At 42.7% G+C, this 72,089-nt stretch overlaps 2 protein-coding genes across 2 annotated transcripts; both read right to left on the minus strand.

Moving 5' to 3' along the window:
• Nucleotides 1–15,654: 15,654 nt before the first annotated feature.
• On the minus strand, nucleotides 15,655–17,201 carry LOC127309969 (nucleoside diphosphate kinase 1). The gene is made up of 4 exons (XM_051340680.2): nucleotides 17,047–17,201; nucleotides 16,900–16,948; nucleotides 16,553–16,784; nucleotides 15,655–15,928 (listed from the first exon to the last, which is right to left on the minus strand). The coding sequence occupies exons 1-4, from the start codon at nucleotides 17,098–17,100 to the stop codon at nucleotides 15,811–15,813; spliced, it is 453 nt and encodes a 150-aa protein (XP_051196640.1). The 5' UTR covers nucleotides 17,101–17,201; the 3' UTR covers nucleotides 15,655–15,810.
• Nucleotides 17,202–21,581: 4,380 nt separating this feature from the next.
• On the minus strand, nucleotides 21,582–22,570 carry LOC127309979 (uncharacterized). The gene has a single exon (XM_051340689.2). It carries the CDS (start codon nucleotides 22,465–22,467, stop codon nucleotides 21,778–21,780), a length of 690 nt encoding a protein of 229 aa, XP_051196649.2. The 5' UTR covers nucleotides 22,468–22,570; the 3' UTR covers nucleotides 21,582–21,777.
• Nucleotides 22,571–72,089: the final 49,519 nt, after the last annotated feature.

Consider the following 72,089-nt stretch of genomic DNA (forward strand, 5'->3'; position numbering starts at 1 on the left):
CGAAGCACATCAACACTAGAAATAATTCACACCGATATATGTGGACCATTTCCGGTGAAAAGTGTGGATGGCTATGATTCGTTCATAACATTTACGGATGATTACTTCCGATATGGTTATATTTATCCAACAAAAGAAAGAACAGAAGCGTTGGATAAATTCAAAATATTCAAAGCTGAAGTTGAAAATCAGCATGATAAAAGAATAAAGATAGTCAGGTCTGATCGTGGAGGGGAGTACTACGGTCGACAACTCCATATGGCCAAGTCCCTGGACCTTTTGCAAGGTTTCTACAGGAGACTGGAATAGTCGCCCGATGCTCGATGCTGCGAACCTCAGCGAATGGGGTAAATTTGAAAGGCGCAACCGTACCCTTATGGATATGGTGCGCAGTATGATGAGCTATTCCACCCTACCATTGGGATTGTGGATTGAGGCGTTAAAAACCGCTATTCACATTCTAAACAGAGTACCAAGCAAATCGATGCCCAAAGCACCGTATGAGCTATGGACAGGGAGAGTGCCTTCTCTAAACCACCTGAAAGTGTGGGGGAGCCCTGCTGAGGCCAAAGTATTCAATCCAAATATCGCAAAGTTAGATACCAAAACAGTCAGCTGCCATTTTATTGGCTATCCTGAAAAGTCAAAAGGTTATCGTTTCTACTGTCCAGAGAAATACACAAAGTTTGTGGAAACGAGACATGCTGTCTTCTTAGAAGACGAAATGATGAGGGGGAGCATGGTAGCTCGGAAAATTGATCTTGAGGAGAAGAGGGTGCATGCACCTAATCCGATGACTCAGGAGCCATTTTTTGCGCTACCATGTGCACCTGTACCGACGATCCCTGCGATTGTGGTGCAAGCGCCTGTTGTGACTCCACCCATGACAACGATGAGTGAAAATTCGGAACCTGTCCGTCAGGAGCCGAATGAACCATTTGTTGAGCATGAAAGGGAGCAACAACAGCCACCTCCAGAAGCTGAGCCACAAGTTGAGGAACAGAATGCTCAAGAGAATGTGGCCCCTAGAAGGTCTACAAGAGCTAAAAAATCAGCCATTTCGACTGATTATAAAGTTTACAACACATAAACAGTTCATATGGAAGGTGATCCCACTTCATATGAAGAAGCCATGAGAAGCCCAGATTCATCGAAGTGGGTGGAGGCCATGGAAGACGAAATGAGATCGATGAGTACCAACAATGTTTGGGACTTAGAGAATATTCCTAAAGGAGCCAAAACAGTGGGCTGCAAATGGGTCTACAAAATAAAATATGACTCCAATGGGAATGTCGAAAAGTATAAAGCGCAACTTGTGGCAAAAGGATTTACACAAAGAGAAGGGATAGATTACAATGAGACATTTTCTCCGGTCTCATGTAAGGATTCCTTCAGAATCATAATGGCACTAGTTGCACATTTTGATTTAGAGTTGCATCAAATGGATGTAAAGACGGCATTTCTAAACGGGGATTTAGAAGAACATGTCTACATGAAACAACCTAAGGGTTTTATCATAGAAGGCAAAGAAGAAATGGGATGCCGCCTAAAGAAATCCATTTATGGATTAAAGCAAGCCTCTAGACAGTGGTATCTAAAGTTCAATGAGACAATTAAGAGATTTGGATTTAAAGAAAATATTGAGGACAATTGCGTTTATGCAAAGTTTAAAAGTGGGAAATATATTTTCCTAATTGATGACGCGTAAAGCACACGCTCGTTGGGAACCCCAAGTGGAAGGTGTGATGCGTACAGCAGCAAGTTTCCCTCAGTAAGAAACCAAGGTTTATCGAACCAGTAGGAGTCAAGAAGCACGTTGAAGGTTGATGGCGGCGGGATGTAGTGCGGCGCAACACCAGGGATTCCGGCGCCAACGTGGAACCTGCACAACACAACCAAAGTACTTTGCCCCAACGAAACAGTGAGGTTGTCAATCTCACCGGCTTGCTGTAACAAAGGATTAGATGTATAGTGTGGATGATGATTGTTTGCAGAAAACAGTAGAACAAGTATTGCAGTAGATTGTATTTCAGTAAAGAGAATTGGACCGGGGTCCACAGTTCACTAGAGGTGTCTCTCCCATAAGACAAACAGCATGTTGGGTGAACAAATTACAGTTGGGCAATTGACAAATAAAGAGAGCATGACCATGCACATACATATCATGATGAGTATAGTGAGATTTAATTGGGCATTACGACAAAGTACATAGACCGCCATCCAACTGCATCTATGCCTAAAGTCCACCTTCGGGTTATCATCCGAACCCCCTCCGGTATTAAGTTGCAAAGCAACAGACAATTGCATTAAGTTTGGTGCGTATTGTTATCTCCATCTTCATCCTGAGACTTAGCATCATTGTTTTATCGCTAGTGGCAACAAAGACAACACAACCTTAGAACTTTCTCACATGTCCCGGTGTCAATGCAGGCATGAACCCACTATCGAGCATAAGTACTCCCTCTTGGAGTTACAAGCATCTACTTGGCCAGAGCATCTACTAGTAACGGAGAGCATGCAAGATCATAAACAACACGTAGATATAACTTTGATAATCAACATAACAAGTATTCTCTATTCATCGGATCCCAACAAACGCAACATATAGAATTACAGATAGATGATCTTGATCATGTTAGGCAGCTCACAAGATCCGACAATGATAGCACAATGGGGAGAAGACAACCATCTAGCTACTGCTATGGACCCATAGTCCAGGGGTAGACTACTCACACATCACTCCGGAGGCGACCATGGCGGCGTAGAGTCCTCCGGGAGATGATTCCCCTCTCCGCAGGTGCCGGAGGCGATATCTGGATCCCCGAGATGGGATCGGCGTTGGCGGCGTCTCTGGAAGGTTTTCCGTATCGTGGCTCTCGGTACTGGGGGTTTCGTCACGGAGGCTTTAAGTAGGCGGAAGGGTAGGTCAAGAGGCGGCGCGAGGGGCCCAGACCATAGGGCCGCGTGGCCAGGGCAGGGGCCACGCCGCCCTAGGGTTTGGCCACCCCGTGGCCCCTCTTCGTTTCGTCTTCGGACTTCTGGAAGCTTCGTGGAAAAATAGGCCCCTGGGCGTTGATTTCGTCCAATTCCGAGAATATTTCGTTACTAGGATTTCTGAAACCAAAAACAGCAGAAAACAAGAATCGGCACTTCGGCATCTTGTTAATAGGTTAGTTCCAGAAAATGCACGAATATGACATAAAGTGTGCATAAAACATGTAGATATCATCAATAATGTGGCATGGAACATAAGAAATTATCGATACGTCGGAGACGTATCAGCATCCCCAAGCTTAGTTCTGCTCGTCCCGAGCAGGTAAAACGATAACACAAATAATTTCTGGAGTGACATGCCATCATAATCTTGATCATACTATTTGTAAAGCATATGTAGTGAATGCAGTGATCAAAACAATGTATATGACATGAGTAAACAAGTGAATCATAAAGCAAAGACTTTTCATGAATAGCACTTCAAGACAAGCATCAATTAAGTCTTGCATAAGAGTTAACTCATAAAGCAATAATTTAAAGTAAAAGCATTGAAGCAACACAAAAGAAGATTAAGTTTCAGCGGTTGCTTTCAACTTGTAACATGTATATCTCATGGATATTGTCAACATAGAGTAATATAATAAGTGCAATAAGCAAGTATGTAGGAATCAATGCATAGTTCACACAAGTGTTTGCTTCTTGAGGTGGAGAGAAATAGGTGAACTGACTCAACATTGAAAGTAAAAGAATGGTCCTCCATAGAGGAAAAGCATCGATTGCTATATTTGTGCTAGAGCTTTGATTTTGAAAACATGAAACAATTTTGTCAACGGTAGTAATAAAGCATACGCATCATGTAAATTATATCTTATAAGTTGCAAGCCTCATGCATAGTGTACTAATAGTGCCCGCACCTTGTCCTAATTAGCTTGGACTACCGGATCATCACAATGCACATGTTTTGACCAAGTGTCACAAAGGGGTACCTCTATGCCGCCTGTACAAAGGTCTAAGGAGAAAGCTCGCATTGGATTTCTCGCTATTGATTATTCTTCAACTTAGACATCCATACCGGGACAACATAGACAACAGATAATGGACTCCTCTTTTATGCATAAGCATGTAGCAACAATTAATAATTTTCTCATTTGAGATTGAGGATATATGTCCAAAACTGAAACTTCCACCATGGATCATGGCTTTAGTTAGCGGCCCAATGTTCTTCTCTAACAATATGCATGCTTAACCATAAGGTGGTAGATCGCTCTTACTTCAGACAAGACGGACATGCATAGCAACTCACATGAAATTCAACAATGAATAGTTGATGGCGTCCCCAGTGAACATGGTTATCGCACAACAAGCAACTTAATAAGAGATAAAGTGCATAATTACATATTCAATACCACAATAGTTTTTAAGCTATTTGTCCCATGAGCTATATATTGCAAAGGTGAATGATGGAATTTTAAAGGTAGCACTCAAGCAATTTACTTTGGAATGGCAGAAAATACCATGTAGTAGGTAGGTATGGTGGACACAAATGGCATAGTGGTTGGCTCAAGTATTTTGGATGCATGAGAAGTATTCCCTCTCGATACAAGGTTTAGGCTAGCAAGGCTTATTTGAAACAAACACAAGGATGAACCGGTGCAGCAAAACTCACATAAAAGACATATTGAAAACATTATAAGACTCTACACCGTCTTCCTTGTTGTTCAAACTCAATACTAGAAATTATCTAGACCTTAGAGAAACCAAATATGCAAACCAAATTTTAGCATGCTCTATGTATTTCTTCATTAATGGGTGCAAAGCATATGATGCAAGAGCTTAATCATGAGCACAACAATTGCCAAGTATCACATTACCCAAGACATTAATAGCAATTACTACATGTATCATTTTCCAATTCCAACCATATAACAATTTAACGAAGGAGAAACTTCGCCATGAATACTATGAGTAGAAACCAAGGACATACTTGTCCATATGCTACAGCGGAGCGTGTCTCTCCCATAAAGTGAATGCTAGGATCCATTTTATTCAAACAAAACAAAAACAAAAACAAACCGACGCTCCAAGAAAAAGCACATAAGATGTGATGGAATAAAAATATAGTTTCAGGGGAGGAACCTGATAATGTTGTCGATGAAGAAGGGGATGCTTTGGGCATCCCCAAGCTTAGACGCTTGAGTCTTCTTAATATATGCAGGGGTGAACCACCGGGGCATCCCCAAGCTTAGAGCTTTCACTCTCCTTGATCATGTTGCATCATACTCCTCTCTTGATCCTTGAAAACTTCCTCCACACCAAACTCGAAACAACTCATTAGAGGGTTAGTGCACAATATAAATTAACATATTCAGAGGTGACACAATCATTCTTAACACTTCTGGACATTGCATAATGCTACTGGACATTAGTGGATCAAAGAAATTCATCCAACATAGCAAAAGAGGCAATGCGAAATAAAATGCAGAATCTGTCAAAACAGAACAGTTCGTATTGACGAATTTTAAAATGGCACCAGACTTGCTCAAATGAAAATGCTCAAATTAAATGAAAGTTGCGTACATATCTGAGGATCATGCACGTAAATTGGCTTAATTTTCTGAGCTACCTACAGGGAGGTGGACCCAGATTCGTGACAGCAAAGAAATCTGGAACTGCGCAGTAATCCAAATCTAGTACTTACTTTTCTATCAACGGCTTTACTTGGCACAACAAAACATAAAACTAAGATAAGGAGAGGTTGCTACAGTAGTAAACAACTTCCAAGACACAAAATAAAAACAAAGTACTGTAGGTAAAAACATGGGTTGTCTCCCATAAGCGCTTTTCTTTAACGCCTTTCAGCTAGGCGCAGAAAGTGTGTATCAAGTATTATCGAAAGATGGTGTATTCTCAGCGGGGTGTGGAGTTTTCTCAACCAGGCATAGTATATTAGATACATAAGTTTTAGCATCTCCCTTTTCATTAGTCTTAGGCGTGCTACTCTCATCAAACAAATTTTCAGGAACAAGCCAAGCATAGTTATTTTCTAGTGCATCATTCATAGCTAGGAGTTTACATGATATTGGTGCTTTGATCTCCCCTCCATCATCAATATTATTAGTGTATCTTATTCTATCCATGTCCATCTTTTCAAGGAGACTAACAAAATTAGTATGAGAACCAAGCATATTAAATTTAGCAAAGACCTTTCTAGCTTCTCTTGCTAGACCACCAAATTCTCTAAGAAGGGTTTCTAAAACAAAATCTTTCTTTTCCCCTTCTTCCATATCACCAAGTGTGAGAAACATGTGTTGGATTATAGGATTAAGATTAACAAATTTAGTCTCCAACAGGCGAACTAAATGCGCGGCAGCAATTTCATAAGTAGGCGCAAGGTCTACCAAGTGTCTATCTTCAAAATTTTCAATGGTACTAACATGATTGAAAAATTCTTCTATATTATTTCTCCCAACTATAGACCCACGTCCTACCGGTATGTCTTTTGTGGTAAAATTAAAAGGAAACATGATGAAATAAGAAAAGTAAATGCAAGTAAACTAATTTTTTTGTGTTTTTGATATAGCAAACAAGATAGCAAATAAAGTAAAACTAGCAACTAATTTTTTTGTATTTTGATTTAGTGCAGCAAACAAAGTAGTAAATAAAACTAAGCAAGACAAAAACAAAGTAAAGAGATTGAGAAGTGGAGACTCCCCTTGCAGCGTGTCTTGATCTCCCGGCAACGGCGCCTTAAATTTAGCTTGATGACGCGTAAAGCACACGCTCGTTGGGAACCCCAAGTGGAAGGTGTGATGCGTACAACAGCAAGTTTCCTCAAGAAGAAACCAAGGTTTATCGAACCAGGTAGGAGTCAATAAGCACGTTGAAGGTTGATGGCGGCGGGATGTAGTGCGGCGCAACACCAGGGATTCCGGCGCCAACGTGGAACCTGCACAACACAACCAAAGTACTTTGCCCCAAACAAATGTTGTGAGGTTGTCAATCTCACCGGCTTGCTGTAACAAAGGATTAGATGTATAGTGTGGATGATGATTGTTTGCAGAAAACAGTAGAACAAGTATTGCAGAGATTGTATTTCAAGAAAGAGAATTGGACCGGGGTCCACAGTTCACTAGAGGTGTCTCTCCCATAAGACAAACAGCATGTTGGGTGAACAAATTACAGTTGGGCAATTGACAAATAAAGAGAGCATGACCATGCACATACATATCATGATGAGTATAGTGAGATTTAATTGGGCATTACGACAAAGTACATAGACCGCCATCCAACTGCATCTATGCCTAAAAAGTCCACCTTCAGGTTATCATCCGAACCCCCTCCAGTATTAAGTTGCAAAGCAACAGACAATTGCATTAAGTATGGTGCGTAATGTAATCAACAACTACATCCTTAGACATAGCATCAATGTTTTATCCCTAGTGGCAACAGCACAACACAACCTTAGAACTTTCTGTCTCTGTCCCAGGTGTCAATGCAGGCATGAACCCACTATCGAGCATAAGTACTCCCTCTTGGAGTTACAAGCATCTACTTGGCCAGAGCATCTACTAGTAACGGAGAGCATGCAAGATCATAAACAACACGTAGATATAACTTTGATAATCAACATAACAAGTATTCTCTATTCATCGGATCCCAACAAACGCAACATATAGAATTACAGATAGATGATCTTGATCATGTTAGGCAGCTCACAAGATCCGACAATGATAGCACAATGGGAAGAAGACAACCATCTAGCTACTGCTATGGACCCATAGTCCAGGGGTAGACTACTCACACATCACTCCGGAGGCGACCATGGCGGCGTAGAGTCCTCCGGGAGATGATTCCCCTCTCCGGCAGGGTGCCGGAGGCGATCTCCTGGATCCCCCGAGATGGGATCGGCGTTGGCGGCGTCTCTGGAAGGTTTTCCGTATCGTGGCTCTCGGTACTGGGGGTTTCGTCACGGAGGCTTTAAGTAGGCGGAAGGGTAGGTCAAGAGGCGGCGCGAGGGGCCCAGACCATAGGGCCGCGCGGCCAGGGCAGGGGCCGCGCCGCCCTAGGGTTTGGCCACCCCGTGGCCCCTCTTCGTTTCGTCTTCGGACTTCTGGAAGCTTCGTGGAAAAATAGGCCCCTGGGCGTTGATTTCGTCCAATTCCGAGAATATTTTGTTACTAGGATTTCTGAAACCAAAAACAGCAGAAAACAAAGAATCGGCACTTCGGCATCTTGTTAATAGGTTAGTTCCAGAAAATGCACGAATATGACATAAAGTGTGCATAAAACATGTAGATATCATCAATAATGTGGCATGGAACATAAGAAATTATCGATACGTCGGAGACGTATCACTAATCTTGTATGTGGATGATATTCTGCTTGCCAGCAGTGATGTTAGTCTACTGCAAGACACAAAGAAGTTCTTATCCTCAAATTTTGATATGAAAGATCTTGGTGAAGCGTCATATGTTTTGGGCATAGAAATTCACCGAGATAGAAACAATGGAGTGTTAGGACTATCGCAAAAGGCTTATTTAGAAAAGATTCTAAGTAAGTATAATATGCATAAGTGCAGTGCCACACCTGCCCCTATAGTCAAGGGCGACAGTTTTGGGAAACATCAAAGTCCCCAAAATCAATACGAGCTCGATCAAATGAAAGCGGTTCCATATGCTTCGGCCATTGGAAGCCTAAAGTATGCACAAGTGTGCACTCACCCTGACTTAGCATTTATCACCGGAGTACTCGGTAGATATCAAGAAAATCCAGGTTTTGAACACTGGAAAATGGTAAATAAGGCATTGCGTTATGTGAAAGGCACAAAGAGTTACATGCTAACATACAGAAGATCTGATTCCCTAGAAATAAGAGGGTATTCAGATGCAGATTTTGCGGGGGATAAAGATGATAGAAAATCCACATCTGGATATGTATTCACCCTCGCAGGGGTAGCTATTTCGTGGAGAAGCTCCAAACAGACGATAGTTGCATCATCCACGATGTATGCATAATTTATTGTTGGAGATATGCCCAAGAGGCAATAATAAAAGTGGTTATTATATATCTTTATGTTTATGATAAAAGTTTATATACCATGCTATAATTGTATTAACCGAAACATTGATACATGTGTGTTATGTAAACAACAATGAGTCCCTAGTAAGCCTCTTAACTAGCTTGTTGATTAATAGATGATTAGTTTCATAATCATGAACATTGGATGTTATTAATAACAAGGTTATATCATTATATGAATGATATAATGGACACACCCAATTAAGCGTAGCATAAGATCACGTCATTAAGTTATTTGCTATAAGCTTTCGATACATAGTTACCTAGTCCTTTTTGACCATGGGATCATGTAAATCACTTATACCGGAAAGGTACTTTGATTACATCAAACGCCACTGCGTAAATGGGTGGTTATAAAGGTGGGATTAAGTATCCGGAAAGTATGAGTTGAGGCATATGGATCAACAGTGGGATTTGTCCATCCCGATGACGGATAGATATACTCTGGGCCCTCTCGGTGGAATGTCGTCTAAATAGCTTGCAAACATATGAATGGTTCATAAGAGACCACATACCACGGTACGAGTAAAGAGTACTTGTCAGGAGACGAGGTTGAACAAGGTATAGAGATACCGATGATCAAACCTCGGACAAGTAAAATATCGCGTGACAAAGGGAATTGGTATCGTATGTGAATGGTTCATTCGATCGCTAAGTCATCGTTGAATATGTGGGAGCCATTATGGATCTCCAGATCCCGCTATTGGTTATTGGTCGGAGAGAGGTCTCAACCATGTCTACATAGTTCGCGAACCGTAGGGTGACACACTTAAGGTTTGATGTCGTTTAAGTAGATATGGAATAAGGAATGGAGTTCGAAGTTTTGTTCGGAGTCTCGGATGGGATCCAGGACATCACGAGGAGGTCCGGAATGGTCCGGAGAATAAGATTCATATATAGGAAGTCATATTCCAAGTTTGGAAATGATCCGGTGCATTTATGACAGGTTCTAGAAGGTTCTAGAAAAGTCCGGAAGAAATCACCATGGAAAGTGGAGTCCCGGAGGGACTCCACCTTGCATGGCCAGCCAAACCCTAAGGGGTGGAGTCCCAGGTGGACTCCACCATAGGTGGCCGGCCACCCCACCTAAGGGAAAGGTGGGAGTCCCACCTTGGGTAGGACTCCCCCCTTGAGTAGGTTTCCCACCTATGGGAGGATTTGTTGTTGGGGTCTTATTCGAAGACTTGGACTACAACTCTTGGGGATTTCCACCTATATAATGAGGAGAAGAGGGAGGGGGCAGCCACTCTTGGCCACACCACCTAGGGCTGCCCATGGCCGGCGCCCTAGCCACCCCCTCTCCCCAAACCCTAGCCTCTCCTCCTCCACATAATACTCCCGCAGCGCATAGGCGAAGCCCTGCCGGAGTTCTCCACCACCACCGCCACCACGCCGTCGTGCTGCCGGGATTCCGAGGAGGATCTACTACTTCCGCTGCCCGCTGGAACGGGGAGAAGGACGTCGTCTTCATCAACACCGAACGTGTGACCGAGTACGAAGGTGCTGCCCGATTGTGGCACCGTCAAGATCTTCTACGCGCTTTTGAAAGCGGCAAGTGATCGTCTACCGCAGCAACGAGAGCCTCCTCTCGTAGGCTTTGGAAATCTTCAAGGGTTAGTCTCGTTCATACCCTCGTTGCTCCCATCTTCTAGATTGCATCTTGGCTTGGATTGCATTCTCGCGGTAGGAAATTTTTTGTTTTCTATGCAACGAATCCCTACATTTATAGCATGTTATGAAGCCACATGGCAGGCATTATGGTTAAAGAAATTTATACCCGACTTGAAAGTGGTAGATTGTATTGACAAACCACTAAAGATGTACTGCGACAATGAGCCAGCAGTATTTTATGCTCACAACAACAAGTCGAGTAATGCTACGAAACCGATTGAGGTTAAGTATTATGTTGTGAAACACAAGGTCCAGGATCAAACAATAAGTCTCGAGCATATAAGGACAAAAGATATGCTTGCGGATCCGCTAACGAAAGGCTTACCACCCAGCGTGTTCAAGGAGCACGTAGCCGGCATGGGTTTAAGGGAAAGTATTACCTATCCTGGATCATAAGAGGCCCAAAAGTAAAAGAATTTGTTTCAAAACAGAGAAGTGTATTGTGGCTGTCTGATTCTATCAGCAATAGAGCCGTGACGATGAAACATGCCCTATGGACTGATCCAAAATGAAACGAATAAAGTGAAAGTATAAAGTTGAAAGAAAAGTTGAGATCAAGGGGGAGAATGTTAGGATGATCTCCACGGGATCGATCCCAACGGATCGATAACGCCCTTGACCTCGTCCGCACCCTGATCGGGGGCGCCCAACCCGTTATGGTTGGTGGGCCCCTGTGACCTGCACTATATAAAGAGGTGGGGGCCGGGGCACGCAGTACGAGGTTCATCGCGCCGCCAGTCACCCCACCGACATCCCCTACCGATCTAGGGTTAGCGCAGTGCTCACGGGAAGCTCTGCCACCGCCGCTACCACACGCCCACACCACTCGCGCCGTCGCAATGGACAACGGCTCGGGCTCCTCCTCGAAGGGAGAAGGTTTGTCTCCCACTCCCTCTCGATCTCTCTCCGATCTTGCAGTATACATATAGATATAGTGTCTACCCGTACGTATGCTACTACTAGCTGATCTTACAGTTATAACAAGAACCTGCTCTGTCGATGACGGTGCTATCTTTATGACCTTTTTTAACAATATTCTTTGAAAGAATATATTCAGAACCTCACCTCCATTCTTCAGAACTTCGGAGCTGTCACGAGCCTGGTCATGGGCGCTATGTTGCCAGGTCTTTCAGCTTAGCTACCGGCAAACTGTAGGTAGAGAGGTTTGATTGTAAAATCGGTGGTCACCTGGGGGAGCCGATTTCTTGCACCACTGCGCTAGGGAGAAAAAAACCCTCCCTGCGCGTTCTAGATGGGCCACAACCAAAAAAGGCATCTCGTTTGGTCGCCCGCGCATAGTTTTTTTTTGGCCCATGGAGATTTGGGCTCTAGCCGTTTGGTAGATCGGTTTTAAGGCCAAGTAGCAGCCCAAAACGGCGCCCCTGGTGTTTGGTAGATCGATTTTAAGTCTAAGTAGTAGCCCAAAACGGCGTCCCTGTTGTTTGGTTGCAACCCAAAATCTATTTCTGCTTACCTCTTCCATTCAGTGATGAGGTTACTAGTAATCAGTACTGCACAATCAAGCACACAATGCAAGATCAGACTTGAAAGATCATAGACACTACGAAATAGGTTCAGATAGCATAGTTCAGTCACGACCATAGTTCACGAGACGACACTACACTTGTCCAGACATCATAACTCACATACGACACCATTAGACATTAGAGATGACATAGTAGCAGCGAGGCAATACCAGCACAGCTTCAAACTTCTTCTTTGAAGACGACACACCTGGTGGCATCGCCATGGTCCGGACACCTGCTCATCACCTCAGTGTAGGTGTGGTCAAAGATGACCACACTGTACTCGAGAGTAGACACCTTCTTGAAGGTGAGGAACTGACCTATCTTGAGCTAATAGGCGATGGTGAAGGCCACCCACCCCTGGTCGATGAATGCATCATTGCCTTCTCTCTTCGTAGTCATCCTCCAGCTGTAGCCAGTGTTGGTGCGGACGATGATGTTCGAAGGGATGGATCCGAACCACTTGACAAACTTGTCAGGGATTGGGAGCTGGCCGAAGGTGGGCTTGAAGATGATCCGGAGGAACTGGTTCGGCCCTACCTCGTCGTGGAAGTGGCCGACGTTAGCCTTCCTTCCTCAACGCTTCTTCGACGGTTCCTCGTCGGGAACCTCAGCAGGTGCCCCAAGCATGATCTTCTCAGTCTGCACCAAGAACACACACCATTAGAGGTGTGGCTGCTCACAAGTATAGATGAAAACGAACATGAAAACCGTTAATGAGGCCTCATACATTGGCACACACAGCAGCTCAAGGGACTGCCCTCAAACCAAGTCTAGTGTGTAAGTAACATGACACACGCGATAAAGTATGAGGGCAACACCTTGCCTTCCGTTGTGCCATTATTGAATTATTGGCCAATGCAGAATTGAAGAAGCACAAAAGGCCTCATACATTGGGTCAGAAGGCGCGCAAAGGGAGTGGACACAAACTAAGTGTAGTGTGCAATGATTGTGGCACACATGATTGAGTTTGAGGGCACCATCTTACCTTCCATGGTGTCATATTTGAATCATTGACCAACGCAGAAGAAAAACCAAAAGAGGCATCATACATTTGGTCACACGGTAGACAAAGGGACTGTCCCCAAACTAAGTCTAGTGTGCAAGCAAAGTCACAGACACGACTAAATTTGAAGGCGTCACCTTGCCTTCCATTGTGTCATTGTTGAATCATTGGTCAATTCAGAAGACAAACCAAAAAGAGGCCTCATATATTGGGTCACACGGCATGCAAATGGACTGTCCACAAACTAAGTCTAGTGTGCAACAAATATGGCACACATCACTAAGTTTGAGGAAAGCACCTTGCCTTCTGTTGTGCCATTGTTGAATCATTGGCCAACGCGGAAGACAAACAAAAAAGAGACTTCATACATTGGGTCACATGACAGGCAAAGAAACTATCCGCAGACTAAGTCTAGTGTGCAAAGAATATGGTACACACGACTAATTTGAGAGCAACACCTTACCTTCCGTTGTGCCATTATTCAATCATTGTCCAATATAGAATTGAAGAAGCAGAAACATGCAAAACAAGGTAAAATAGGCCTCATAATATGAGGACATGTGGAGGAGATGTTTGATCAGAATCAATGGCATGGTCATGTCCAGTCATGGCATAGGTACTGATCAATCATCTCCCCATACTATGGATCTCTGGTTATAATCATCGGCCTAGTTCAACCACAAACAACACAAGTACTAGTTCTAATAGAGTACATTACGAGTGGTACTTAGTGTACATTACAAATGTAGGCCAGTGTACATTACAAATGCAACTTAGGCTACATTACAAATTCTACCTAGCTCAACCATTAGCAGAATCTCGTACACTACATCTACAACATTTATCACTCATCAGAAATAGCCTGATCCTCTTGAGATTATCCTTGTTTGCAAAATTCACTTGGAACAGATCATCATACTCTAGCTTTCATTTTTCAACCACCAACACCTTTTTTCTGCCTCCCATTCCTATTTCTTAGCCCTCATAACTTGTGCTTGAGTTCTCTACACATTGTTGAGCAGAGCAACCTCGTTCTTCAACTCGTCTTACGCTCGGGTCTAAACAAACTAGCGCGACCCAGCTTAATCTTTGGCACAACAATCACAACATGCAAAACCCTAACACAAAAAACCCTTCTCCTCTTTGCATGCAGAGTAAAATCATATAATTTGACCAATCTCAATCTGATCTAGAAAGGATCTACCGCAATTGCAGATTACACTAACAGATCAAAGCACATCGCAACCGTGAACACCAAGCAATCGACACGAACGTCAAGCAATCACGACGAACACCAAGCAATCGTCTATCCGAACGCAATCCTAATGGAAACCCTAGTAGATCTAATCTGCATGTCGTCGCAAATGGTGAAGCATGGTCTATTGTCGCACAACGACGGCGGAGATAAGAGGAAGAGGAGCTTACCGCCATTGTTCAGGTCGAGGATGAGGTCGAGCTCGCGCCCGAACTCAAGATGCCGGTGAAGAGCGCGGTGTAGGTTACGACCGAGGTCGCGGTGGTTCTTGCCGTCATCTCCTCCTCCGGTCCCGCAGGTAATCCTTGCGGCGGATTTGTCGGCGGTAGAGGAACCGCCTTGGTGATGTGACAGTTTGGTGCGGTGAGAGTGAAGATGCGAGTGAGACGAAGGAGAGGGGGACGGTGATGCTAGTTATGCCACATGTTTCCGAAGGAAAGTGGCATTTCCACAGAAACTGCCAGGCTACCAAACGCGCCACTGTATCTCACGAACCTTGGTGGAGGTGCTCATCAACTGCACAGACAAAGCTTCAAGGCAAGTTTTTCTCAAGATTATTTGGTTCTGATCTGACTGGAATGGACCGACAAAACCAAAACGCATGGCTTTTAACTGAGTGATTTTGACTGGAATGGACTGACAAAACCAAAAGGGCAGTTCTTTTCATCGTGGCTCGAGGGATTAAAGACATTACTCCAAAACAATCTATGGAAAACAATCTATGGTTCTCCCGAATCTTCTCCTTACAGGGACTCGACCTCGATGGCTCGATCATGCGATCAATGTTGTTGAAGATACTAGCTCACTCTCGGAACTAGTTTACAAAACCTCCCAGGCTGACAGCTGGGCTAATCAGCACGAGTAAGATTGAAATGGCTGCCAGAATTAACATGCTATGGCTACACCAAGCTTAATTCAAATTATTTTGAACCAATGAAATGATTAAAGTTATTCCCCGAGTTAATTTTTTGATGCAGCAATCTCAACATTCAAAACCATTAGAAGGCTTTAGCTACCACAAGCTTTGGCACCATTCTCAACCATCGAAAAGATAAACCGTTTAACATTTGGCAACTCATCCTTCCAACAAAAGTAATGGTAAAGCACAACCAAAGCATAACGCATTTCATATCAAAGCAGTACCATATCAAATATAGAGAGCGCAGGAGTAACTTCGGTTCACACAAAGGTTCCTGAGATACAGATCTCAATACTCAAAACTGTAAAATGCGAAGACCATTCCGGTAGACGAAACCAACTCTCAAAGCATCGTTTGAGATCTAGGCCTCGTAGATCCAGTTGTGCTGGCTGCTGGTCCACCCAGCGAGACCCTCAGGGAACCACAGGGCAATCTCCTTCCTGGCATTCTCAACTGAGTCGCTTCCATGGATGACGTTCCTGAATGATGCAGATAACACGTTTCAGAATGTATCGATGTAGCAGTCATATTTACTCAAGTGGGGCATGCTGAGTGCGTGTTTCGCTACCCCAAAACATAATCAAATGACTACAGGAGCACATATCCATCGACCATATACCATACAAGTGCTGTCGAACAATGGACCCTCCAGAGTATGAATAATGGAGGAAATAATGCAAGGTGCCGCATGATTACAATTATGATAATGAACTGGACGATTCATGTAAAGAGCACAAAGCAAAGCATATGCCCTTTCAGATGCTTGTTATGTGCCAATGCTAATGCTAAGTTATATAAAAACTAACACATGCCCACCAAACTTTTCAACAGGCTAATGTTACAGCTCATTATGAGCTTCATTTAATATTTAGTTTTTTTACACCAAACAAATAGCATGTGCCTCATAATCTCCATCTTTCTTGTTAAGATAATTGAATTTTTTTTGCTACAAGCATGCTAGTATGCTACTGAAACAACTAAGAAAGATGCACTTACATGCTAGTGTCAGATTTCACAAAAAGATTGTATAGCTCCAGTAACATATAACGAAGATAGTTCATGATTCAACTAGATGACACTAACAGACCAGAGTGAAATCTTACCTGCCGATGTCAACGGCGAAGTCACCACGGATGGTGCCAGGCTCAGAGGCCAGGGGGTTGGTGGCGCCAATGATCTTGCGTCCAGTGGCGACGACGCTCTTGCCCTCCCAGACCATGGCGACGACGGGGCCGGAGACGATGTACTCCACAAGCCCGCCGAAGAAGGGCTTGGAGGACAGATCGGCGTAGTGCTGCTCAGCGAACGACTTCTCCACGTTCTGGAGCTTAAGGCCTGGACACCCAGTTCACAGATCAGCAAGCAAATCATTACCCGAACCACGGTTTGTGCACAGATCAGCTACTAAAAAATCCAATTCAAACAGAATTGGGAGAGATGTGCTACATACCCTTGAGGTAGAAGCCCTTCTTCTCGAAGCGGCTGATGATCTCGCCGATCTGAGCAAAAGAGGAGAACACAGATCGATGTAAGCACAAGCTACCAAACTGGGCAAACGAGTAGACGGGAGAGAAGAGGAGGAGGAGGAGGTGCTTACGAGGCCCCTCTGGACGCCATCGGGCTTGATCATGATGAAGGTCTGCTCCGCCATTGCTGCTGAGAGGTGCTGCTGCGGAGAGCTTGAGATTAGTTGGGAGGTCGGCGCGGTTGTGAGGAAACCCTAGAGAAGGATTCGTGAGAATATATAGGATGCCGAGGCCGCCGGGCATGTGTCTCTCGCTCGTGTCGTGCTGTGGGCTGTGACGGTTTTGGGGCCTCCTGGGCTTCAAGTGGGCTGTAATAAGCCTGTAAGGTCTGAGTGGGCTAGAATATAGGGCATGCTCAGCGGACGGGGGAACTGCTATACGCCGACCTGGTCGGCTCGTGCGGGGCGCCGCACACCCCAGCGACCAGGTCGGGTAAGTTGGGTCTCGGCCCATTAGTCTCAGGTACGGTTTTTCTTTCTTTTTTCTTCTTCTTTTCTGTACTAATATTTTCTTTTTCATAATCTAACATTTTTTAGAAAAATAAAAATTCGAGATTTTTTTGAAATATGAACAGTTTTAAAACTTGAACAATTTTTAGATATGAACAGTTTTAAAATTCGAACGGATTTTCAAAATTTGAATAATTCAAAAAATCATAAATTGAATAGTTTTTAAAGCTATATATTTTTATTGAACAAACCAAATTTGAAATTTGAAACTTTTTAGATATGAACAATTTTCAAACTTTAACATTTTTTAGATATGATTTTTTTTTAAATTTGAACAATTTTTAGATATGAACAATTTTCAAATTTGAATAGTTTTTATATATGAACAATTTTCAAATTTAAACAATTTTCAGATTTGAACAATTTTCAATTTTTTTAGTTACAAAAATTTCAAATTATAATTTTTATCATTTGTTTGAATTTTAATATTTTAAATCCTACAAGAAAAAAATAGAAAAGAAAAAAACGGAAATGAAAAAAACAGAACAGAAAAATGACAAAAAAAGAAACGCCCAATTGGCCCAACACCCGAACTGGGCCGGCCCGTACCGCACGCGGGGGTGTGCGGCGCGCGGTACGCGCCGACCTGGTCGGTGTATAGGAAATTCTAGCGGACGGCCTCCAGTGGAAGCTTAATAAGTTCAGGAATGATTGGATTTCGTAAACAATTTCCGGTCACAGGTGTCGGCCCAATTCTTCATTGGTTAAATCAATTCCACCCAACAACGCCTTAAGCAACTCTAGCGCATTCCCTAAATCGCGGCTTGTGAACACATGAATACATGGCGTGAAAAAAGCAAAATTCATAATCGCCGAGCAGCAACCGATCAGATCCCATAAAACCTGACTTCAAACAAAAAAGGCTTTTTTATTTTTTTCACTCTCATATTTCCTCTATTCTTCCCAATCAAGCTCTGATAGCCGACCCGCCCCGACGAGCTCCTCCGCCCCCGCCCTGTGAGCTTGGCCACGCTGCTCGCGTGTGGTGTCCGCGCCTGTCCGTGTCTACATAGTGGCCCTACGCGCGCATGGTGGCCTGCCTCACTGAAACTTGATAGAATAGGTCGGTATCGAGGCAACAACCGAAAATTAGCAAATACTTGGCTAGAATTCGCAGTGGTGGGATCTTTGAATAGGGGTATAAGATCCTTATAAGTTCACTAACATGAAAAATAGGGCCTCTCATCGTCCCAATTGCACGGAACTTTATTAGCAACATTATCTCTAGCAAGCTCATGAGCTATCTGGTTTGGCTTTTCTGAGACAAAATTTGGAACTCACACTACCAGTATTGGAACTCAAATCCACACAATCATCAAACTCCATCGATTTATTCCACCAATAATGTTCTCCTGGGCAATATTGGATTGTTTCATAGAGCCTGGCTCAGAGATAATATTGTTGCACACAAAACTATGGGCCAACATCAAACCATTGCGAAGAGCAGATGCTTTCCCCATCCCCAATGACAAAATATGTGCGAAGTAGAGAGTTAATGCAACAATAAAGTTACTAAGATAAGACTAATCATAGAGGAAAGTATATAAATTAGTAACATGCACATGTTACTACTATGTGTTACTATCTTTATTGTGGTTAATAACATCGAAGTAGTATTATAGACAGCTTCATAGTAGACTCATTGTACCTTGGAAGTGTGATGTTAAAGTAACTAGTTATGTTACTCCACCGCTCCTCTCATTAGTTCGCTGTCACATAAGCAAATTTGCTGAGTTTGATAAGAAGTTACTCCTAGAGTTACTTGCACTATGAGTAGTCTAATCAAGTAGCACACCTACATTCGCTCTAGCATGAGAATCTGCATAGAAGGAGGCATCAATATTTAATTTTACGTGTTGTGGTTCAAGGTGGCACCACTTGGTGACGGTATGGATCTGGAGACTAGTTGTCACTTTAGTTGTGTTTCCCATTATTGTTAAAATCAACATTTTGTATCGGTGCATAGGTGGCACATCATCCTTTCGTGTTCGACGCCTTTGAATCCACCAGGGTTACCAGCTTGCAATAGGAATACCTTTTTCCAACCAATACCATCAAGACGTCTGGCGGTGTGGCGGCCAGGGTCACCTTGATTTGCTGGTTTTTTTGGTGCGTCGGGTGGCCGGGATGGCCGGTTGCATGGGAGAGGGGGGTGAATAAAGGCGGTGATCCTAGGGCTCCTCTTGCGACAAGACAAAGATATACCTAATTGCATGTCATCCTTGATCTTGGCCGAAATGTCTTGTTTCGAAAGGCTCCGTCGGTGAACTTACATGGTTGTGTTATGCCTAGACTTCGATAGATCGGGTGACATTCGGTCGTGTGCCCATGTTTCTCCGAACGTTTGGTTCAGGAGGGAGCAACACGAAGCTTTTCTATTTGTTGCTTTCATGGGACATGTTTGATTTTATGGTGAAGTCAGATGCGGAGAATGTCATGAAGTTGAGATTGGAGGACTAGTAATGGTGATTTGAGCCTTTGCGTCGGTGAGGAACTTGCTTGGAGTTTTAGAATTCGTAGCAGCGGTACGTAAGTGAGAGTGGGAAAACATGTTAAGTTCAGAATCTTATCTTTCAAGGTGAAAATCAAAGACATGACCTTACTTGGTTAAGTGCTTGGAAAAGGTCTTGTTGAAGGAATTGCTTTGAGAATGGGGGGGTGAAAACCCAAGATATAAGATCGGGCGACGACGACGCTTGTGCAATGTTTCCTTATTGGAGACGTCGCTTTTGGAGAATTTGGATTTTAGATGTTGTCTTCGTGGTGGTTGTGTTGTTGCTAGGACTGCACAACTGTAGCGGAGCTTTTCCTCTTATTTTTAGCTTTTACTGGTTGTGTGCATCTGTGATGCTATTAGGGTATTGCGTTGTTGTAGATCCTATGTATAATTTATATCTTCGCAATATTAATATATTTTTTTATAAAAAAATCAAGACTAGGAGTATAACAACCAGTTCATTTCTTGCGGAAAGAGAGAGAAAAGGTTTCTAATGGGACAAGGTGTTTCTCCACCCGGGGGCATATGCACCTTTTATTTGAAATGCATTTCGAACATATTTAAAGATATCAAACAAAAAGAAAAAATGTCTTTGTGTAACTCTTGACATGTTACATACTTACAAAGTAGTTTCAGCAAAAACCAACATATTTTGTATCTTGTATAAAAAAATATAAATTTTTGTGCTAAAATAATCCATTTCCCGAGACATTTGTTTGTCTTTTTTACACAAGGCATACAAAGTGTCGATTTTATATGAAACTTTACGTGCACACATAAAACATGCCTCTGATGCGAAGTTATTTTCCTAAATGTTTTAACTGTTTGAAATATGTCACCAGTTTTGAGTTTCGCTTTCAAACGGGGTTTGTTAGTGACAGGTTCGCTAATACAACTATACAAGCGGGTGCACGGTCGCAATCACTTGGTGGTGGGAACAGTCAGTCAAGAGAGCAAGTTAGGCGAATGCGCATCCCAGAATAGAGGATCTTCCTCTTGAAGCCATCCCATTCAGCAAGAATAAGGGAAAGTTATCGGGGATCCCTATGTAGATTAGATTATTTTACTGATATATTAGTTGTTTACTCCTACATTGCAGGACTTGCGGAGCGAACAGTGCCGGTCATCCGGCGATGCGGTAGAGATGATGAACGCAAATGCAAGTCTGCGATTCATTACTTCCATTGTTACAGATTCGATGCCGTTGATGAAATGTTCAAAGAGTAATACTGTCACTGCAAATGCGACTGCTAATCATGCATTTTGTACTTCAGTTCTTACAGGTAAATGTATATTTCATCAAAGATTTTTCATACTAGGGAAATGGATGCATTGACATAGTTTGCTTGATCCTCAATCTTCATCAAGTAGTTGTTATGTAGTAACTGTTGGAAAATTCATCAAAATAATACGCCCAGATCAAGACGGGATCGTCGCCAAGAAGCAGTCAAGAGAGGGAGGCAGTTTTGACCAAGGCCTCTGAATGTTCAAAGAGTAATACTGTCACTGCAAATTGCGACAAGAAATAATGCATTTTGTATTTCAGTTCTTTCCTGTAAATGTATATTTCATCAAAGATTTGTCATACTAGGGAGATGGATGCATTAACATAAAGTTGATTAATCCGCACTCTTCGTCTATAGTTGTTATATATAACTCGATTGGAAACTTCGCCAAAAAGAAGTATATGCCCAGATGATTGAATTATCATCAAGAATCAGTCAAGGGTGTGAGACAATTTTGACCAAGGCCTCTGAATTTTCTGATCGATTAGCTAGCTAGATCGCGGCATTCTGTCACTTTGGCGATCTCGGGGTCACCGCCGTGGAACGCCGCGTAGGGCCAGCCTCGACGTCGCCGTCCTCCTTCTTCTCCACGACCGCCGCCTCCTCCTCCTCCCCGTTATCCGGAGAGGGCCCCTCGAGGTCGTCGCGCACGCGGAAGGAGGCGTGGAGCACGATGACCGGGACGCCCACGGCCAGCGCGGCCATCAGGTTGGCGACGGCGCCGGCCGCGACGATGTCGGCGAGCACGAGCGCGACAAACGCCGCGGCGACGAGCCGGCGGAGGAGCGCCAAGCGCGGGAACGCCCCGAGGAAGCCCACGCAGACGATCAGGACCTTGGAGGCCGCCATGAGGAAGAGCACCGACGCCCGGTGCCCCGCCGCGGCCAGCGACGCCAGGAGGAGCGCCCACTGCAGCGCCGCGTAGTGGTACCGGAAAGTGCGCGCGTTGCGGACCCCGCGCACCGCCGCGGCCTCCGCGTCCGCCGCCGCGCCGAACGCCGACGGCCGCGGCGCGAACCGGGTCAGCGCGCGCCGAGCCACCCTCGCGCCCGCGCACGCCCTGTCCACCGCCCGCCTGACCGCGCCCGCGCCGCCGGCAGTCATCGATCTCGCCGCCGGAGACTGCTTGCTGGGCGAAGATGGCTGCCTCGATTCGCCGATCCGGTTGCCGGATTTGGAATCTGGAGTGCCGGACACCATGGGAGAGGACGCGTGGTCGAGCGAGTCAAAGGCGCGGGTTTTAACAGACGGACGGCGCCCGGGGGATAAAGGCTGGGTCTCCGCCCTGGCCGTGACGGCGAAAAACCGGGCCTTTTCCACTCGTTCCCGCGTCGGTTCTGTTGCCGCGGCAGCGACCCGGCCGTGGCCGTGGTTGCTTCTTCCACCAACGTTCGGCCGCGCGGCACCATCCAACATGATCCTCCCCTACTTTTCAGTTTTCACATGTTCTTTTGCTTTTTTTCTTTAGATTAGAGTCGCCTAGGTAAGTGCCTCTGAGTTGCAATGGAGGTGTACATATTCTAATGGTTTAACACTAATCTTCTTTAACATATACTCTTAGGATACTCAAGCACATCATGCAGCAATGCCTTCTTCTCCTCCCCATTTCTTGCCATGCATATCGAGCAGCAATGTCTTCTTCTTTTTTCTCCTTCAATCGTCTTTCATAATCGGTCTTAATTAGTACTCAAATAATGATAGGGAGAGACCTAAAACATAGCTCGTGACACTTGCACAATTAAACATTGGAATATCCTAAAGTACAAAAACTTCAGTGTAGCTGCTCTCATACTATAACGTCAGATGCCATGTTCTCTCTGTCTTTTCCAAGTTTGTTTATATTTATTTACTCCTGGGATGATGACTAAAAAGAAATCTTGAACACCGACAAAAGGAAGCTTGGCGTCGTCGAGGTACCCCTGAGCAGTTGCTACCATTCCGGCTCAGCAAAAGAAACTTTACTCCCAAGAGACATATCCTTAGCTTGGAGTCCTTTTTCAGAAATTCCAACAAATACTCATTGTCATTGAAGCGGAAGCACATGGTTTAAAATTTGCAATGTTAGCCATGCCTATGTGTTCAATTTTGTTGGTATATATAAAGATCGAGTTGCAAAAGTAATATGTAGACAACACATACTCCTAAGATAAATGTTTGTAAAGGAAGAATGTTACAATACACTCCCCATCATCCATCATACTCCTAAGATTTGCAAATGCAAATTATCTAGTTGGCTTTCCTAAACATATTTTGTAGTATTTATTTAATAAGATGATTAATTGCAAATTTCCCATGGATATGTCAGCAATAAGTAATTATGTATTCTCCTCCAAAGAATCTTAAGCTAAGAATCGTTAAGTCACTATATTTGATTCTACACTTCCACTTCAGAAGACTCGAGCTTAAAGTTACAATGATGGTGGAACCTTGATCACCTACAAATAATCATGTTAACTGAAGAGGGTAGCCACAGTAGAATGTTAAATAACGATAATTAAAGATAATAATCATATATAATATTCATCTCTCACGTCAAGGGATACAATCCATTGCATGCTCTAGGCAGCTGGTATGACACTCCGAAACACGAATTACAGAAAATAAACATGCAACTAAAGGGAGACCACAAGTGCATAAAAAAAGGAAATATGCAATGCAAGATACAACGCTAACCCTACATAAGCTTGGAAAAATATAGGTAGGTACCAAATATAATTATTTAGGCCTAATCCTTGGATGGTGGTCGTGCAGGCTTGTGGAGAGAGTCATTTAGATCTGAGATCTTCTTTGCTAGAGCTTCAACTTTTTCGTCAGTTGTCCTCACAGCTGAGTATAGCATCCCTAAATTTTGTGAAAATTGCGACAAAGCTTTCATAATATCTTCGTTTGATACTGTAACCTCTTTGTTGCCGCGGATAGATGGGGCATAATCGGGCACATGCTTGATAGCAGATATGCCAATGGGAGTAGAGCTTCCGACTACTTCCTTCCCTTTGTAACTTAGGGAGCATTTATTGGGTATCAGGGATAGGCCAGAATGGTTTTTGGTGATTTGCTTTGTCTTCCCCTTTTTCCGTAACCTAGGGGTACTTCTCACAGAAGGTGTCTCCCTTAAACTGGATTCAATCTCTTCGCTCATGGACTGATGGCTTTCATTGTCTTGATCATCCTCCGAACTAGTCTCGTCATCACGAGCTCTCCCCCCTTTCCGCCTAGATGATGGGCTATAACCCTGCGCTTCCCATTTATCATCTTCCTGGGAGGAAGTCTGAAATGAATCCCATGATGGCATCTTCTCACGTTAGCTAGTTTTTTTGCAACACCGAAGAACAAAAAGTAGAGAACATAAAAAAGTTTTACAATACAAGATCGCTGAAATCAAGGGAAATATATAGGTGGAATACTTGCAAAGTGGGATGTCTAGACGGAGTGGAGACAAAAAGTAGGATATTGTTCTACCTATTTCTCGGGCCAGGATGTTTTATCAAAGTACGGCTCGCGTTTTATACACCGTAGGATCTCTTTTATTTGAGGGTAGGTGACTATGTAGAAAAGGATATGCATCTAGAATTTTCTAAACTATACTGTGATATTCGAGCGAATCAAAAGATACATGATAAATATTGTAGCATCAATTAGATTTAGTTCGTAAAAGCTCCCTCGCACGATATTAAATCTTATAATTTTGTCTACCATTAAAGACCATATTATTTTCTAGAGTATATAGTAAGGATATTTGATATGATTCACATATCGATTTACCTTGTTGTATATAAAGTTCACCGGTAATATATTTGCTACAATCAATGTTACTATTAATGGTGGTCAAAATGTTGGATCAAAATCAAAATCTATGCAATCTTTGTAGCATCGTTTCACTCGGTTCTAAATATAGTGATTTTTTAAGATCCTATAATAAAACATGTCTAACTTTGTCAATTATCATCTATGAGCATCTCAAGCATGACCCTTAAAGCATTTTAAGGGTTGTATATAAAGTCAAGGTCCGTGATGTGCAAACGAGTCCCTAAAATAAAGAGGACATTATTTTTTTCCCTCTGCCAACATTATCTTCACTGTCTTTGGCATGTTAGGGCATCTCTAACGGTGATCCACATTTGGGACGTTGAAACTGTCAGTTTTGGTCCGTTTGCGGGTGGTAGTGCACCCATGGGCGCCCCATTTTGGTCGGCGGATGACTTTTGTGTGTGGCAATTTCACATAGTTTTAGGATATTTTGCACACATAAAATATTGTGAATACTATAGCATACTAGTTCATAAAACAAAGACAAATTCATCGGTACCACATAGTTTATTACAATCATTTGAAATTGGATAGAATAAATAGGAAAGGACTATTGGTTTCCTGCATGGTTCCGCTTATGTTGGAGCAAATCTTCTGGAATGTATTGTGAGTTACATGGTCTCGTAGTTCATGATGCACTTGAAGAAATTCAACCAAGTCTGTCGATGGTCTGGGCTCAGGCGCAACCAACTCATTCTGAAATTCCCACCCTTGGTCATACGTATCCATCGCACTCCTCTTCAACGATCATGTTGTGCATGATCGCACAAGCAATCATGATGTCCCACATTGTCTCGTAGCTCCATGTTCTAGAAGGATGCCGAACAATAGCCCAACGAGATTGCAACACACCAAATGCCCGCTCCACGTGCTTCCTACCAGGTTCTTGCTCTTTAGTAAGCCTAGTCTCTTTCTCGTCTTTAGGGTTGTGTATTTTCTTCATAAATGTGGTCCAGGGATTGATACCATCGGCTAGATGGTACCATTTTCATAATGGTTGAAAGAGCATACTCTAAATCCCTAGTGTTTTGTGTGTTTGATCACAATACTCGAATGGGAATTTTATCATATATGCTCAAGTGTGTAGGAATTAATTTTAGCACTATGGATGATGACCCACCTTTTTGTTCAGATCATATATCTAGTTCTTTTGAGCTAGGTTTGTGGTCTTTACATTCGGTGGAAATGAACATGTTGAGGAGAGTATGTTTGATCTATACGATTTGAAGACGGAGCTGGAAATCTCTCCAGGCCAGATCATCCGACCCCTGAAGGCTGAAGCGGCTAAGGACACAAAGGGGGATGGTTTTTCCACCTGGCCCCCGAACGAAGAAAATGTTCGGCCCCCACCAGGGGATTTCGCACGCGTAGACACAAGAGGGGCGGATGGTTTTTCTATCCGGCCCCCGGATGAAGAAAACTTCCGGCCTTCAATAGGGGACTTCGCGAGTTGCGCAGTTGGAGAGCTGAAGGGAATATTCCCTCACAATAAAAAGAATATTCCGATGATAGGGCCGGATTATCCAGCCTGGGCACTGAAGAAGTTAACCCGAAAGATCCGAGGTGGGCGGGCCAACTTAAGCCGGATAATCGCCCCCCCCCCCCACCCCCGACGCAACAATGGTAGCGTACATGAACTAAAGATCATAGATTCGTTGAATGTTGCTTGACTGCCGTGCACCTGCACCATCGACTTATAGCATATATCTTGTGTTGGGAGGTAGGCATGACCATATGGGGAGTACGGTTTAAAGTATTGAGCTATTCCTCCCCCATTATGCATATAGTTAACCAAAACATTCTCTATTGGTCATTCAAGTGACAAACGAGTTTCAATGTTGAGTCTTAGTTGTGAGTCCATGATTCATATTTGCAACCTCACGCTATCATACTCAAGCACGGTGGCCTCGGCCACCAACCTCCTCCTAGTGGAGTCTTTGTTGTTCTTTTTTGCTTTCTCTTTCATTCCTTTTTGGTTCTCTTTTATTCGCTTCATTTGCTTCTTCATTTTTTGTGTTTTTTTTTGTTGGGGGGAAACTTATTCAAGATTGGGCTCTCTCTTTTGATTCTTGCAATCTTGGATAATTAGTACCTCTCACCAGTGACCACCTCTAACCTAAGCCAATCTCCCAAAATCTGAAAACACTCTACTCCAAATATACCCATCATTTGAAGGATTTTTCCTCTGTCAAGGGCCCGAAAGTCCAGTCCAAAAGGGTCAGATATTTAGGTAGGGCGGCTAAGTGGGGGGTATACAAACCGGCTCAGCTGGGGTAGGGAGAAGATTCAATCTTCTTCCCCAACCAGAGCCAAGTCTCCATCCTCTCTCCTCCCTCACGCCCTTGCCGGAAGAAAGCTCCCCTTGGGGATCCCCGTCGACCCCCCAAGGTCTCCTCCACCGTTCTTCGACCCGCACGTCGGCTCCTTTGCCATGAATATTCTCCACGAAGCGGTTTCTGCCATGGATGATGGTATTTTGTTCTCTCCCACTTTTTAGGGTTTCACCCTAGCTTGTTGTGTAGAGACCATAATACTTGTTTTTCCTTGGTAAAAATACAATTCAAGTGGCATACTAGTGCTCCCTAGGATCGATCCACAGAAACATGGGTGAATAAAATAGAAATCTCATTGAGACATTGTGGATCTGAGATTTTAAACAGTGGGGTTGGATCATCCGGCCTGGGAAAAATCACTGCATCCACCTCTTTTCTTCACCATTGTTTTGCATATTGGTCTTAGGAATCCTCTTTTGGGTATATTTCCTCATCACATTTCTACCTATCTATTGCTTTTCACAGGTGGAAGCTTGCATAGAGGAGGAAGTGTGCGTCGTGGGGTTGCCAAGCAACCATCTTCTCGTCCTCACAAGGATCGCATCATACAGCGTGAGGATGGCTTTTTCACCAGAAGGGAGACTGAGAGGATTGAGGATCAAGCAGCGATATGTGCCAAGGCTATAGAGCGGGATAGTCTCGCAAAGAGGCAGAGGAGGAAGCGCAACTCTATGTACACCATGCCCATTGCTGATTATCACCATCTCCGCAAGCGAAACGTTTAAAAGCATGCAAGGACAACCACTAATGACTGCTTCTGGACCAAGGAGCAAGAATATCATGACTGATGTATACAAAGCTCATCACACCAAGGTTTGGCCAATGAAAGCTTTGAACATCTCCAAGTTAGGAACCAATGCCTACTTCAATGAGATGTTGTGGCTCACTGAGAATCTTGGGCTTCATGAGTTGATGGGGCTCCGCCAAGACTACAATGTGAAGCTTGTGCACCAATTCTTCACCACCGTCTTCTTTGGCAAGTCAAATGAAGGAGATATCTATTGGATGACCAGAAATCAGAAATACAAGTCCACCTTCAGGGAGTTTGCCTCCATCCTTGGATATCCATTGAGTGGCAGGAATTCAAAGAAGAGTGGGTGGCGGATGCATGATGGATCCTGTAATATCCCAGGTATTGGGGTTACAAAAATAGAGGAAACAGATGTGTGCATTGCATTCATGCATAGAAAATCTGGGGAATTTTCGCGCTTTAAAGTAAAACAGTCACAGTAACTGAAGTTTCACTTGACCTTGGTGGAATTGAAGTAGCTCATCAAGTCAAGCGCTATAAACCTCAATGTGACTTTGCTAAAACCTTGTTTTGGGTAGAGATAATTTGATCTAAGGGGTTAGATCAAATGGAATTAAAATCAACACAAGAACTTATTAATCAAGGATCAACTACTTGATCTTATTAAAGATCACAACATGATATCCCTTGCCATAACATATGAACATCCATTTAATTGGAAATCAAGTAACAATAATTGGAGAAACTATTCTTCACTTATCTTCTCCATGTGTAAACAAATCCATGATCCTACCATGAACCTCGTGGTAATCATGTTACTCCATTTTTGGAAACATAACAAGGAGATCAACTCTAGAAATATATATCCTTCTCTATTCCATATTATCATATCTCAAACCTAGAGAGGTGAGAGTTCTATGTTATCTACTAGAGAATGCAATAACAAACTCTGAGTTAAACCTTGGATATAAATCCATGAATTCAAATCATTATCTTTGAGAGAAACCCTAGGATCTTATTCAAGATATTCCCTACAGAGAGAATCCATTTATGTTAACCATAGATATTGGTGACCACATCATTCTCTATGGAACCTAACCTTAGGTTAGTGTTAAAGTCCTTCCCAAATGAAAGAGACCATTCATACAAATCCTAGCTTTACCTATTCAAGAATAAAGGACAATCATTGAACTAAAGTATTAGGAGATAAACCATTTCAACTTGGAGTGGTGAGAACCAAAGATCAAATGGAACAAGACTATATCCATGAATTTGTGAAGTAAAATAGTGACTAATCCAATTAAGTATCTAGGTGGAGACTCAACCTTTTCATACCTATTGAGATATTGTGAGTACACCATAAACCCTAGAATAAACCATTCCTATATGAGAGAACTCAAGCTATGGTGTTACACTCAAGTTAGTTGAGGCAACACTTGGAATTGAGGGAGAGAACTATTCATATAATCAGATGATAAAAATCAACATTCTTTGAGAAGAACTCTAAGTTATATCTCAGGCATTCTCCTGGGATATAAACTATTGAGGCAACCATAGCCATGTCTATCCAAGAGATTAAATAGAAGTGTTATACCCTAGTTGATCAAGACAATGATTGATCATGGAAATGAGAACCCCATTTCATGAGAGATATCTTAGGAAGCCAAACCTGGATCATTATAAATTGAGTAATGATCATCAACCCTAAGAACTTGAGGTAGAGAAATTAAGAACAAGTTGATCATGTCTAATACATGATCATGCCTTAGAGATATGTGAGGATAAGTTAAATCCTAATATGATAAGAAAATATCAACCTTCACATATAATTATAGGGAGATCATTAGTAAGCAATCCTAGGCTTTTGTCTCAATCTTAACTTGTAAATCACTTGGTGATCATAAGTAGAATCCTGCCACATCTATATTCCACTTATTCCTCAACTAGAGAACATAAGAAAACCTTAGAGTCAATCTCTATAAATTATATGGTGAGAAACTATTCACCATTGGAACCAAAGTTAACTATAAAGAGAACCATAGCCACTTTTGTTACTTTAATGATAGATTAAAGATAATACTAGAAGTCTATTGGTAGAAGATAAGATCAATTCTCAAGTCCTTAGTAACTAAAGGAGAACCACAACTATTAAGCAAGTAAACCATCTTGTCAGGGATAGTGGAGACTAAACCCTAAGTAATTATATCATCATACATAGGGGAGATTAAAACCTAGACCACAACTAAGTTCCAAACCTTGTGCTATTAGGTGAATATGATTAGAAACCTAGAATTGCTCACTAGTTAAAGCTTATGCTTAAATATGAAACTTAAGAATAACCTAGTACTAAACCATATGATTAAAACCATATGTGGGATCAACCACTTATCCTTGTAATTAATTAATACCTCATAATAATCCTTAAAATACTTGGAGTAGAAATTATCCACATTAAATGATTCAAAAGAGAGTTGTGTTCCAAGGAGAAAAATGAATTTCAAAGAACACATGGATTCATGGCTAAATTAAAATTTGAAGAGAACCCACAAGGATACGAATAAAATCATGCATTACACATTTGTCTTGGGCAATAAAATAATGCAATGACCACTGTTATCAAATCCTAGTACAAATTGTCAAATACCTGCAAAATAGAAAAGAATTAAAATATGAATTCAAATCTGAATTCAAAATATAAATACAAAACAGAAAATAAATAAAAGAGAAAAAGAGGAAAAGCCTCACCTGGACCTTACCTAGCCGAGCAGCCCACTAGCAGCCCAGCAGCATCGGCCCAACACCAGCCCAGTACCTCTTCGTTGAAATATCAACGAGAGGGGGGTCGTCCTCATATTCTTCCTCCGCATGGACGACAGCACGAAGCCGTGCTCGGCTTCGTCTCGTCGCTGGCGGCTCCTCCTCGACCGAAGACGTGACGAGGCGCGTCCTGGCACCGTATAAATCCCCACGACGAACCCTAGCCCCAGTTCTTTTCCCTCTGCTCGATTTTCCCCTTCCTACCGAAACCCTAGCCGCTCAGACGTCGACCATTGCCGCCGTTCGGAGCATCCCCGAGCTTCGCCGTTACCACCGCTGAGACCGCCGTCCTCGACATGCTCTTCCTGCAAGAGGAATCGACCCCGACCGGACCGTAGCGCCGCCGTCGAGCTCGTCTTCTCCGACGACGGGAGCGGGCGATTCCGGCGAAACAGGCCCCGACAATCCTCGCCGTCACGCGCGTCGTGATCCTGGTGAGCTCCTGAACTCCCCAACATGCCTAGCTCGCTCGATCGCGTACCGTAGCATGTCTCACGCCGTGTGACCGTGTCCGCCGCCATGGTACCTCGCCGTCGGACAAGCTCCGGCGACCGTTAGGAAGCGGCGCCGCCACCAATCAGTTCGCCTCACTGTCCCGATTTCGATGAGCACCCACACAACCCCGCGGGAACTCCGTAGCGCCGTCGTCGTCGAAGACTGGCCACCGGCAGTGAGCTTCCCTGGCCACGTCGACGCCACGTGGTTGCTGACGTGGTCTAGACCCCACTGGCCAGTGGCTGTGTGTAGCTCTGTCCGGGTAGCTTTAGTATTTTGTTTCGTTTTAATTCAAATCCATAAATTCCAGAGATTTCAAATGAATTTAGAAAATTCAATTTAAGTCAGAAAAATATGAATGAGATATCAAAATTCTTATAAAAATGAAATCTATCCAATAAAAATATAAAATGAAATTTTTTATTTTAAATAAAAATTTAATTGTTTTATCTTATTGTTTAAGCCTTTTATTTTATCCTCAATTCAATTAAAATTCAATAATTAGGAAACTTTCTAAATTAAGTAAAAACCATTAAGTAAATGAAGAATACACTAAAACTAATTTTCTTTTATCATTATTTTTTAAAACCTTGTTAGAAGGATTTAAACCTTAAATGGTATTTACCTCAACTATTATTTTCCAAAATAATAAATGTTAAAAAAATATAATTGTGTTAAAATAATTGTTCCTGAATTTTAACCCTTAATCCTTAAAAGTTTCATTAAATATGTGAAACCCTAAACTTAAAACCCTAATTTACATTGGGTGCTAATCATTACAAGCACTAAAATTAGAGCAGATAAGTACTATGTATATCTTCGAGGAGAGTGAGAGGAATAGATTCGTGTAAATCTAGACTCATCAAGTAGTAAATATTAGTGAAATTATGAGAGAGTGCAACGTGCTTAGGCCAGATGCTAGTGCGGCATGTCGGCAATACCACAGTCGACCATGTCCTACGTGGACTTGTGCATGCATTAGGCAAATGAGAGTCAGCTCCTCCGTGTAGTTCTGGGAGAAGAGATCTAACAACAGTCAGACACGTAGCATTCTACCTAGCTTTTCTTAGCATCAAAGTCAAGCGAGGAGTGGCTTGAGATATTTTGCCTAATAGACGGTGTAGTCTCCTATAAATAGCTACTACTGTTGCGCATTTTACACACATCACAACTTCATTAGACCTTGGATAGAAAGAAGCAAGAACAGAGAGTGAGAGAAATAACACATGAGCGTATATTTTAAAAAAGCATCTGATACGTCTCCGACGTATCGATAATTTCTTATGTTCCATGCCACATTATTGATGATATCTACATGTTTTATGCATACTTTATGTCATAATTATGCGTTTTCCGGAACTAACCTATTGACGAGATGCCGAAGGGTCAGTTGCTGTTTTCTGCTGTTTTTGGTTTCAGAAATCCTACTAAGTAAATATTCTCGGAATCGGACGAAATCAATGATGTCTACGTTCCCCCTCCTTTCCTGTAGACAGTGTTGGGCCTCCAAGAGCAGAGGTTTGTAGAACAGCAGCAAGTTTTCCCTTAAGTGGATCACCCAAGGTTTATCGAACTCAGGGAGGAAGAGGTCAAAGATATCCCTCTCATGCAACCCTGCAACCACAAAGCAAGAAGTCTCTTGTGTCCCCAACACACCAAATAGGTGCACTAGTTCGGCGAAGAGATAGTGAAATACAGGTGGTATGAATAAGTATGAGCAGTAGCAACGGTGCCAGAAAATAGCTTGCGGGCGTGTAGTTGATGGTGGTGGTATTGCAGCAGTAGTAACACGGTGAAACAGTAAACAAGCAGTAGTAACGCAGCAGTATTTAGGAACAAGGCCTAGGGATTACACTTTCACTAGTGGACACTCTCAACATTGATCACATAACAGAATAGATAAATGCATACTCTACACTTTTGTTGGATGATGAACGCATTGCGTAGGATTACACGAACCCTCAATGCCGGAGTTAACAAGCTCCACAATTTGTTCATATTTAGGTAACCTTATAGTGTAAGATAGATCAACAGACTAAACCAAGTACTAACATAGCATGCACACTATCGCCTTCATGCATATGTAGGAGGAATAGATCACATCAATACCATCATAGTAATAATTAACTCCACAATCTACAAGAGATCATGATCATAGCCTACGACAAGAACCACACGGTGCACACACTAGTCACCTTTACACACGTGCAGGAGGAATAGAACTACTTTAATAACATCACTAGAGTAGCACATAGATGAATTGTGATACAAAACTCATATGAATCTCAATCATGTAAAGCAGCTCATGAGATCATTGTATTGAAGTACATGGAGAGAGATTAACCACATAGCTACCGGTACAGCCCCGAGCCTCGATGGAGAACTACTCCCTCCTCATGGGAGCAGCAGCGGTGATGAAGATGGCGATGGAGATGGCAGCGGTGTCGATGGAGAAGCCTTCCGGGGGCACTTCCCCGTCCCGGCAGGGTGCCGGAACAGAGTTCTGTCCCCCGAATTGGAGTTTCGCGATGGTGGCGGCGCCCCTGGAGTCTTTCTGGAGTTTCGTCAATTGGTACTGCGTTTTTAGGTCGAAAGGGGTTATATAGGCGAAGAGGCGGCGCAGGAGGGCGACAGGGGTGGCCTCACCCTAGGCCGGCGCGGCGGACCCTGGCCCGCGTGGCCCTATGGTGTGGGGCCCCCCTGGCTCCTCTCCGACTCTTCTTCGGTGTTCTGGAGCCTTCCGGGAAAAATAGGAGGTTTTGCGTTGATTTCGTCCAATTCCGAGAATATTGCCCGAACAGCCTTTCTGGAACCAAAAACAATGAAAACAACAATCGGCCTTTCGGCATCTCGTCAATAGGTTAGTTCCGGAAAACGCATAATAATGACATAAAGTGTGAACAAAACATGTCGGTATTGTCATAAAACAAGCATGGAACATCAGAAATTATAGATACGTTGGAGACGTATCAGCATCCCCAAGCTTAGTTCCTGCTCGTCCCGAGTAGGTAAACGATAAAAGATAATTTCTGAGGTGACATGCTACCAACATAATCTTAATCATACTATTGTAAAGCATATGGGATGAATGCAGCGATTCGAAACAATGTAAATGCAATGAGTAAACAATTGAATCATATAGCAAAGACTTTTCATGAATAGTACTTTCAAGACAAGCGTCAATAAGTCTTGCATAAGAGTTACTCATAAAGCAATAAATTCTTAGTAAAGGTATTGAAGCAACATAAAGGAAGATTAAGTTTCAGCGGTTGCTTTCAACTTGTAACATGTATATCTCATGGATAGTTGTCAATGCAAAGCAATATAACAAGTGCAATAAGCAAGTATGTAAGAATCAATGCACAGTTCACACAAATGTTTGCTTCTTGAGATGGAGAGAAATAGGTGAACTGACTCAACATAAAAAGTAAAAGAATGGTCCTTCAAAGAGGAAAGCATCGATTGCTATATTTGTGCTAGAGCTTTTATTTTGAAAACATAAAGAGAGCATAAAAATAAAGTTTTGAGAGGTGTATGTTGTTGTCAACGAATGGTAGCGGGTACTCTAACCCCCTTGCCAGACAAACCTTCAAAGAGCGGCTCCCATTTTATTTTATTTTAGGTGGCACTCCTTCCAACCTTTCTTTCACAAACCATGGCTAACCGAATCCTCGGGTGCCTACCAACAATCTCATACCATGAAGGAGTGCCTTTTTATTTTAGTTTTATTATGATGACACTCCTCCCCACCTTTGCTTTCACAAGCCATGGCTAACCGAATCCTTCGGGTGCCGTCCAACAATCACATACCATGGAGGAGTGTCTATTTTTGTTAATTAATTTGGGACTGGGAATCCCATTGCCAGCTCTTTTTTGCAAAATTATTGGATAAGCGGATGAAGCCACTAGTCCATTGGTGAAAGTTGCCCAACAAGATTGAAAGATAAACACCACATACTTCCTCATGAGCTATAAAACATTGACACAAATCAGAGGTGATAAATTTTGAATTGTTTAAAGGTAGCACTCAAGCAATTTACTTTGGAATGGCGGAGAAATACCATGTAGTAGGTAGGTATGGTGGACACAAATGGCATAGTGGTTGGCTCAAGTATTTTGGATGCATGAGAAGTATTCCCTCTCGATACAAGGTTTAGGCTAGCAAGGTTATTTGAAACAAACACAAGGATGAACCGGTGCAGCAAAACTCACATAAAAGACATATTGAAAACATTATAAGACTCCACACCGTCTTCCTTGTTGTTCAAACTCAATACTAGAAATTATCTAGACCTTAGAGAAACCAAATATGCAAACCAAATTTTAGCATGCTCTATGTATTTCTTCATTAATGGGTGCAAAGCATATGATGCAAGAGCTTAATCATGAGCACAACAATTGCCAAGTATCACATTACCCAAGACATTAATAGCAATTACTACATGTATCATTTTCCAATTCCAACCATATAACAATTTAACGAAGAAGAAACTTCGCCATGAATATTATGAGCTAAGAACACATGTGTTCATACGAACCAGCGGAGCGTGTCTCTCACCCACACAAGTATTTATTCAAACAAAAACAAAAATAAAAACAAACAAACTGACGCTCCAAGTAAAGTACATAAGATGTGATGGAATAAAAATATAGTTTCAGGGGAGGAACCTGATAATGTTGTCGATGAAGAAGGGGATGCCTTGGGCATCCCCAAGCTTAGACGCTTGAGTCTCCTTGATATATGCAGGGGTGAACCACCGGGGCATCCCCAAGCTTAGAGCTTTCACTCTCCTTGATCATGGTATATCATCCTCCTCTCTTGACCCTTGAAAACTTCCTTCACACCAAACTCGAAACAAACTCATTAGAGGGTTAGTGCATAATCAAAAACTCACATGTTCAGAGGTGACACAATCATTCTTAACACTTCTGGACATTGCATAATGCTACTGGACATTAGTGGATCAAAGAAATTCATCCAACATAGCAAAAGAGGCAATGCGAAATAAAAGGCAGAATCTGTCAAAACAGAACAGTTCGTATTGACGAATTTTAAAATGGCACCAGACTTGCTCAAATGAAAATGCTCAAATTGAATGAAAGTTGCGTACATATCTGAGGATCATGCACGTAAATTGGCTTAATTTTCTGAGCTACCTACAGGGAGGTAGACCCAGATTCGTGACAGCAAAGAAATCTGGAACTGCGCAGTAATCCAAATCTAGTACTTACTTTACTATCAAAGACTTTACTTGGCACAACAAAACACAAAACTAAGATAAGGAGAGGTTGCTACAGTAGTAAACAACTTCCAAGACACAAATAAAAACAAATTACTGTAGCAAAATAACACATGGGTTATCTCCCAAGAAGTTCTTTCTTTATAGCCATTAAGATGGGCTCAGCAGTTTTAATGATGCACTCGCAAGAAATAGTATTTGAAGCAAAAGAGAGCATCATGAGGCAAATTCAAAACACATTTAAGTCTAACATGCTTCCTATGCATAGGAATCTTGTAAATAAACAAGTTCATGAAGAGCAAAGTAACAAGCATAGGAAGATAAAACAAGTGTAGCTTCAAAAATTTCAGCACATAGAGAGGTGTTTTAGTAACATGAAAATTTCTACAACCATATTTTCCTCTCTCATAATAACTTTCAGTAGCATCATGAGCAAACTCAACAATATAACTATCACATAAAGCATTCTTATCATGAGTCTCATGCATAAAAGTATTACTCTCCACATAGGCATAATCAATTTTATTAGTAATAGCGGGAGCAAATTCAACAAAGTAGCTATCATTATTATTCTCATCATCAAATATAGGAGGCATATTGTAATCATAATCAAATTCATCCTCCATAACAGGTGGAACCAAAAGGCTACTATCATTATAATCATCATAAATAGGAGGCAAAGTATCATCAAAGAAAATTTTCTCCTCAATGCTTGGGGGACTAAAAAGATCATGCTCATCAAAACCAGCTTTCCCAAGCTTAGAATTTTCCATATCATTAGCAACAATTGTATTCAAAGTATTCATGCTAATATGTTCCATGGGTTTTTTAATTTTCGCATTAAACCATTCATGTCTTGACTCAGGAAATAGTACAAAGAGCTCACAGATGTTTTCCATTATGCCTTACTAGTGTAAACAAGAAACAAAAAGATGCAATTGCAGGATCTAAAGGAAATAGCTTCGAGCACAAACACAATGGCGCCAGAAAAGTACTTTTACCTTGACCGGAGTATGAGTGCCTTTTACCTTTCCTCCCCGGCAACGGCGCTAGAAAAGTGCTTGATGTCTACGTTCCCCCTCCTTTCCTGTAGACAGTGTTGGGCCTCCAAGAGCAGAGGTTTGTAGAACAGCAGCAAGTTTTCCCTTAAGTGGATCACCCAAGGTTTATCGAACTCAGGGAGGAAGAGGTCAAAGATATCCCTCTCATGCAACCCTGCAACCACAAAGCAAGAAGTCTCTTGTGTCCCCAACACACCAAATAGGTGCACTAGTTCGGCGAAGAGATAGTGAAATACAGGTGGTATGAATAAGTATGAGCAGTAGCAACGGTGCCAGAAAATAGCTTGCGGGCGTGTAGTTGATGGTGGTGGTATTGCAGCAGTAGTAACACGGTGAAACAGTAAACAAGCAGTAGTAACGCAGCAGTATTTAGGAACAAGGCCTAGGGATTACACTTTCACTAGTGGACACTCTCAACATTGATCACATAACAGAATAGATAAATGCATACTCTACACTTTTGTTGGATGATGAACGCATTGCGTAGGATTACACGAACCCTCAATGCCGGAGTTAACAAGCTCCACAATTTGTTCATATTTAGGTAACCTTATAGTGTAAGATAGATCAACAGACTAAACCAAGTACTAACATAGCATGCACACTATCGCCTTCATGCATATGTAGGAGGAATAGATCACATCAATACCATCATAGTAATAATTAACTCCACAATCTACAAGAGATCATGATCATAGCCTACGACAAGAACCACACGGTGCACACACTAGTCACCTTTACACACGTGCAGGAGGAATAGAACTACTTTAATAACATCACTAGAGTAGCACATAGATGAATTGTGATACAAAACTCATATGAATCTCAATCATGTAAAGCAGCTCATGAGATCATTGTATTGAAGTACATGGAGAGAGATTAACCACATAGCTACCGGTACAGCCCCGAGCCTCGATGGAGAACTACTCCCTCCTCATGGGAGCAGCAGCGGTGATGAAGATGGCGATGGAGATGGCAGCGGTGTCGATGGAGAAGCCTTCCGGGGGCACTTCCCCGTCCCGGCAGGGTGCCGGAACAGAGTTCTGTCCCCCGAATTGGAGTTTCGCGATGGTGGCGGCGCCCCTGGAGTCTTTCTGGAGTTTCGTCAATTGGTACTGCGTTTTTAGGTCGAAAGGGGTTATATAGGCGAAGAGGCGGCGCAGGAGGGCTGACAGGGTGGCCTCACCCTAGGCCGGCGCGGCCAGACCCTGGCCCGCGTGGCCCTATGGTGTGGGGCCCCCCTGGCTCCTCTCCGACTCTTCTTCGGTGTTCTGGAGCCTTCCGGGAAAAATAGGAGGTTTTGCGTTGATTTCGTCCAATTCCGAGAATATTGCCCGAACAGCCTTTCTGGAACCAAAAACAAAGCAGAAACAAAGAATCGCCTTTCGGCATCTCGTCAATAGGTTAGTTCCGGAAAACGCATAATAATGACATAAAGTGTGAACAAAACATGTCGGTATTGTCATAAAACAAGCATGGAACATCAGAAATTATAGATACGTTGGAGACGTATCAATCAACGCCCAGCATCTTAGAATCCCCGGAAGCATGCAGAACACCCGAGAGAGGCCAGAGGGGGGCCACAGGCCCACCAGATGGTAGGCCGGCGCGGCCTGGGGGTGGCCCGCGCCCCCCTAGCGTGTCGTCGCCTCGTTGACCTTCTGACGCCGCCTCTTCGCCTATAAGAAGCCCCTCGACCTAAAACCTCGATACGGAAAAGCCACGGTACGAGAAACCTTCAAGAGCCGCCGCCATCGCGAAGCCAAGATCTGGGGGACAGGAGTCTCTGTTCCGGCACGCCGCCGGGACGGGGAAGTGCCCCCGGAAGGCTTCTCCATCGACACCACCGCCATCTTCATCAACGCTGTTGTCTCCCATGAGGAGGGAGTAGTTCTCCATCGAGGCTCGGGGCTGTACCGGTAGCTATGTGGTTAATCTCTCTCCTATGTACTTCAATACAATGATCTCATGAGCTGCCTTACATGATTGAGATTCATATGAGTTTTGTATCACAATTTATCTGTGTGCTACTCTAGTGATGTTATTAAAGTAGTTTATTCCTCCTGCACGGTGTAATGGTGACAGTGTGTGCATCGTGTTAGTACTTGTCGTAGGCTATGATTGTGATCTCTTGTAGATTATGAAGTTAACTATTGCTATGATGATATTGATGTGATCTATGCCTCCTTTCGTAGTGTGAAGGTGACAGTGTGCATGCTATGTTAGTACTTGGTTTGGTTATGTTGATCTGTCGTGCACTCTAAGGTTATTTAAATATGAACATCGAATATTGTGGAGCTTGTTAACTTCGGCATTGAGGGTTCATGTAATCCTACACAGTTAGTGGTGTTCATCATCCAACAAGAGAGTGTAGAGTCTAGCATCTATTTATTTATTCTGTTATGTGATCAATGTTGAGAGTGTCCACTAGTGAAAGTATGATCCCTAGGCCTTGTTCCTAAATACTGCTATCGCTGCTTGTTTACTCGTTTTATCGCATCCGTACTTCCTGCAATATTACCACCATCAACCACACGCCGATCCTGGACAAAGAAAGCACTTTTCTGGTGTCATTGCTACTGCTCATACTTATTCATACCACCTGTATTTCACTATCTCTTCGCCGAACTAGTGCACCTATTAGGTGTGTTGGGGACACAAGAGACTTCTTGCTTTGTGGTTGCAGGGTTGCTTGAGAGGGATATCTTTGACCTCTTCCTCCCTGAGTTTGATAAACCTTGGGTGATCCACTTAAGGGAAACTTGCTGCTGTTCTACAAACCTCTGCTCTTGGAGGCCCAACACTGTCTACAAGAATAGAAGCACCCGTAGACATCAAGCACTTTTCTGGTGCCGTTGCCGGGGAGGAAAGGTAAAAGGCGCTCATACTCCGGTTCCAGGTAACAGTACTTTTCTGGCGCCATTGTATTTGTGCTCGAAGCTATTTCCTTTAGATCCTGCAATTGCATCTTTTTGTCTCTTGTTTACACTAGTAAGGCATAATGGACAACAATGAGCTTCTTATTCTATTTCCTGATTTAAGACATGGATGGTTTGATCCGAAAATTAAAAAACCCATGGAACATATTAGCATGAATACTTTGAATACCATTGTTGCTAATGATATGGAAAATTCTAAGCTTGGGGAAGCTGGTTTTGATGAGCATGATCTTTTTAGTCCCCCAAGCATTGAGGAGAAAATCTACTTTGATGATACTTTGCATCCTATTTATGATGATTATAATGATAGTAGTCTTTTGGTTTCGCCTGTTATGGAGGATAAATTTGATTTTGATTACAATATGCCTCCTATATTTGATGATGAGAATAATAATGATAGCTACTTTGTTGAATTTGCTCCCACTACAACTACTAAAATTGATTATGCTTATGTGGAGAGTAATAATTTTATGCATATAGCTCATGATAAGAATGTTTCATTTGATAGTTATATTGTTGAATTTTCTCATGATGCTACTGAAAGTTATTATGAGAGAGGAAAATATGGTTGTAGAAATTTTCATGTTACTAAAACACCTCTCTATGTGCTGAAATTTTTGAAGCTACACTTGTTCTACCTTCCTATGCTTGTTACTTTGCTCTTCATGAACTTGTTTATTTACAAGATTCCTTTGCATAGGAAGCATGTTAGACTTAAATGTGTTTTGAATTTGCATCTTGATGCTCTCTTTTGCTTCAACTATTATTTCTTGCGAGTGCATCATTAAAACTGCTGAGCCCATCTTAATGGCTATAAAGAAAGCACTTCTTGGGAGATAACCCATGTGTTTATTTTGCTACAGTACTTTTATTTTATATTTGAGTCTTGGAAGTTGTTACTACTGTAGCAACCTCTCCTTATCTTAGTTTTGTGCATTGTTGTGTGATACGCGTACAGCACGCGTCCGTTGGGAACCCCAAGAGGAAGGTGTGATGCGTACAGCGGCAAGTTTTCCCTCAGTATGAAACCAAGGTTTATCGAACCAGTAGGAGCCAAGAAGCACGTTGAAGGTTGATGGCGGCGGGATGTAGTGCGGCGCAACACCAGAGATTCTGGCACCAACGTGGAACCTGCACAACACAACCAAAGTACTTTGCCCCAACGAAACAGCGAGGTTGTCAATCTCACCGGCTTGCTGTAACAAAGGATTAGATGTATAGTGTGGATGATGATTGTTTGCAGTAAAACAAGAAAACAAGATTGGCAAAGAGATCGTATTTCAGTATAGAGAATTGGACCGGGGTCCACAGTTCACTAGAGGTGTCTCTCCCATAAGATAAACAGCATGTTGGGTGAACAAATTACAGTTGGGCAATTGACAAATAAAGAGGGCATGACCATGCACATACATATTATGATGAGTATTGTGAGATTTAATTGGGCATTACGACAAAGTACATAGACCGCTATCCAGCATGCATCTATGCCTAAAAAGTCCACCTTCAAAGTTATCATCCGAACCCCTCCGGTATTAAGTTGCTAACAACAGACAATTGCATTAAGTATTGCGTAATGTAATCAAGTAACTACATCCTTGAACATAGCACCAATGTTTTATCCCTAGTGGCAACAAAGACATCCATAATCTTAGAGATTTCTGTCACTTCCCCAGATTCACGGAGACATGAACCCACTATCGAGCATAAATACTCCCTCTTGGAGTTACAAGCATCTACTTGGCCAGAGCATCTACTAGTAACGGAGAGCATGCAAGATCATAAACAACACATAGACATAACTTTGATAATCAACATAACAAGTATTCTCTATTCATCGGATCCCAACAAACGCAACATATAGAATTACTGATAGATGATCTTGATCATGTTATGCAGCTCACAAGATCCGACAATTAAGCACAATGGGGAGAAGACAACCATCTAGCTACAGCTATGGACCCATAGTCCAGGGGTAGACTACTCACACATCACTCCGGAGGCGACCATGGCGGCGTAGAGTCCTCCGGGAGATGAATCCCCTCTCCGGCAGGGTGCCGGAGGCGATCTCCTGAATCCCCCGAGATGGGATTGGCGGCGGCGGCGTCTCAGTAAGGTTTTCCGTATCGTGGCTCTCGGTACTGGGGGTTTCGCGATGGAGGCTTTAAGTAGGCGGAAGGGCAGGTCAGGAGGCGGCACGAGGGGCCCACACCCTAGGTCGGTGCGGCCAGGGCTTGGGCCGCGCCGCCCTATGGTGTCGCCACCTCGTGGCCCCACTTCGTCTCCTCTTCGGTCTTCTGGAAGCTTCGTGGCAAAATAGGACCCTGGGCGTTGATTTCGTCCAATTCCGAGAATATTTCGTTACTAGGATTTCTGAAACCAAAAACAGCAGAAAACAAAGAATCGGCACTTCGGCATCTTGTTAATAGGTTAGTTCTTAAAATGCACGAATATGACATAAAGTGTGCATAAAACATGTAGATAACATCAATAATGTGGCATGGAACATAAGAAATTATCGATACGTCGGAGACGTATCAGCATCCCCAAGCTTAGTTACGCTCGTCCCGAGCGGTAAAACGATAACAAAGATAATTTCTGGAGTGACATGCCATCATAACCTTGATCATACTATTTGTAAAGCATATGTAGTGAATGCAGCGATCAAAACAATGTATATGACATGAGTAAACAAGTGAATCATATAGCAAAGACTTTTCATGAATAGTACTTCAAGACAAGCATCAATAAGTCTTGCATAAGAGTTAACTCATAAAGCAATAATTCAAAGTAAAGGCGTTGAAGCAACACAAAGGAAGATTAAGTTTCAGCAGTTGCTTTCAACTTGTAACATGTATATCTCATAGATAATTGTCAACATAGAGTAATATAATAAGTGCAATATGCAAGTATGTAGGAATCAATGCACAGTTCACACAAGTGTTTGCTTCTTGAGGTGGAGAGAAATAGGTGAACTGACTCAACAATGAAAGTAAAAGAATGGTCCTCCATAGAGGAAAAGCATCGATTGCTATATTTGTGCTAGAGTTTTGATTTTGAAAACATGAAACAATTTTGTCAACGGTAGTAATAAAGCATATGTATCATGTAAATTATATCTTACAAGTTGCAAGCCTCATGCATAGTATACTAATAGTGCCCGCACCTTGTCCTAATTAGCTTGGACTACCGGATCATCGCAATACACATGTTTTAACCAAGTGTCACAAAGGGGTACCTCTATGCCGCCTGTACAAAGGTCTAAGGAGAAAGCTCGCATTGGATTTCTCGCTATTGATTATTCTCAACTTAGACATCCATACCGGGACAACATAGACAACAGATAATGGACTCCTCTTTTATGCATAAGCATGTAACAACAATTAATTTTCTCATTTGAGATTGAGGATATTGTCCAAAACTGAAACTTCCACCATGAATCATGGCTTTAGTTAGCGGCCCAATGTTCTTCTCTAACAATATGCATGCTTAACCATAAGGTGGTAGATCTCTCTTACTTCAAACAAGACGAACATGCATAGCAACTCACATGATATTCAACAAAGAATCGTTGATGGCGTCCCCAGGAACATGGTTATCGCACAACAAGCAACTTAATAAGAGATAAAGTGCATAAGTACATATTCAATACCACCATAGTTTTTAAGCTATTTGTCCCATGAGCTATATATTGCAAAGGTGAATGATGGAATTTTAAAGGTAGCACTCAAGCAATTTACTTTGGAATGGCGGAGAATTACCATGTAGTAGGTAGGTATGGTGGACACAAATGGCATAGTGGTTGGCTCAAGGATTTTGGATGCATGAGAAGTATTCCCTCTCGATACAAGGTTTAGGCTAGCAAGGTTATTTGAAACAAACACAAGGATGAACCGGTGCAGCAAAACTCACATAAAAGACATATTGTAAACATTATAAGAATCTACACCGTCTTCCTTGTTGTTCAAAACTCAATACTAAAAATTATCTAGACCTTAGAGAGACCAAATATGCAAACCAAATTTTAGCATGCTCTATGTATTTCTTCATTAATGGGTGCAAAGCATATGATGCAAGAGATTAAACATGAGCACAACAATTGCCAAGTATCACATTATCCAAGACATTATAGCAATTACTACATGTATCATTTTCCAATTCCAACCATATAACAATTTAACGAAGAAGAAACTTCGCCATGAATACTATGAGTAGAAACTAAGGACATACTTGTCCATATGCTACAGCGGAGCGTGTCTCTCTCCCATACAGTGAATGCTAGGATCCATTTTATTCAAACAAAACAAAAACAAAAACAAACCGACGCTCCAAGAAAAGCACATAAGATGTGATGGAATAAAAATATAGTTTCAGGGGAGGAACCTGATAATGTTGTCGATGAAGAAGGGGATGCCTTGGGCATCCCCAAGCTTAGACGCTTGAGTCTTCTTAGAATATGCAGGGGTGAACCACCGGGGCATCCCCAAGCTTAGAGCTTTCACTCTCCTTGATCATGTTGCATCATACTCCTCTCTTGATCCTTGAAAACTTCCTCCACACCAAACTTAGAACAACTCATTAGAGGGTTAGTGCACAATAAAAATTAACATGTTCAGAGGTGACATAATCATTCTTAACACTTCTGGACATTGCATAAAGCTACTGGACATTAATGGATCAAAGAAATTCATCCAACATAGCAAAAGAGGCAATGCAAAATAAAAGGCAGAATCTGTCAAAACAGAACAGTTCGTAAAGACGAATTTTAAAATGGCACCAGACTTGCTCAAATGAAAATGCTCAAATTGAATGAAAGTTGCATACATATCTGAGGATCACTCACGTAAATTGGCATAATTTTCTGAGTTACCTACAGAGATTTAGGCCCAGATTCGTGACAGCAAGAAATCTGTTTCTGCGCAGTAATCCAAATCTAGTATTGACTTTACTATCAAAGACTTTACTTGGCACAACAAAACACTAAACTAAGATAAGGAGAGGTTGCTACAGTAGTAAACAACTTCCAAGACACAAAATAAAAATAAAGTATTGTAGTAAAAACCATGGGTTGTCTCCCATAAGCGCTTTTCTTTAACGCCTTTCAGCTAGGCGCAGAAAGTGTGTATCAAGTATTATCAAGAGACGAAGTGTCAACATCATAATTTGTTCTAATAATAGAATCAAAAGGTAACTTCATTCTCTTTCTAGGGAAGTGTTCCATACCTTTCTTGAGAGGAAATTGATATTTTATATTACCTTCCTTCATATCAATGATAGCACCAACAGTTCGAAGAAAAGGTCTTCCCAATATAATGGGACAAAATGCATTGCATTCAATATCCAAGACAACAAAATCAACGGGGACAAGGTTATTGTTAACGGTAATGCGAATATTATCAACTTTCCCCAAAGGTTTCTTTGTAGAATGATCAGCAAGATTAACATCCAAATAACAATTTTTCAGCGGTGGCAAGTCAAGCATATTATAAATTTTCTTAGGCATAACGGAAATACTTGCACCAAGATCACATAAAGCATTACAATCAAAATCTTTAACCTTCATCTTAATGATGGGCTCCCAACCATCCTCTAGCTTTCTAGGAATAGAGGCTTCGCGCTCTAGTTTCTCTTCTCTAGCTTTTATGAGAGCATTTGTAATATGTTGCGTGAAAGCCAAATTTATAGCACTAGCATTAGGACTTTTAGCAAGTTTTTGCAAGAACTTTATAACTTCAGAGATGTGGCAATCATCAAAATTCAAACCATTATAATCTAAATCAATGGGATCATCATCCCCAATGTTGGAAAAAATTTCAGCAGTTTTATCACAGCGCTTTAATAGCTTTAGCAATTTCAGCGCTTTCTCGCTTTGCATTAGAAGTGGAAACATTGCTAACACCAATTCTTTTATTATTAATAGTAGGAGGTGCAGCAACATGTGTAGCATTAGCATTACTAGTGGTGGTAATAGTCCAAACTTTAGCTACATTCTTCTCTTTAGCTAGTTTTTCATTTTCTTCTCTATCCCACCTAGCACGCAGTTCAGCCATTAATCTTATATTCTCATTAATTCTAACTTGGATGGCATTTGCTGTAGTAACAATTTTATTTTCAATATCCCTACTAGGCATAACTTTCGATTTCAAAAGATCAACATCAGAGGCAAGACTATCGACTTTAGAAGCAAGTATATCAATTTTCCCAAGCTTTTCTTCAACAGATTTGTTAAAGGCAGTTTGTGTACTAATAAATTCTTTAAGCATAGCTTCAAGTCCAGGGGGTGTGTTCCTATTATTATTGTAAGAATTCCCATAAGAATTAGCATAACCGTTACCATTATTATAAGGATATGGCCTATAGTTATTACTAGAATTGTTCCGATAAGCATTGTTGTTGAAATTATTATTTTTAATGAAGTTTACATCAACATGTTCTTCTTGGGCAACCAATGAAGCTAACGGAATATTATTAGGATCAACATTAGTCCTATCATTCACAAGCATAGACATAATAGCATCAATCTTATCACTCAAGGAAGAGGTTTCTTCGACAGAATTTACCTTCTTACCTTGTGGAGCTCTTTCCGTGTGCCATTCAGAGTAGTTGATCATCATATTATCAAGAAGCTTTGTTGCTTCACCAAGAGTGATGGACATAAAGGTACCTCCAGCAGCTGAATCCAATAAATTCCGCGAAGAAAAATTTAGTCCTGCATAGAAGGTTTGGATGATCATCCAAGTAGTCAGTCCATGTGTTGGGCAATTTTTAACCAAAGATTTCATTCTTTCCCAATCTTGAGCAACATGTTCAGTATCTAATTGTTTAAAATTCATTATGCTACTCCTCAAAGATATAATTTTAGCAGGGGGATAATATCTACCAATAAAAGCATCCTTGCATTTAGTCCATGAATCAATACTATTCTTAGGCAGAGATAGCAACCAATCTTTAGCTCTTCCTCTTAATGAGAAAGGGAACAATTTTAATTTTATAATGTCACCATCTACATCTTTATATTTTTGCATTTCACATAATTCAACAAAATTATTAAGATGGGCAGCAGCATCATCAGAACTAACACCAGAAAATTGCTCTCGCATAACAAGATTCAGTAAAGCAGGTTTAATTTCAAAGAATTCTGCTGTAGTAGCAGGTGGAGCAATAGGTGTGCATAAGAAATCATTATTATTTGTGGTTGTGAAGTCACACAACTTAGTATTTTCAGGAGTACCCATTTTACCAACAGTAAATAAAGCAAACTAGATAAAGTAAATGCAAGTAACTATTTTTTTTGGGTTTTTGATATAGCAAACAAGATAGCAAGTAAAACTAGCAACTAATTTTTTTTGTATTTTGATTTAGTGCAGCGAACAAAGTAGTAAATAAAACTAAGCAAGACAAAAACAAAGTAAAGAGATTGGGAAGTGGAGACTCCCCTTGCAGCGTGTCTTGATCTCCCCGGCAACGGCGCCAGAAAAAGAGCTTGATACGCGTACAAAGACGCGTCCGTTGGGAACCCCAAGAGGAAGGTGTGATGCGTACAGCGGCAAGTTTTCCCTCAGTATGAAACCAAGGTTTATCGAACCAGTAGGAGCCAAGAAGCACGTTGAAGGTTGATGGCGGCGGGATGTAGTGCGGCGCAACACCAGAGATTCCGGCACCAACGTGGAACCTGCACAACACAACCAAAGTACTTTGCCCCAACGAAACAGCGAGGTTGTCAATCTCACCGGCTTGCTGTAACAAAGAATTAGATGTATAGTGTGGATGATGATTGTTTGCATAAAACAAGAAAACAAAGATTGCAAAGAGATCGTATTTCAAGTATAGAGAATTGGACCGGGGTCCACAGTTCACTAGAGGTGTCTCTCCCATAAGATAAACAGCATGTTGGGTGAACAAATTACAGTTGGGCAATTGACAAATAAAGAGGGCATGACCATGCACATACATATTATGATGAGTATTGTGAGATTTAATTGGGCATTACGACAAAGTACATAGACCGCTATCCAGCATGCATCTATGCCTAAAAAGTCCACCTTCAAAGTTATCATCCTAACCCCTCCAAAGTATTAAGTTGCTAACAACAGACAATTGCATTAAGTATTGCGCGTAATGTAATCAGTAACTACATCCTTGAACATAGCACCAATGTTTTATCCCTAGTGGCAACAAAGACATCCATAATCTTAGAGATTTCTGTCACTTCCTGCATTCACGGAGACATGAACCCACTATCGAGCATAAATACTCCCTCTTGGAGTTACAAGCATCTACTTGGCCAGAGCATCTACTAGTAACGGAGAGCATGCAAGATCATAAACAACACATAGACATAACTTTGATAATCAACATAACAAGTATTCTCTATTCATCGGATCCCAACAAACGCAACATATAGAATTACAGATAGATGATCTTGATCATGTTATGCAGCTCACAAGATCCGACAATTAAGCACAATGGGGAGAAGACAACCATCTAGCTACAGCTATGGACCCATAGTCCAGGGGTAGACTACTCACACATCACTCCGGAGGCGACCATGGCGGCGTAGAGTCCTCCGGGAGATGAATCCCCTCTCCGGCAGGGTGCCGGAGGCGATCTCCTGAATCCCCCGAGATGGGATTGGCGGCGGCGGCGTCTCAGTAAGGTTTTCCGTATCGTGGCTCTCGGTACTGGGGGTTTCGCGACGGAGGCTTTAAGTAGGCGGAAGGGCAGGTCAGGAGGCGGCACGAGGGGCCCACACCCTAGGTCGGCGCGGCCAGGGCTTGGGCCGCGCCGCCCTATGGTGTCGCCACCTCGTGGCCCCACTTCGTCTCCTCTTCGGTCTTCTGGAAGCTTCGTGGCAAAATAGGACCCTGTGCGTTGATTTCGTCCAATTCCGAGAATATTTCGTTACTAGGATTTCTGAAACCAAAAACAGCAGAAAACAGCAACTGGCACTTCGGCATCTGGTTAATAGGTTAGTTCCAGAAAATGCACGAATATGACATAAAGTGTGCATAAAACATGTAGATAACATCAATAATGTGGCATGGAACATAAGAAATTATCGATACGTCGGAGACGTATCATTGTGCCAAGTAAAGTCTTTGATAGTAAGGTTCATACTAGATTTGGATTACTGCGCAGAAACAGATTTCTTTGCTGTCACGAATCTGGGCAAAATTCTCTGTAGGTAACTCAGAAAATTATTCCAATTTACGTGAGTGATCCTCAGATATGTACGCAACTTTCATTCAATTTGAGCATTTTCATTTGAGTAAGTCTGGTGCCTCAATAAAATTCGTCTTTACGGACTGTTCTGTTTTGACAGATTCTGCCTTTTATTTCGCATTGCTTCTTTTGCTATGTTGGATGGATTTCTTTGTTCCACTAACTTCCAGTAGCCTTAGGCAATGTCCAGAAGTGTTAAGAATGATTGTGTCACCTCTGAACATGTAAATTTTGATTGTGCACTAACCCTCTAATGAGTTGTTTTGAGTTTGGTGTGGAGGAATTTTCAAGTATCAAGAGAGGAGGATGATACAATATGATCAAGGAGAGTGAAAGCTCTAAGCTTGGGGATGCCCCCGTGGTTCATCCCTGCATATTTCAAGAATACTCAAGCGTCTAAGCTTGGGGATGCCCAAGGCATCCCCTTCTTCATCGACAAATTATCAGGTTCCTTCTCTTGAAACTATATTTTTATTCGGTCACATCTTATGTACTTTACTTGGAGCGTCTGTATGCTTCTTGTTTTTGTTTTTGTTTGAATGAATGCTTGTGTGGGAGAGAGACACGCTCCGCTGGTTCATATGAACACATGTGTTCTTAGCTTTTAATTTTCATGGCAAAGGTTGAAACTGCTTCGTTAATTGTTATATGGTTGGAAACGGAAAATGCTACATGTAGTAATTGGTAGAATGTCTTGGATAATTTGATACTTGGCAATTTTTGTGCTCATGTTTAAGCTCTTGCATCATATACTTTGCACCTATTATTGAAGAAATACATAGAGCATGCTAAAATTTGGTTTGCATAATTGGTCTCTCTAAGGTCTAGATAATTTCTAGTATTGAATTTGAACAACAGGGAAGACGGTGTAGAGTCTTATAATGTTTACAATATGTCTTTTATGTGAGTTTTGCTGCACCGGTTCATCCTTGTGTTTGTTTCAAATAACCTTGCTAGCCTAAGCCTTGTATCGAGAGGGAATACTTCTCATGCATCCAAATCCTTGAGCCAACCACTATGCCATTTGTGTCCACCATACCTACCTACTACATGGTATTTCTCCGCCATTCCAAAGTAAATTGCTTGAGTGCTACCTTTAAACAATTCAAAATTTATCACCTCTGATTTGTGTCAATGTTTTATAGCTCATGAGGAAGTATGTGGTGTTTATCTTTCATTCTTGTTGGGCAACTTTCACCAATGGACTAGTGGCTTCATCCGCTTATCCAATAATTTTGCAAAAAGAGCTGGCATGGGATTCCCAGTCCCAAATTAATTAACAAAAATAGACACTCCTCCATGGTATGTGATTGTTGGACGGCACCCGAAGGATTCGGTTAGCCATGGCTTGAGAAAGCAAAGGTGGGGAGGAGTGTCATCATAATAAAACTAAAATAAAAAGGCACTCCTTCATGGTATGAGATTGTTGGCAGGCACCCGAGGATTCGGTTAGCCATGGTTTGTGAAAGAAAGGTTGGAAGGAGTGCCACCCAAAAATAAAAATAAAATGGGAGCCGCTCTTTGAAGGTTTGTCTGGCAAGGGAGTTAGAGTGCCCACTACCATTCGTTGACAACAACAAACACCTCTCAAAACTTTACTTTTATACTCTCTTGATGTTTTCAAAATCAAAGCTCTAGCACAAATATAGCAATCGATGCTTCCCTCTACGAAGGGCCATTCTTTTACTTTTATGTTGAGTCAGTTCACCTATTTCTCTCCATCTCAAGAAGCAAACACTTGTGTGAACTGTGCATTGATTCCTACATACTTGCATATTGCACTTGTTATATTACTCTATGTTGACAATATCCATGAGATACACATGTTACAAGTTGAAAGCAACCGCTGAAACTTAATCTTCCTTTGTGTTGCTTCAATACCTTTACTTTGAATTACTGCTTTATGAGTTAACTCTTATGCAAGACTTATTGATGCTTGTCTTGAAGTACTATTCATGAAAAGTCTTTGCTATATGATTCATTTGTTTACTCATGTCATTTACATTGTTTCGATCGCTGCATTCATTACATATGCTTACAATAGTATGATCAAGGTTATGATGGCATGTCACTCCAGAAATTATCTTTGTTATCGTTTACCTGCTCGGGACGAGCAGAAACTAAGCTTGGGAATGCTGATACGTCTCCGACGTATCGATAATTTCTTATGTTCCATGCCACATTATTGATGATATCTACATGTTTTATGCATACTTTAGGTCATAATTATGCGTTTTCCGGAACTAACCTATTGACGAGATGCCGAAGGGCCAGTTGCTGTTTTCTGCTGTTTTTGGTTTCAGAAATCCTAGTAAGGAAATATTCTCGGAATCGGACGAAATCAACGCCCAGCATCTTAGAATCCCCGGAAGCATCCAGAACACCCGAGAGAGGCCAGAGGGGGGCCACAGGCCCACCAGATGGTAGGCCGGCGCGGCCTGGGGGTGGCCCGCGCCCCCCTAGCGTGTCGTCGCCTCGTTGACCTTCTGACGCCGCCTCTTCGCCTATAAGAAGCCCCTCGACCTAAAACCTCGATACGGAAAAGCCACGGTACGAGAAACCTTCCAGAGCCGCCGCCATCGCGAAGCCAAGATCTGGGGGACAGGAGTCTCTCGTTCGCACGCCGCCGGGACGGGGAAGTGCCCCCGGAAGGCTTCTCCATCGACACCACCGCCATCTTCATCAACGCTGCTGTCTCCCATGAGGAGGGAGTAGTTCTCCATCGAGGCTCGGGGCTGTACCGGTAGCTATGTGGTTAATCTCTCTCCTATGTACTTCAATACAATGATCTCATGAGCTGCCTTACATGATTGAGATTCATATGAGTTTTGTATCACAATTTATCTGTGTGCTACTCTAGTGATGTTATTAAAGTAGTTTATTCCTCCTGCACGGTGTAATGGTGACAGTGTGTGCATCGTGTTAGTACTTGGCGTAGGCTATGATTGTGATCTCTTGTAGATTATGAAGTTAACTATTGCTATGATGGTATTGATGTGATCTATGCCTCCTTTCGTAGTGTGAAGGTGACAGTGTGCATGCTATGTTAGTACTTGGTTTGGTTATGTTGATCTGTCGTGCACTCTAAGGTTATTTAAATATGAACATCGAATATTGTGGAGCTTGTTAACTCCGGCATTGAGGGTTCGTGTAATCCTACACAGTTAGTGGTGTTCATCATCCAACAAGAGAGTGTAGAGTCTAGCATCTATTTATTTATTCTGTTATGTGATCAATGTTGAGAGTGTCCACTAGTGAAAGTATGATCCCTAGGCCTTGTTCCTAAATACTGCTATCGCTGCTTGTTTATCGTTTTATCGCATCCGTACTTCCTGCAATATTACCACCATCAACCACACGCCGATCTGGACGACAAAGCACTTTTCTGGTGTCATTGCTACTGCTCATACTTATTCATACCACCTGTATTTCACTATCTCTTCGCCGAACTAGTGCACCTATTAGGTGTGTTGGGGACACAAGAGACTTCTTGCTTTGTGGTTGCAGGGTTGCTTGAGAGGGATATCTTTGACCTCTTCCTCCCTGAGTTCGATAAACCTTGGGTGATCCACTTAAGGGAAACTTGCTGCTGTTCTACAAACCTCTACTCTTGGAGGCCCAACACTGTCTACAAGAATAGAAGCACCCGTAGACATCAGCATCATCGCTGGAGGCGCTCCTAAATCGCAGGAGAGAGACATATGTCTAGAATTCATTCTCTGTCGCTAATCCATATTTACGTAGGTAAATGCGAGTACTAGATTAATATTCTTTTACTTGTTTACATATTCCATCTAGTATCTACTTAGAGATCAATTAAGAATATTTATAAACCTAGTTTCTATTCTCAAAGACATCAACCTTAAACATCATTATTTAGTATGATCATGGTAATCAACCCTAAAAGAAATCATGTTCAGTACTTTACTTTACACGCTCATTTCTAATTTGATCTTCTAAATACTAGGTGCATATGACACATCTTGTTTAGGAACCAACTACTCTCTATTTAATAAGACCATTGCAAAGGCATAGTGAACCCTAGAAATCCTAAGCCATTGTTTGAAAATACTTATTATTCGTTAAGTAGCATGTTCTTTAAAAGTTATTCTTTTGAAGTATATAACAAGCAATCATCAACCATGCAATATAGGACTTAAAACTTGACGACTGCTCTCTACTTATTATACAACTACTATCTCTTAGGGTGTATTATTATTACTATGCATTATACCACTTGTTTATATTACCAAGCAATCAACATTAATAAGAACCTTGTTTGTGAACCATCTTTAAAAGTGCAACACACCTTGAACTAATCCTTACAACTCAATAATCCTAAATCATCGGGGTTAGGTCACGCTTAGAGCGATTGCATTTCATACTTATGCATTATTGCATCCTTGCCAATCTTTTAAACATCGTCCTTACCGGATGATGATGCTATTTCAGAATTTGGAGTTATTGCGTATCGAAGACCTTGCCTGCATAATCTTGCAGTCAAGAAAGGCAAGTTCATCACTTGCTCATGTCATTTGAGTATCTTTATCAAACTACTTGCAAAGCACTATGATTATCACTATTGCATAAAAACCAAAACCACTATTTTCATAACTATGAATATGACTATGTGGTGGGCAATGGAACCATGGATTGTGTTGATATGGTGGAGGTTCCATTGCAAGGGTTTATATCCATCTAGGATTAAACAACAAATGTCGTCCAGTGATTCTTGTGCCGTAATACCCGTGTTAACCATAAGATCTGGAGTGGGACGGAATAGTCAATCGTATTTCCACCTCTTGTACATCAACGGATGCGCTTACCGTAGCGGTTGTATCTTGCGGAGCAATTGGTGGGTGGGGAGCCCCTTCTAATTCCCCACGGTATAGTTGTTGCTTACCGTAGCGGTTGCTGCTTGCGGAACAATTGGTGGGTGGGGATCCCCTTCTAATTCCCCACGGTAATGCAGTCTATGATGGGTTGCAGCTTGTAATATCCCAGGTTTAGAGGCAATAAAATGAGAGAACACCAAAGTGTGCATTGCATTCATGCATAGAAAATCCGGGGAATTTTCGCGCTTTCAAATAAAACTTACCACAGTAACTGAAGTTTCACTTGACTTGCTGGAATTGAAGTAGATCATCAAGTCAAGCGCTATAAACTTCACTGTGGTCTTTGTTAAAACCTTATTTTGGGTAGAGATGATTTGATCTATGGATTAGATCAAATGGAATTAGATTTACAACAACACATTTTTTTTATAATCAAACCGTAACTTATTAAACACTTAAAAGTTAGCAACTACCTTTGTGTGTAATTTAATTCATTTCTAAACTTATTACCAAATAAGGTAAACCACAGGGTCTAAAGTGCATAAAAGCCACACATTCTTATTTAAATCATAACTTATTAAATACATGGAATATCATAAAACTAAATCTGTTTACATTGCGAATTATAGTCCAAACTATTTGTATAAACTTAACTATGAGAATTTTGAAACTCATATGATCATGCCTTGGTGAAATCAAACCCAACTATCCAAAATTGAGGAACCACCTTCAACCTTGACCTTTTGACCAATATTATAATATAAATCCAATCAAATATGATATAGTAACTCATCCATAATAATAAAACTATCCACAAGATATTTAGTAGCAAATGCCACTTGGCTATCCAAAAATAAATCATATGAGAGGATAATCTCTATGCCACATAGGATGAAAATATCTACATGACTTGCTTTCCAAGCTATGCCACCTCATGCTCAAAGGATTGCTATGGATAAGGGCATGACAACCAAGCACCTTACTCATCAAACCAAATCAAGAGTCACCACCTATGTGTCATGATACTAGAGCTTGCCCAAGCCTATAAATAGAGCCACACCCCTTCATCCATTTGCTCATCAAGTACCATGATACATGGGAACAAACACATAGAGCCACTCCATGTGAATTAGCTTGGATCAAGATGAATAAGCTAGGAGGTGGAGGCATACCACAAGATGCAGGTTTATCAGATTTCCAGAAGAACAAGCTACATAAGATACCAAGGTAATATTCCTAGGCAAACCATATATTTAGGGGATCATATCATCATCTCTTGAGTAGGACCTTAGGATATTCCAAGACATTGAGAAGTGAGAGAAGTTATAATACTAATCAAAGCCATGTTCCATTAGTGAAACATAACCAAAGCTTATGCTCATATTCTAATCCTAGTTGTGTATCACATTGGTGATCACTACTTAAACCCTAAACCTTTCACATAGAATTCACTCCACATGAAATATTATGCCCTAACTTGTGCATCATGGATCACAAGTATAAACTAAGCCATATGTACTTAGAACTAAATATCAATTGGTGAGTTGAGTGAAACTAATATCCAAATCACCTTCTTAAACCTTAAGAACTACCATTCACATAAAATCATAAACCAATTCCATTTCCTTTACCATTTGTTAAACCTAGCCATAAATAAATTATATGTGAATGATCACTATGGTTAAGCACTAGAAAAATAGAATGTGTTCACCATGCACATGTTCTAAATTTCAAATCAATTAAAACATGATTAATTCCTTAATTAACAAAGCAATTGAGATAAACCCTAAAGTCATATCTATTTGAAAATTTGAATTGTGTCTCATAAGAACCCAAATTAATCAATTATAAAGTGGTTGTTTATAAACGAAACAATAAAGTAGGTAGCATTATCAAATTGTTTTGATATCCAAATATTTTATAACCTGTAAAAAATAAAACGGAATTCAAATTTGAATTCAAATAACAAACTCAAACCAGAAAAAGAAAACAGAAAATTTGAAAAAGGAAAATGGAGGGAAACTTACCAGGCTTACCTCTTCGGCCAAAGCCTAACAGCAGCCCAGTAACCGCCCACGAGTAAGCCCAAACGCCAGCCCAGCCCACCAACAAAACGATCCACGATCCCGTATCGTTTCGGCGAGGAAGAAAAGAAGCTCCGTCTTCTTCCTCACAGACGACACGCCGGCGGGCACTGTGGCCGCGTCCTCGTGGAGGATGAGCACGCCCCGGACGTCGCAGGCGATCCCTGAACCTTGTACAAGCATCCTTGCGTCCGAGTTTATCCATTAGCGCCAAGATTCACGCCCTAGAGACCTCCATTGTCGGCGAGGCATCCCGGCCATTGCCGCCGGTGAAATGCCGATACGAACCTCACCGTGCTCTATAAATAGGCCTAGAGCTTCTCCAGGAAACCCTAGTACCTCGCCGCCCATCCATTCTCTCTCAGTAGCCCTCTATCTCTCGTGTTCTTCCACGCTCTGTCGCTGGCGTTGATGGTGAATACGGTGGTACAGGCCACCCCAGCCTCAGGCGCGTGATCGAGGAGAAGCGCCTGGCGCCGTAGATCATCTGGGGAGAAGGAATCGTCCTAGATCTTCCTCAAGCCGATGAATTTCGCCGATCCCTTTTGCAATACCTCGCCGGCAATGGCGAAATTGAGCTCGTCTCCGACCACCAACGTCCTCGCCGACCATACCATCATCTTCACGGTGAGCTCGCGCATCTGATGAACCAAGTTTCGCTTCCTAGATCTCTCTGTAGCTCCGTTTAGCCACCTCACCGGAGAGCACCGCCGCGGGACATTGTCGCCGGCGTAGCTCCGGTGAACCCCTCGCCAAACCAACATCACCATCAGCTTCAGTGAGTCGAGGAGAGTCAGAAAACTATATTCGCGCGTCCCGGGGGGCCATAAAACGGTGGCGCCGTCCTCAGAAGATCGCCGGCGGTTAAACGCCGATGAGGTCAAACCCGTGGTCAAGGTTGACCAGACCTTGCCGCGTGGCTTCTGAGGTGGACACGCAGGCCCCACTCGTCAGTCGCAGTGGCTAGGTGCGAACCGGTATCTTTAGCATTTTCGTTTTATTTCAAATTCCAGTAAATGTCTGAAACTTTGCAAAATCATAGAAAATTCATTTCAACTCAGAAAAAGATAAATAATATATCAAAATGCTCACAAAAATAAACTCTATTCAAATAAAATATAAAACAAAAATGTGTGTCAAAACCAAAATTCATTTATTTTTAACCATATTAACTATGCCATTTCATTTATTTAAAATACCATTTGAATTCAACAAATTGTTAAGTGTAAAAATTAAATTTTTAATTATTCAGTAACTAAGTAAAATGTTAGGATTAATTTTATTTACAACATTTGCATTAACTTAATTACTAGTGGTAATTCATAAACCCTAATTGCAAATTACTATTTTCTATTTTCTTTAAATAGTAATAACTCAAGAAAATATTATAAGCCAATATTATTTTGGTAAATCAAAACTTATTTAAACATCTTTAGTTAACAAGTTAATTATTTTAAACCCTAACAACAATTATTAAACCCTGATTCTTAATGAAACCTAAATAGAAGTTGCTCTAATTATTAAATCTTGTGAAAATTAATAAAATGTCAAACCATTTCTAATTTTGATTCAAAGTAATTAGTTGTAACACCCCAAATTTCAATAAAAAGAAAGTTAGAGAATTCCAGAAAGCAAAATTTGAAACCAACAAAAACTTTTCTATTTTGCATATAGTACCATGCATAGGACTTGTGCATTTGAGTGATATGCCATGATGATTGTTATTACTTGTATTTGATATGCTCTAAAACCCTAATGTGATCATATTAAGATCACCAACCAAATAAACCAAAGAGGAAGAAATTCCATAAAATGCAAAACCCTAAAAACCCTCACATATGCCCTATGGCATTTTTATAAATTTTGACCCTAGACCTATTTGGTCTTCACCATTAGTTGAGTAATGTTATTAAACACTTACTACAACTTTTGGAATCAAAGATTCACAATTCAAATGAAATTCAAACACAAATCCAACTCACATATGATAATGGTCAATTTTGACAATTCTAGTCTGATCACCACTTTGAGCCCTTGCCATTCAATTTTCCCAAACCAACTTTAGCTAACTCTTTGCACCATTTCAAAGTCAACATCAAGGTGAACAACTTTGGTGAAGATCATCATGCCAAATTCATCTTTGATCATGAGCAAGGCTCATCCAAAGTTCCAACTTTCTCACATATGCAACAATCTACACTTAGCCATTTTGGCCAACTTTTGAATTCTAATTTTTCCACCACCACCTCAAAACCTCTCTGGTCATTTACAACTTATATCAACACTCACATTTCAAAAACTTTCACCATTTGAATTATTTCAAATTTGGTTATTTTTGCATTTTCCAAATTCGGGCACTATTTGCAATAGTTGCAAATAGTGATTCTACACACCTAATCTACCCCAACTCTAATCTACCTTGTCCCCTGGTTCCCTCTAACAAATCAATGCCCAATAGAAACCCTAGCAAGGGAGCTAACCATGCATGGACATGGCCATGCCGGCCATGATCCACACGTCGAGCTCCCCCTCTCTTCCTTCTTCCTCAGCCACGGCCACCGTGCCCAAACGACGCCACCTCACCTCCTACACCCCCTAGCAACCGACCATGTCGAGGAGGAGCACTGCACCAGCCAGACCAGCGCGCGCCCATGGCGGCCAGTATGCCGCTCGCGTCGCACGTGTGCGCGCCGCAGACACGCCCTGGCCACCTCGCACACGCCCTGGACCACCTAGCTGCGGGTTGAGCATCGCCGCGTCGCCACGAAGCTCCCAGACAACAGCTCGACCACGACCCGTGCCCGCCGCCGCCGGAGACGAAGCGGAAACCCCGCCGCGGGCGCGACAAACACGGAAGCAACACGACATAACCAGGCCCTCCCCGACCACGCTGTCGCCACCATTCGCCTCGCCTGGACACGTAGAGCATCCCTGCACCCTCGCCTAGCTCGATAGCTCGCCGGAGACGCCGCGCCCATGTCGCCCGCATCACTGCCCCACAACCCTCATGCGATTCTATAAATAGCACGTTCCCTGGACCAAACCAAGCACACCATTCCACTCCCCACCTCTCACTGCTTCTCCACCACCACTCCACTCACTCGATCGTCGCCGGAGCCGCCCCAATTTGGAGATCGGAGCCGCCAAGCACCGGTGGACGCCGCCGTCGATTGGAGCCACCCCAGGACGAGCCGCTGCTACCAGTCGACTCGCCGTCGTCCACACCTTCATCGCGCACCTTGCCAACCCTAGCTGGAGCCACGGTGAGCTCTCCGACCCCCTACCTGAGCCGCCGGCGAACTTCCCTCTCGCCGGGGACGACGACGAACTCGAGCCGTTCGATCGGATTCTAATCCTACGCCCCACATTGAAACTTACCGCTTCGGCGCTTAACACTCGCTGACAGGCGGGACCCTCTGTCAGGAAGCCCGCGCGGCACTGGACCGTGGCTGGGCTGGCCTTGGGCCGTTTTCAAACCTTTGAGCCCAACTAGCTTTTCCCGCCGGCCTTTTTATTCAAACTAGGTTTAATTAATTCAAATGAATTTCAATACTGCTGCCACTTTGAAATTCAATAGTTTTAAATTGGCTAAACCAAATTGGATGAACTTTATATGGTTGGAAAGCTAGAGAAATTATCTAACCAATGCCACTGGTCCCATGGCCAGATTCTTTGTAGAATTAATGTGATAAAAATAACAAGACAGGGACTTTTCCCTATTCAAATAATTCTTAAAAATCAACCAAAATAGATATTAAGTTAATTTCAACTCTAATAGCTCACATTTGACTTACACTAATTGTTTATGCAATAAAATGGTGTGGTCACTTTGTATGATCATGCCATAGTTTAATGAATGGATATTATGGCTAGTTTAACTAGTTGATATTGTCCAAAACTATTAAGGTAAATTATGTGAAGTCTTATACTTCATTTAAACTTGTCTCACATGAATTCATGGGATGTTTGGACCCCTGGTCCCAAACTCTCTTATATGAATTGCTTGAGATTTAAATCAAAGGTAGTGTTATTTAAAGAGTATGAGGTGATCTACCTCATTTAAATCATTTTCACAAATGATGATGATGAACATTTGACTTAGGTCAATATGAGTTCATCTATGATTGTTTGAGAAATTAAATCTTAAGAAGATTTCAATGAGAGGAAATTATTCCTCAAGAACCCTATGGAAACTATCATTTACATATGAGATGCAAAGAAGTGAATTCTTTCCAAACAACACAACCCATGCACCTAAGTAGATTATTTTGTGTGCATAGAATAGTTTGTGTGTTTATATGTGATGTATGGAATAGCCATTGAATTAGTGAGTAATTATACTCGTATTCAAATTTAGACGGTAGCACCGGAGAGTACGCCGAAGAAGAAGGTTGCTACCAGGAGGAAGAGGAGGAACAGTTTGAGAACTACCAAGGCAAGCTATTATTCTTGCAAAGTGCAAAGCCCCTTGGGGCAAGGCACCATGATTCTTATCTTTTCTTACATGAACCTATCCCAAGTTTTTACATTACAAGTTTTTACTTGTTTTCTAAATGAGTTACTTTTATAGTTAACTTTGGTCAAAGTACAAGTTGGTTACTAGAGTAGTGAGTTAGTCTCTTCCAAGCAAAGCAAGATAGCACCCCTCATGATTTAGAGCTAGTGCTAATGAAATAAAACTTGACTACTCTAGATGGGAACAATGTGAATTTGAGATGAATTTGAAACCTTGGAATGATGATGCATTCCATTGAATGATTTTTTGAAGGTGAATGTGAACAAGAGAAGATGGTGATTTTTGATAAACAATGATGTTGGTTTGAATGCGATACCTTTCCAATTATTAAGTACCCCCACAATACCTGATTATGGGTAGGGCTTAACTGGAAGTTTATGCGTCTTAGTATGGGTTCCCTCTGAACACACGTCATAGGGGTTACGCTTGAGGCTGCCTCCGTTGTTGAGAAATGATGTGAAATTGAGGTGAATTGTACGGCCAAGCTCTCGTGCAGCTCCTGTGTTGATGATTGGTCTTCACTGGGAGGCCAAGCTCATGGGGAGAGGTGCTCATACTAGGATTTGTAAGTGAAAGGTTATGGTTGATGATCCGCGTACTGTGTTACGATGATTCGGGGTAATCCCGACGGATGAAATCAAATGTTGTGGCACAAGTGTGCAACCTCTGCAGAGTGTAAACCTATTCGAATAGCCGCGTCCACGGATACGGACGGTTGGAAAGGCCATACAGTTTCCGATGTCATATCTTTGAAAATGATGTTGAAAAGGATGATGGTGAAATGACTTGTGGTGAATTGAATTGAAATCACCACGTGAATGGTGGGAATGACACTAATGTTCCCACGTGAGTTAGTTAGCACTTGAATAAGCTTTTCTCAAACTTTGTGAACTAAAACTAGCTTTATGCAAATAAACTAGAGCTTAGCAAACCATACTAGAATGTCTAGCACTTACATTAGTATTAGTTTGCGAGTACTCAACGTACTCACGGCTTTGTCCCTGGCTATTCAAATGGCCAGAGTATGAAGATGACCAAGGAGATGACCAGCAGGACGCCTACGGCAACTAAGCGCCTTCCGACGTCAAGCGTTGGCCTGTGGACTAGAGAGTCCTTGTATCTTACGCTTCCGCTATGTTGAACTATGAACTTGTGTTTGTTCGTTGATCAATAGATCAACTATTCGTGTAATATGGATCATGTGATTCCAAATTTGTAAGACTTATGGTTTGTAATGAATGATGACTGTGATACTTAACTATTATGCCTCGCAACAACAATATTCCTGGGATTGCGATGTATGACATAATAGGCATCCGGACTTAAAAATCCGGGTGTTGACAAGTTGGTATCAGAGCCATTGTTTGACCTTAGAAGACCTTAGTTAGAATGGGCGTTCTGAAAAACTTAACTTTGAAATCAAATGAAAGAAAATATTTGTGAAAAGTTCCTACACTCTTGTCTTTGAGACTTTGCCAAAATTTGATGAATCATGTTCTATCTTATTTGAATCAACTTAAAATTTTGCCACACTTTGCACTCTCTAAACTTACTCATCCAATTCTCTTTCAGATGGAGCCGAATGAACCCATCAACACCAAGTTTTACCAGCTTGGGAACGGAGGAAGCTTGATCTTCGAGCACGACCTCAACGCTCTCTCTGACTTCCTTGGGCGCCCACACCCCGAGTTTCACGGGGTCAGCTGGACGACACGCCCGGAGGAGAGTTGCAGTGGGTGATCACTGCCGACTTGAGGGGCAAGATGGAGCCTCCCACCTCGGAGAGGATCCTCTTCTCCTTCCGCGAGAGCAACTGGCTCGACGGACTCGCACATGGCCTTCAGGAGGCACTTGCGCGCCTCTGTGGACAGAACGTGGTGCGCATCCTCGCCTCTCGCTACGCCCACCTTGTGAGGCGTGATGCTGCGGGAGTGCCCATGGAGCTGCAGCCGCACCCGGAGTTGAGGCACCATGCTGAGCACCTGGACTTCATGCTCTACCAGACTCAGAGGGACCTCGACGCCACTCACGCTTACGCGAACCAGACCCATGCTCACATCACCGAGCAGGGTGAGGCGATCAAGCTACTCAACAACGACCGCAAGAGCCTTCGCCAGCAGCGTGCCAAGAAGGACGCTACGATTCGTCGCCTTCGCGCCCGGATCGCGTCACTTGAGGCCACTGTCAAGGCCCAGGAGGATCAGATTCATCAGCTGGAGGATGACGATGGAGGCATCGACATTCAGGGAGGAGACGCCTTCCTGAGCGACGACAACGACTTTGAGGAGGATGAGAACACCGAGGAGGAGGACTACGAGTTCCTGGAGGCAGGACCCGATGACTACGTCCCGATTGATGTCAATGATGAGGAGTAGTTGCACTAGTTCCACTTATAGTAGGTGTGAGTTGTATCCCGTCCTTTGTATCGTAGCATGAGAATGGTTCTTAAAACCATTGGAGTATGTGTGTAGTTTGTACTATGTGTTGCATGAATGAATGAATGTTATGTTTGTCATGAAAAGATTACAAGTTTTCAAATGTTTTCAAACTTAACCAAAATGAACCATAGAATGTTCCCTCTTACCTCATAATCTTTTACATCTTCAGATGGCCCCTCCGAATCGCACCAACGACGCGATGCTGCAACTACTGCAAACCATGCTTGCAGACCGGGAAACCGAAAGAGCCGAACGCCAAGCCAACCTCACCGCCTTGCAGAACATCGCCAACCAAGGCCATGGAAATCATGACCACCCCGGATCCAAGCTCAAGAACTTCCAAAACACCAACCCTCCGGTGTTTAGCAAGACCGAGGAGCCCCTCGACGCCGACGATTGGCTCCAGACTATGGAGAACAATCTGGAGGTAGCCGGAGTGGAGGCCAACGAGAAAGTTTTGTCCGCCACTCACTATCTCGCTGGACCAGCCCGCGCTTGGTGGACAAGCACCCGTGCCATGAACGGAGGTCAATTCATGACTTGGGAGGATTTCAAACTCAAGTTCAGCAAGTACCATGTACCCCCGGGTCTTATCAAGAAGATGAGGGATGAATTCCGTGAGCTGAAACAAGGTCGCATGACGGTGGTTGAATACCGCGACAAGTTTCTCACTTTGTCGAGGTATGCCCCTGATGAGACCGACACCGTTGAGAAGAGGAAGGAGAGATTCCTGAATGGACTGCATGATGAGATGCAGACTGTCCTCGTCAACATCCCCTTCGCCGACCTCGAAGCCCTTGTTGACTCCGCCATCCAGATGGAGGGCAAGTTAAACCAAGCCAATGAGAACCGCAAGCGCCGCATGGCGAACCAGAGTGGATCAAGCCACCCCCAAAAGTTTCGCCCTAGCTCAAGCGGAGGTTTCACTCCGAGAAACAACAAACCCCAGATGCAGAACTCTCGCCCCGGTTATCAGAACCGGAGTGGAGGAAACTCCAAGCCAGGAGGCTACAACAACAACTACAACCGCGCTCCACCCCGAGCCCCTAACAACAACAACAACAACAACAACACCAACACCGCCCCCAGAACCGGAAGCAATGCCGTGCCCGTTGCGAACAAGCAGGACAAGACCACCATCACTTGCTACGAGTGTGGTGTAGTGGGGCACTACTCCAACGAGTGTCCCAAGCGTCTTGCCAAGCTCGCCGGCAACACCGCTGCACCTGCTCAGCAGCAACGCCGTGTCTCCACCGGCAAGAAGTTCGCCCCCAACAACCCCAACAACCGCAACGGCCACCTCTACCACATGAACGCTGAAGAAGCCCAGGAAGCACCAGATGTTGTACTGGGTATGTTTTCTGTCAACCACATCCCTGCCAGAGTATTGTTTGATTCCGGAGCATCTCATTCTTTTGTCACCGAAGACTTTGCATCAACAAGTAAAATTCAACCCCTCAGTTTGAAGCATGTTATGATAGTCCAAATCCCCGGATCAACCACCAAAGCCAGAAAATTTTGCAAAAATGTGCTAATCAAAATCCATGTTGTAGATTTCTTTGCAAATCTAATCATACTTGGAACCAAAGGTTTGGAAGTTGTCCTCGGAATGGACTGGATGTCCAAGCACAATGGATTGATAGACTGTGCCAAGAAAGCCATAACCATGACTAGCAGCACCGGTATCGTAGTTGAGCACGTCTCTGAAAAACTACCCAGAAAATTCACCTGCAACCAAAGTGTATCCAAGCCAACTCTGGATCAAATCAGGGTCGTTTGTCGCTACCCTGATGTGTTTCCGGATGATCTACCCGGTATGCCCCCGGATCAGGATATCGAGTTTATCATCGAGTTAATCCCCGGAACTGGACCCATAGCCCAGAGAGCCTACAGCATGAACGCAACGGAGCTTGTGGAACTGAAGAAGCAAATAGATGACATGTTGGCCAAAGGTTTGATTAGACCGAGTGCATCCCCCTGGAGATCCCCCGTCTTGTTTGTCGACAAGAAAGATGGTGCAAATCGTTTATGCACGGACTATCGTAAGCTTAACGATGTCACCATCAAAAACAAATACCCCCTACCCAAGATAGAAGACTTGTTTGACCAACTCACCGGATCCAGAGTTTTCTCCAAGATAGATCTTAGAACTGGATACCACCAACTGAAGATCCGAGCCACCGACATTCCAAAAACTGCCTTTACCACCAGATATGGGTTGTATGAGTACAACGTCATGTCGTTTGGACTGACCAATGCCCCCGCTTATTTCATGAATCTCATGAATAAGATCTTCATGAACTTTTTGGACAAGTTTGTCGTTGTATTCATCGACGACATTCTCGTCTACTCCAAGTCCGAAGAGGAACATGAACAGCACTTGGAGATTGTCCTAGAAACCCTTAGATAGCACAAGTTGTATGCCAAGTTTAGCAAGTGTGAGTTTTGGCTGGAAGAAGTTGGATTCCTGGGACACATCTTGTCTGCAGGAGGAATTGCCGTAGATCCCGCCAAAATCAAAACTGTTATGGAATGGCAAGCCCCAACCACACAAACCGAGGTCCGCGCTTTTCTTGGATTAGCCGGATACTACCGCAGATTTGTAGAAGGTTTTTCGAGCATCGCTCGACCAATGACCCAACTGCTGAAAAAGGACAGAAAGTTTGAGTGGACCGACAAATGCGAAGAGAGCTTTCAACAGCTCAAGAGTAGACTGACAACAGCCCCAATCCTGATCATGCCAGATATCGCAAAGCCCTTTGACGTATATTGCGACGCCTCCAAGACTGGACTTGGATGCGTGCTTATGCAAGAAGGCAAGGTTGTGTCCTACCTTTCAAGACAACTCAAGCAACATGAACAGAACTACCCAACCCACGACCTCGAGCTTGCAGCCGTGGTCTTAGCCTTGAAAGTTTGGCGTCATTACCTCATGGGTAATCGATGCGAGATCTACTCCAACCACAAAAGCCTCAAATACATATTCACCCAGAAAGAGTTGAACATGAGACAACGCCGATGGATCGAACTGATCAAGGATTACGACATGGAGATTCACTACCACCCCGGCAAGGCCAACGTGGTAGCGGATGCTTTGAGTCGACTGTCGTGCCAGTTGAACTCCATGCTCGCAACCGAACAGCCCAGCTTGCATCAAGAGTTTGAACAGTTCAGACTTGAACTTGTTAGTGAGGGATTCCTAGCCAGCATAGAACTGCAACCCACCTTGGTTGGTCAAATCAAGGAAGCCCAGAAGGACAACGCTAGCATTGACGGAATCAAGAAACAGATAGCCGCAGGAAAAGCCCCCGGATTCACCGTAGACGAAGCCGGAGTTCTTTGGTACAAAGAACGTCTCTGCGTACCATCGGACTCTGACTTAAAACAAGTCATCCTGCAAGAAGCCCATGACACCCTTTATTCAATCCACCCCGGAGGTACCAAGATGTACCAGGACCTGAAAGAACAATTTTGGTGGCACGGAATGAAGAGAGAGATCGGTAGCTATATCGCTAAGTGTGACATCTGTCAGAGAGTCAAGGCAGAACATCAACGACCCGCCGGACTGTTACAACCACTCCAGATTCCGGAATGGAAATGGGACTCCGTAGGAATGGACTTTATCACCGGACTGCCCAAATCCAGCAAAGGGAATGATTCCATATGGGTAGTAGTCGATAGATTGACCAAAGTCGCCCATTTCATCGCCGTCAAAACCACCTATCAAGGCCCCAAGTTAGCTGAACTTTACATCTCCAGAATAGTCGCTCTGCACGGAACCCCCAAATCGATAGTGTCAGATAGAGGATCACAGTTCACCTCAAGGTTCTGCCAGAAAGTGCATGAAGGACTAGGCACCCGCCTAAATTTCAGCACCGCCTATCACCCTCAGACCGACGGACAGACTGAGAGAGTAAACCAGATACTGGAAGACATGCTTAGAGCATGCGTACTGGAATACGGATCCAAGTGGGAAGACTGCCTCCCTTACGCAGAATTCTCTTACAACAATAGCTACCAAGCCAGCCTACAGATGGCCCCCTTTGAAGCCTTGTACGGAAGGAAGTGCCGTACCCCCCTAAACTGGTCAGAAGTCGGAGAGAGCCAAGTTTTCGGCCCAGATGTTCTTCGTGAAGCCGAAGAGAAAGTCCACAAGATCCGCGAGTACCTCAAGACGGCGCAATCGAGACAGAAGAGCTACGCCGACAAGAGACGTCGGGAGATGACCTTTGAGATCGGAGACTTCGTCTATCTCAAAGTATCCCCCTTGAAAGGAATGCAAAGGTTTCAGCTGAAAGGAAAGCTTGCACCCCGCTATGTCGGACCTTTCAAAGTCCTCAGCCGCCGAGGTGAAGTATCTTATCAACTGGAGTTGCCCGAAGAGATGTCGGCGGTGCACGACGTGTTTCACATCTCACTTCTCCGGAAATGCCTTGAAGTTCCTGAGAAGACCGAAGTGTTCAAGAACATCGATCACCGATCGGTGGATATCAACAAGGATTTGACTTACCGCGAAGTGCCGATTCGCATCCTGGAAGAAGCTTACCGAACCACCCGCACCCGAAGCATCAAGTTTCTGAAGATACAATGGAGCAATCATACCGAGGATGAAGCCACATGGGAACGCGAAGACTTCATGAAGAAGGAGTACCCAGATCTCTTTAGTACCTAACTTTCTTTTCGATCTCGGGACGAGATCTTTTGTAAGGGGGAAGGGTTTGTAACACCCCAAATTTCAATAAAAAGAAAGTTAGAGAATTCCAGAAAGCAAAATTTGAAACCAACAAAAACTTTTCTATTTTGCATATAGTACCATGCATAGGACTTGTGCATTTGAGTGATATGCCATGATGATTGTTATTACTTGTATTTGATATGCTCTAAAACCCTAATGTGATCATATTAAGATCACCAACCAAATAAACCAAAGAGGAAGAAATTCCATAAAATGCAAAACCCTAAAAACCCTCACATATGCCCTATGGCATTTTTATAAATTTTGACCCTAGACCTATTTGGTCTTCACCATTAGTTGAGTAATGTTATTAAACACTTACTACAACTTTTGGAATCAAAGATTCACAATTCAAATGAAATTCAAACACAAATCCAACTCACATATGATAATGGTCAATTTTGACAATTCTAGTCTGATCACCACTTTGAGCCCTTGCCATTCAATTTTCCCAAACCAACTTTAGCTAACTCTTTGCACCATTTCAAAGTCAACATCAAGGTGAACAACTTTGGTGAAGATCATCATGCCAAATTCATCTTTGACCATGAGCAAGGCTCATCCAAAGTTCCAACTTTCTCACATATGCAACAATCTACACTTAGCCATTTTGGCCAACTTTTGAATTCTAATTTTTCCACCACCACCTCAAAACCTCTCTGGTCATTTACAACTTATATCAACACTCACATTTCAAAAACTTTCACCATTTGAATTATTTCAAATTTGGTTATTTTTGCATTTTCCAAATTCGGGCACTATTTGCAATAGTTGCAAATAGTGATTCTACGCACCTAATCTACCCCAACTCTAATCTACCTTGTCCCCTGGTTCCCTCTAACAAATCAATGCCCAATAGAAACCCTAGCAAGGGAGCTAACCATGCATGGACATGGCCATGCCGGCCATGATCCACACGTCGAGCTCCCCCTCTCTTCCTTCTTCCTCAGCCACGGCCACCGTGCCCAAACGACGCCACCTCACCTCCTACACCCCCTAGCAACCGACCATGTCGAGGAGGAGCACTGCACCGGCCAGACCAGCGCGCGCCCATGGCGGCCAGTATGCCGCTCGCGTCGCACGTGTGCGCGCCGCAGACACGCCCTGGCCACCTCTCGCCTGGCCACCTCGCACACGCCCTGGACCACCTAGCTGCGGGTTGAGCATCGCCGCGTCGCCACGAAGCTCCCAGACAGCAGCTCGACCACGACCCGTGCCCGCCGCCGCCGGAGACGAAGCGGAAACCCCGCCGCGGGCGCGACAGACACGGAAGCAACACGACATAACCAGGCCCTCCCCGACCACGCTGTCGCCACCATTCGCCTCGCCTGGACACATAGAGCATCCCTGCACCCTCACCTAGCTCGATAGCTCGCCGGAGACGCCGCGCCCATGTCGCCCGCATCACTGCCCCGCAACCCTCATGCGATTCTATAAATAGCACGTTCCCTGGACCAAACCAAGCACACCATTCCACTCCCCACCTCTCACTGCTTCTCCACCACCACTCCACTCACTCGATCGTCGCCGGAGCCGCCCCAATTTGGAGATCGGAGCCGCCAGTACCTGGTGGACGCCGCCGTCGATTGGAGCCACCCCAGGACGAGCAGCTGCTACCAGTCGACTCGCCGTCATCCACACCTTCATCGCGCACATTGCCAACCCTAGCTGGAGCCACGGTGAGCTCTCCGACCCCCTACCTGAGCCGTCGGCGAACTTCCCTCTCGCCGGGGACGACGACGAACTCGAGCCGTTCGATCGGATTCTGATCCTACGCCCCACATTGAAACTTACCGCTTCGGCGCTTAACACTCGCTGACAGGCGGGACCCTCTGTCAGGCAGCCCGCGCGGCACTGGACCGTGGCTGGGCTGGCTTTGGGCCGTTTTTAAACCTTTGAGCCCAACTAGCTTTTCCCGCCGGCCTTTTTATTCAAACTAGGTTTAATTAATTCAAATGAATTTCAATACTGCTGCCACTTTGAAATTCAATAGTTTTAAATTGGCTAAACCAAATTGGATGAACTTTATATGGTTGGAAAGCTAGAGAAATTATCTAACCAATGCCACTGGTCCCATGGCCAGATTCTTTGTAGAATTAATGTGATAAAAATAACAAGACAGGGACTTTTCCCTATTCAAATAATTCTTAAAAATCAACCAAAATAGATATTAAGTTAATTTCAACTCTAATAGCTCACATTTGACTTACACTAATTGTTTATGCAATAAAATGGTGTGGTCACTTTGTATGATCATGCCATAGTTTAATGAATGGATATTATGGCTAGTTTAACTAGTTGATATTGTCCAAAACTATTAAGGTAAATTATGTGAAGTCTTATACTTCATTTAAACTTGTCTCACATGAATTCATGGGATGTTTGGACCCCTGGTCCCAAACTCTCTTATATGAATTGCTTGAGATTTAAATCAAATGTAGTGTTATTTAAAGAGTATGAGGTGATCTACCTCATTTAAATCATTTTCACAAATGATGATGATGAACATTTGACTTAGGTCAATATGAGTTCATCTATGATTGTTTGAGAAATTAAATCTTAAGAATATTTCAATGAGAGGAAATTATTCCTCAAGAACCCTATGGAAACTATCATTTACATATGAGATGCAAAGAAGTGAATTCTTTCCAAACAACACAACCCATGCACCTAAGTAGATTATTTTGTGTGCATAGAATAGTTTGTGTGTTTATATGTGATGTATGGAATAGCCATTGAATTAGTGAGTAATTATACTCGTATTCAAATTTAGACGGTAGCACCGGAGAGTACGCCGAAGAAGAAGGTTGCTACCAGGAGGAAGAGGAGGAACAGTTTGAGAACTACCAAGGCAAGCTATTATTCTTGCAAAGTGCAAAGCCCCTTGGGGCAAGGCACCATGATTCTTATCTTTTCTTACATGAACCTATCCCAAGTTTTTACATTACAAGTTTTTACTTGTTTTCTAAATGAGTTACTTTTATAGTTAACTTTGGTCAAAGTACAAGTTGGTTACTAGAGTAGTGAGTTAGTCTCTTCCAAGCAAAGCAAGATAGCACCCCTCATGATTTAGAGCTAGTGCTAATGAAATAAAACTTGACTACTCTAGATGGGAACAATGTGAATTTGAGATGAATTTGAAACCTTGGAATGATGATGCATTCCATTGAATGATTTTTTGAAGGTGAATGTGAACAAGAGAAGATGGTGATTTTTGATAAACAATGATGTTGGTTTGAATGCGATACCTTTCCAATTATTAAGTACCCCCACAATACCTGATTATGGGTAGGGCTTAACTGGAAGTTTATGCGTCTTAGTATGGGTTCCCTCTGAACACACGTCATAGGGGTTACGCTTGAGGCTGCCTCCGTTGTTGAGAAATGATGTGAAATTGAGGTGAATTGTACGGCCAAGCCCTGTGCAGTTCCCTGTGTTGACAGCTGGTCTTCACCGGGAGGCCAAGCTCATGGGGAGAGGTGCTCATACTAGGATTTGTAAGTGAAAGGTTATGGTTGATGATCCGCGTACTGTGTTACGATGATTCGGGGT

This window comes from Lolium perenne, chromosome 1, assembly GCF_019359855.2.
Source record: "Lolium perenne isolate Kyuss_39 chromosome 1, Kyuss_2.0, whole genome shotgun sequence".
Taxonomy (NCBI): Eukaryota; Viridiplantae; Streptophyta; class Magnoliopsida; order Poales; family Poaceae; genus Lolium; species Lolium perenne.

Bases quoted from the DNA above. Each gene is read 5' to 3' on its own strand.
- LOC127309969 (XM_051340680.2), bottom strand. From the start codon at position 17,100: ATGGCGGAGCAGACCTTCATCATGATCAAGCCCGATGGCGTCCAGAGG. The intron at 16,785-16,899 runs GTATGTAGCACA...CTGGGTGTCCAG, and splicing joins GAAGGGCTTCTACCTCAAGG to GCCTTAAGCTCCAGAACGTG. The intron at 15,929-16,552 runs GTAAGATTTCAC...TGCATCATTCAG, and splicing joins TTCGCCGTTGACATCGGCAG to GAACGTCATCCATGGAAGCG.
- LOC127309979 (XM_051340689.2), bottom strand. From the start codon at position 22,467: ATGGTGTCCGGCACTCCAGATTCCAAATCCGGCAACCGGATCGGCGAA.